Below are 72,089 nucleotides of genomic sequence, written 5' to 3'. Positions count from 1 at the left end.
AGGTCCATCCCTGTCATTTTTTTGAGCTCTTCATTGAGATAAAAGAAGACGAATTTATGTAGAAGCCAAAAAAAAAAAAAAAAAAAACCTCAAGCAGGGAGGGGGAAAAAAAAAGCCCAGAATCAGATTCTTTCTTATTTCAGATTCACTGTCTTAGAACTTCTCTGATGGTTCAGGATGATTCTACCGAGGTTTGTTGGTAAGGAATAAACATGAAGTGTACAAAAAAGAAGTCTGAAGTCTGAGCTGGTAATTTGGGCCTCACATAAGGATTTAAACATTCATAGGAGGAAATACATCCTAACGCATCATGTGTTTGAACTTTGAACAGTTGAACTCCTTCTGGTATTAGCCACAGAGGCAAGATGCACATGTTGAGTGAGAAAAACAAAATAAAACAAAAACAAAACAAAGGCTGAGCATGTGAGTAGTAATTTTAAAAAGTTAAACCTAGAGCTGCCATTGTGACTTACAGAAAGACCTGAACCAGAAAGAACATAAATGTAGAGTGAAAAACATCTGTTAATACATACATCATCTTATTTAATCCTCATGAAATATCAAAGAAAATATTATTGTCCCTATTTAATTTTATTATTCTTTTTTGAGACAGTCTCACTCAGTCACCCAGGCTGGAGTGCAGTGACATGACCTCAGCTCATAGCAGCCTCAACCTCCCAGGCTCAGGCAGTTCTCCGACTCAGCCTCCTGAGTAGCTGGGAACACAGGTGCATGCCACCACACCTGGATAATTTTTTAAAAAATTTTTGTTGAGATGGGGACTCCTCATGTTGCCAACGCTGGTCTGAGGCCTCAAGGGTCCTCCTGCCTTGGCCTCCCAAAGTGCAGGGATTACAAGTGGTAAGCCACAGTGCTTGGCCATGTCCCTATTTTATTTATTTATTTATTTGGAGACAGAGTCTTGCTCTATACCCCAGGCTGGAGTGCAGTGGTGCAATCTCAGCTCACTGCAACCTCCACCTCCCGGGTTCGAGCAATTCTCATGCCTCAGCTTACTGAGTAGCTGGGATTACAGGTGCCTGCCACCATATCCAGCTACTGTTTGTATTTTTAGTAGAGATGGGGTTTTGCCATGTTGGCCAGGCTGGTTTTGAACTCCTGACCTCAAGTGATCCACCTGCCTGGGCCTCTCAAAGTACTGAGATTACAGGCGTGAGCCACTGCACCTGGCCCGTGTCCTTATTTTAGATATAAGAAATGTGAGGTTGAAAGAGGAGTGACATGTAATTTTTCAGTGCTCATTATTATTGTCACGATTCTAACCCAAACCTGATGGCAAAGCCTATCCTCTTAAAAATTATACAGCTTCTATTAAGTTAAATCATTAATAATTATAACAATTTTTAAACAGCTATTCTATACCAAGCATTGTGCTATGTGTTTTTAATGGAAGATGATACAAAACCAAAACATGTATGACCACGGGACACATTCTGGAAATAGGTGTTACACCACACAATAATAATTGCTGTTAAGTCCACCACATTGACTCTTCTTGTTCCTTCAAAGATTTTTTTTCCTCTAGATTTTGTGCCCCTGCTGAAAGTTGCATGAAGGAGGACAAAAGTTAATTGAGTATTCTAGTATGTTGGCTTAGGTTCATAGAGGTTGTCCTTTCTTTGATTAAGCGTTTGCTATAAACTCCAAATTCATGAATACTCTATTCTCTATTTTGGAACAGGTTCTGTAACGTTGTAATTCTTTTGAGTTTCAGGCTTTTCCATGCATTCTAATGGTTATGTGTTTGAAGTTATCATAAGGTTGAAGCAATTAAACTCTAGACTTCATCAATAGTTAATAGTCATTAATTATTTAAAATAAAATATACAATAGTAAGGGAATGTTTGCAAAAGTACCATAAAATTATTTTAAAGCTGTCTATATAAATGAATAGAAATAATTAACTCTTTTAAAAATGCCAATACATAAATAATGAAATCATTATTGTATTTGGAATAAGAATAATTAATTACACTATTCTACCCATGGCTTAAAGGGTCTCCTGAGATCTAGACGATGCAGATATTATTGGTAGACAATTCCTCATGGGTCTCTTATGCTTCTGCACAGGTTATGAGCAGGGCCATTAACTGCCCCTTTGTTCCAGGCTATCCTTTCAAGGATATCTAAATAGTAGAGCTATGAAAGACAGATAGTAACTCCCTCTACAACAGAAGGCAAGTTATTATCCTGTAGAATAAAGATAATGTCTCCTTCTAAAGAAAAGGTCAGACAAGTTTATTTGCAGCCCATCATAAAAGATTTTAGTTCCATAAGTTTAGGCCTCTTTAGCAGTAATACAAGCCTGCTTCATGTGTACATCTATCTACCTGGGCACCTTTCTGTTGGTCCCTTTCTCAGGGCACATGGGGAGCAAGAAGAACCAATGCAAATATGTTGCTCACAACATTTGCTATACCATTAGTAATAAAGTCATCTGTCTGTGACACAGGAATCTCACCTCTTGTGTCAGCATCCATGAAACAGTGGCAGGCTAACTTGTTTCCTTATCAGTCAGGTAAAATTTTAGATCCTTCACAATACTTGACGCTATATTAAATATCTATGTATACTACCACTTTGCAGTGAGCCAAGATCATGCCACTGCACTACAGCCTGGGCGACAGAGACTCTGTCTCAAAAAAATAAAAAAGGAAAGCTTAGACTCTAGTCTGGGAAATTCATAAGCAAGTAAGCAATCATGAGAGAGTAAAAACCACTATGTGCTCATTCATTCATTATTCATTCATTCGACAAAAACTTAGCAAATACATGCTATATGTCTGCACAAGTATAAAGTCTAAGAGCACAGCAGGGAAAAGAAAGAAAACCTCTGTCCTCATGGATTTTACATATGAAAGCCAGGGGGGTGTGGACATTAGTGGAGACAACAATAAAAACACAAGATAAATAAGTAACGGTAAAAGGGCTAATAAAAAATAAAATAAGAATATTGAAAATGTTTGAGCAAAGGGCTGTGATTTTATCAATGATCAAGGAAGACTTTATGGAAAAGTTGGCAACTAGGTAAATGGCTGAAGGAGGTAGGTGAGGAAGCAAGTTGTGCAGCTATGCCGGTAAAGGACACCCACCACTAAGGGAATCACAGGGACAAAGCCTTGAGGCCATAGCATGCTTCTCATGTTTCAGATGTATTCAGAGACCAGGGTGTCACAAGGACAATGAGTGAGGGTAGAATAAGAAGATATTATATTAGACAGTCACTTCAATTTTTTTGGCTATGATTTTGAATGAGATGGGAACCAATTGGGATGTTTCAAGCAGAGATGTGACAACATCTGACTTTACTGAAGAGAGTAGAGGACAAAAAAGGAAGGGGAAGAATACTGCAAAAATCCAGACAAGAAATGAGAATTCGAGGTCACGGTGTGATATAGTTTGGCTCTGTGTTCCCACCAAAATCTCATCTTGAATTGTAATTCTCATGTGTTGAGGGAGGGACCTGGGGGGACAAGATTGGATCATGGGGGTGATTTCCCCCCATGCTGTTCTCGTTATAGTGAGTGAATTCTCATGAGATCTGATGGTTTAAAAGTTGTGCTTCTCCTTTCATTCTCTCTCTCTCCTGCCACCATATAAGACGTGCCTTGCTTCCCCTTCACCTTCTGCCATGATTGTGAGTTTCCTGAGGCCTCCCAAGCCATGCAGAACTGTGAGTCAATTAAACTTCTTTCCTTTATAAATTACCCAGCCTCAGGCCGTTCTTTAGAGCAGTGTGAAAACAGACTAATTCAGGGTGGTAGCAATGAAGAAAAAAATAAACCATTTTGGAGATACTTTGAAAGCAGACATGACAGGATTAATTGATATCAAAGTTGTAGTATGAGAAAAACAGAAGTTAAGGATTTCAAAGTCTTTAACCTAAGCATTTGGAACAATGGAGGTACCATTTATGAAGTGGGGAAGACTGTGGGGAGGCAGGTTTGGAGGTGGTTGAGGGAAACAGAATCTCAATTTTGGACATATTGCACTTGCTGTTCCTATTAGGTATTCAAGTGATCATGTCAGGTCAAGAGCTGTATGTATGAATCCAGAGTTCACATGAGGAGGTTAGGCTGGAGATATAAATTAGAAAATTACCAAAGTGACAAAAAGAAGGCATAAAAATAGGAGAAAAAAAACAAAGAGTTGTGCCCCATGCCATGGGAGCCAAGTCAAGTTTAAGTATTTGAAGGAGGAGGGTGATACCATCTGTGTCAAATGAAGATTGAGAATAGGTCACCGGATCTAGGTCACTGGTAGCTTGGATAAGAAGAGTTTCTGTTGAATGGTGACAGCCAGAGCCTCACTGGACTGAGTTAAAAAGAGATTCAGAAGAGAAAGTTTAAAGAAAGTGAATACAGTGTATTCTTTTGAGTAATATAAAAGAAAGGAGGAAAATGTAAAGGAAATGAGAGAAAAATGGTATGTTAGCAGGAAGGAAAAATTAGATCAAGAGAAGATATTTTTAAGATGTGAGAGGGAAAAACATTTTTTTTCTTTCTTATAGAAAAGACTGGTAGAAGAACTTTCAGGAGTAATGCTGTTGAACAGGCAAATAGAGAGGGGTTCTACACAAAAGAAACACGGACAGTTTACTTCGGGTACAGGAGAAAAGACTGACTTTACAAGTGGGTAGAAATGGTGCTGGAACTTCTAAAAGTTCTTTTCTGGTTGTTTCTATTTTTCAGTGAAATAGTATGTCAAATCATCAGTTGAGCCTAGGAATAGGGAAGTGGAAGACAGATGTCAAAGAAGACGGAAGAAAAATGTGTTATTCATTGAGGAGGGTAGGGGAAGGAACGGACTGGGGAAATTGCATGTGCTTGCTGGGTAGCACCAAGAACACACTTTAGGGCAGCAATCCCCAATGTAAAGTGAGAACAGGTGTCACTGGGTTTTTGTTTGTTTGTTTGTTTGTTTTTGTTTTTCCATCTCTAGCCACATTTAGCTATGCTTTGTGGAATGGATGTGGAGTATAAGGAAAAGGGTGGACTTAAAGATGAGTACAAAGTTTTTACCTGTAGCAACTGAAGAATGGTGTTGTCACTTCTAACCCCGGGCATACTCTAAGACTGTGTTTGGAGGAAAGTCTCAGAAGCCTGCAGGTAGGTATGAAAAATTTGAGACCCCAATTAAACATCCAGGGGAAGATGTCTAATAGAGAGTTAGATCTGAGTCTGGAGTTCAATGAAGAGGTTTAAACTAGAGATATAAATTTGGGAGACACGATCATATCAATGGCATTTAAAGCTGGAGACTAGATGAGTTTTCTACCGTAGTGAAGATAAAAGATCTAAGGTCTAGACGTCAGAGCCAGAAAGAAAGAAGCAAAGATGAGAAGGAACAATCAAGGAAGTTGAGGAAAACCTAGGGAATTTGCCATCTTGAAAGCCAAGTGAATAAAATGTTTTCAGGAAATGGAAAATGTGGTTACCTGCAAATATTGCTTTTAGTAATCCCCATTTATTTACAAGAGATATTTTCCAAGACCCCCTAGTAGATGGCTGAAGCTCTGGATTATCCTGAACACTATGTACGCTGCTTTTCTATCTGATAATCAAGTTGGCTAATAGGCAGGGGGGTCATAGACCGCCTGAATACACTGGACAAAAGGATGATTCACATCCTGGGCAGGACAGATAAGGACAGCGTGGGATCTCACCACACTACTCAGAATGGAATGCAATTTAAAACTTGTGAATTTATTTCTGGAATTCTTCATTTTATATTTTCAGACTGAGATTGACTGTGGAAGGCAAAACTGCAGCTAAGGGTGGACTACTGTACAAATCAGGATGAGGGCTAAGAATTGACTTTTAGATGTAACAATATAAGGCCCTTTTGGGTCCTGATTACAGGGGAAAAAGCCTGAATGGAGAGAATTTAAGTAAATATTGGAGGAGAGAATAACTTTTGACAACATCTTTCTAAGACTTTATCAAGGAAAACTGAGAAATGAGGTGGAAAGCTGTCATATAAAATGGGGTCAAGAGAATTGAACAGCATGTTTATTTAGGCTCATGGGGAAGACACAGTAGACAAGGAAAAAGTGGTGGGCTTTGCTGGAGAGACACCACTGAATAGTAAAGAAAGGATGGGATCTAGTTCACAAGCAGAAAGTATAGAAGTGTCCAGACAGCTCGTGTATGGTAATAGACTGACAGTGTCATTATGGAAATTGTATTTTATAAACTGGGAATAATGAAGAAATCAAGGCTGCTTGAGTAGCACTAAAGACTGACAGTGAAAAAGAAGAGAACGTTTTGTTGTTACTGGATAAATGAGTCCCACCAGGAACTCTTGTAACTCGAGAGTCCTTAAAGAGGACTCAATAGGCTATGAAAAATATTACAAAAATACAATCAATAACTGCGTATTAATTCATACTAAATTTTTACAGTCTTACAAATAACCTATGTTTATTTTCTTTATGTTTATGTTTAAAAGTAAATATAACTTAGGCACATCAGGGTGTCTAAGGAGCACCCACAATTGCATTTGAAATGTGAAATTGTATTAGTCAGCTCATGTTAATAACAGTACCCACTACTATGCTTACATTTATGAGAAGATTGTTAGTGCTATGGTGATATGAGGTGGGTTGTTATTAGACAAATAGTATAATTTTTTTTAGATAATCACATTAACAGTATACTATAGTAATATAGATGAACAAAATGTATGATTCGTAAAAGACCCTACTATTTTTTCTCTGGGGTTAGGCAGAAATCAGTGACGTATTTTTAAAATAACGTGATTTTTTTCTGTCATGTTAAATGTTTATTTATATTGTTTTTGCATTATATATATGTGTGTGTATATATATATATTTTTTCCCCAGACTAGGCTAATGATCTCAAATGTTTCATACTTCTTGACAAAAGCTCAATTGCCTAAAGAGCCAAAATATGAATATTTTAAGCTAAAACTCAAGTTGCTTGCTTAAAATTCACAGGGATCTCTTATTACCCAAGATAACCTGCTCTCCAGGATATAAGGAATTATTTATATTAACGCTACCCATTTTTACAACCCAAATCAAGTGCAATTGCATTAATATTCCCGTGTCTTGTAGCACAATTTAATAATTCCATTTTTCTTTTCTTCGTTTTTTTGAGACGGGGTCTCGCTGTGTTGCCCAGGCTGGATGCAGTGGCATGATCACGGCTCACTGCAGCCTCAACCTCCCGGGCTCAAGAGATCCTTCCATCTCAGCCTCTGAGTAGCTGGGACTACAGGCATGTGCCACCATGCCCAGCTAATTTTTGTATTTTTTGTAGAGATGAGGTTTTGCCATGTTGCCCAGACTGGTCTGGAACTCCTGGGCTTAAGCGATCCTCCTGCCTCAGCCTCTCAGAGTGCTGAGATTACAGGTGTGAGCCACTGAGCCTGGCTTGATAGTTCCATCTTATTTCACGACTATGTATGCCTGATGTTGTAAGTTATTTTATCACTACTTCCCATTCCCTCTTAACAATTATATTGTTGATCGTTTGTTGAAATAATGTTGGCCTCCTTTCAGAACTCATTGTGGGGCATACAGTATTTCCAGGAACTGAAGAAATATTTGAAAAATCTGTCTAATAAATTTCAAAACTGAAAAGAATATAAAGCCATATTTCAAGGATCCCTGTGAGCACAAAAGAACAAATACAAAGAAAACTCACATAGGCACACCCTAGCCAAACTGCCAAAAATCTGTGCCAGAGAGAAAAATGTTAAAAGCAGCTGGAAAAAAAAGCATAAATCACCTTCAAAGAATAATTATTAGACCTCTTTAATAGATGCAATGTAAACCAGAAGGAAAAGGAATGTTATCTTTAGAGTGTTGAAAGAAAGTAACTGCCAGTGCATTTGTTTTCTATTGATACCCAGGGCATTTGTTTTATTTTAGTTTCTATTAGTTTTCTATTGCTATGTAACAAACAACCACAAACCTAGAGACTTGCAACACTCATTTATTATCTCTTAGTTTCTGTAGGTCAGAGGTCTAGGATGGCATGGCATGGCTGTCTGCTTAGGGTCTCAAAAGGTAGTAATAAAAGTACAAGGTACAATGGCTCTATCTGGAGGCTGGGGGGGAAATCTACTTCCTGGCTTATTCTCATTTAGATGGTTGGCAGAATTCAGTTTCTTGTGCCTACAAGACTGAGATCCTTGTTTTATTGCTGCCTGTCTGCTGAGGATTTCTTTCATCTCCTTAAGCCCACCTGTCATATCTTTTCATGTGGCTCCTTACATCTTTAAACCAGCAGTGGTATATCAAGCCCTCTTCTTATTTGCTTTTCCCCCTACTTTTTCTTTATTGTGATAAAATACACATAACATAAAATGTATTATTATCTAAACCATTTTAAGTGCACAACTTAGGAGTATTAAGTGCTTTCATATTGTTGCACAACCATCACCAACATCCATGTCCAAAACTCTTTTCATCTCACAAAACTGACATCTGTACCTATTACACAAGAATTATTCACTCCTTTCTTCCCTCAGGCCCAGGAATCTACCATTCTGCTTTCTGTCTCTAAGATTTAGGCTATTCACTATACCTCAGATAAGTCTAATCATATCATTACTTCTTTCTGTGACTGGCTTATTTCACTGAGCAGTATGTCCTCAAGTTTTTTTTTTATTTTATTTATTTTCATTTATTTACTTATCTCTTTGGACAGAGTTTTGCTCTATTGCCCAGGCTGGAGTGCAGTGGCACGAGCGATTTCAGGTCACTACAACCTCCTCTTCCCAGGTTCAAGCAATTCTCCTGCCTCAGCCTCCTGAGTAGCTGGGATTACAGATGCACACCACCACTCCCAGCTAATTTTTGTATTTTTAGTAGAGATGGGATTTCACCATGTTGGCCATGTTGGTCTCAAACTCCTGACCTCAGGTGATCCACCTACCTCAGCCTCCCAAAGTGCTAGGATTACAGGTGTGAGTAACCGCACCTGGCCATGTCCTCAAGTTTTATTCACTTTGTAGTGTATGTCAGAATTTCTTTCCTTGTTATGACTAAATAACGTTCCATTGTATGCATTCACCACATTTTTCTGATCCACTCATCAGTCAATGAATAATTGGGTTAGTTTCAGGTTTTAGCTATTGTGAATAATGTTTCTATGAACACGAGTGTGCAAATATCTCTTTGAGATCTTGCTTTTAATTATTTTGAGTATATACCCAAAACTGGAATTGCCGAATCATATGGTAATTATATTTTTAATTTTTTTGAAGAATTGCTTTCCTCTTCCACAGTAGCTATGCCATTTTACATTCCTTAACAGTGCACAAGAGTTCTGATTTCCACATCCTCACCAACACTTGTTCACTTCTGGATTGGTTTTTTGTTTGGTTTTGTTTTGGGTTTTTATTATTTTTGGGTAGTAATCTAATGGATGCAAGGTGGTATCTCATTGTTTTGATTTGCATTTCCCTAATGTTGGTGATGTTGGACATCTTTTCACATGCTTATTGGAGAAATGTCCATTAAAATATTTTGTCTTCTTTGGAGAAATGTCCATTAAAATATTTTGTCTATTTTTGAATTGAGCTGTTGGTCTATTATTGAGTTTTAGAAGTTCTCTCCTATATTGTGGATATCAATCCCTTATCAGATATATAGTTTGCAAGAAGTTTCTCCCCTCCTTGGGGTTGCCTTTTTACTCTGTTGATAGTGTTTAAGGATGCAAAAAATTGTAAAGCTCTCATAAAGTCCGATTTGTCTATTTTTTATTTTGTTGCCTGTGTCTTTGGTGTCATCCATTAAATCATTGACAGACACAGCATCATAATGTTTCTGTCCTATATTTTCTTCTAAGAGTTTTATAGTTTTAGGTCTTATATTTAGTTTATGGATTGATTTTGAGTTACTTTTTGAATATGAAGTTAGGTAAGGGTCCAACTTCATACTTTTGCAAGTTGATATCTAGTTTTCCCAGCAGCATGTATTGAAAATACTGGATTTTACCAATTGAATGGTGTTGGTACCTTTGCCAAAAAAAAAAATCACTTTTTCATATATGTGAGGATTTATTTCTGGACTCTGTAATCTATTCCACTGATCTATACATTGGTCTTTTTGGCAGTACCATACTGTTTTGTTTACTGTAGATTTGTAATAAGTTTTGAAATCAGGGTGTGTGTGTCCTCCAACTTTGTTCCTCTTTTTCAGAATTAATTTGTCTATTTGGGGTTCTTTGAGATTCAATATGAACTTACTTTCTATTTCAGCTAAAAAATGTGACTGGTATTTTAACAGGGATTATATTGAATCTGTAGATCACTTTGAGTGATACTGACATCTTAAGAATATTACGTCTTCTGATCTATGAACATGGAATATCTTTTCATTACCTATATTTTTAAAAATTTATTTCAGAAATGTTTTTTATTTTTTATTGTACAAGTCTTTCACCATCTTAATTCCTAAAGACTTTTATTCTTTTTTATGTTATTGCAAGAGAATTGGTTTTTTAATTTCCTTTTTGGATGGTTCATAACTAATGTAAAGAAATGCAACCAATTTTTGTATTTTAACTTTACATTTTGTTGAATTCATTTTTTAGTTCTAACAGGGTTTTTTGTAGAACTTACAGGGATATTTACATATAAAAATTATTTGTTTCCAATTTGTATGACTTTTATTTCATTTTCTTTATTCCTATTATTTTCTTTTTTGTTATGTTTTAAACTAATTGCTTTTGCTAGTACTACGAAAAGAAGTGGCAAACATGGATATGGATGGACATCCTTTCCTTATTCCTGATCTTAGAAGAAAAGCTTTTAGTCTTTCACCAATGAGTATAATGTAGCTGTGAGTTTTTCATACATGGCTTTTATTATGTTGAGGTGGTTTCCTTTTATTCCTGGTTTGTTGAGTATTTTTATCCTGAATTAAATATTGAATTGTATCAAATGTTTTTTTCTGCATCAATTGAGGTGACCACGTGTTTTTTTCTTTCCTTTGTTCTGTTAATGTGGTGCATTACATAGACAGATATTCCTAGGTTGAACCATTCCTGCATTCCAGGAAAAAAATCCCACTTGGTCATGTTGTATAATCTTTTTAATATGCTTCTGAAATAAGTTTGCTAATATTTTGTTGAGGATTTTGCATAAATGATCATAAAGGATATACGTTCATAGTTTTTTTTGCAGTCTCTTTGTCTGGCTTGAGTCTCAGGGTAATGCTGGCCTCATTGAATAAGTTAGAAAATATTCCTTGTCTTCAATTTTTTGGAAAAATTTGAGAGGATTGTTGTTAGTTCTTTTTTACATACTTGGCAAACTTCACCACTGACCCTAATGGGACAGTTCCAGGGCTTTACTTTGTTGGCAGATCTTTTATTACTCATCAAATCTCTTTGCTAGTTGTAGGTCCATTCAGATTTTCTATTTCTTTGTGCTTTAATCTTGGTAGGTTTTACATTTCTAGGAATCTGTTTATTATACTTAAGTTATCCAATTTTGTGGCATGTACTTGTATATGGTACTCTAATCTTATAATATTTTTTATTTATGTAGAAATGAAAGTAATGTCCCCACTTTTATTTCTGATTATAGTAATTTGAATCTTCTCTCTCTCTTTGTCTATCCCTCTCTCTGTCTCTCTCCCTTTCTCTCTCTCCCTAGGTCCATTTCGTTAAAGGTCTGTCAATTTTACCAATCTTTTTGAAGAATCAATGTTTGATTTCTTTGATTTGCTTTATTATCTTTATATTATTTATTCATTTCTATCAAAGCTTTTCACTTCTACCTGCCTTCAGAATAGATCCAGAATCTGCCCACTTCTGACCATCTCTACTGCTCTCTCCATACCTAGCTCAAGTCACCATCATTTCCTTATTCAGTCCTTGGAATACTCCCCAACTGCTCTTTCTGCTTCCATTTCTGACACTGGCCAACAGTTGGCAGTTTGCTGGTGATGTCGTCTAGACTTTGGTGCTGCTAGTACCTGAACTTACAATAACAGCTGAGCTGTAGTGATCTTCCGTTGAACATAAATATTTGCACATATCAACAACATTAAACAAGGTCACTCCGTAGACTGAGAAATAAAACCACACAAAAAGAAGGCCACTCTATTCATTTCTGAACACAGACAAAAAAAGATCACAGTGTAAACTCGAAACTCCTCAAATATTCATTCCCCTTTCCTGACTGACATGAGTATTGTATTTTAACCAATTATAACTTTAGTTCAATTTCTCTCACCTCCTAAATAAAATTTGTTCAGATATACAATTACAGAATTATCCTATTTCTTGAAAACATGCAATCAAAAGAAAATTCTTGCTTCCTTGAGCCCTTCTCTAAATGACCCAACACAAGTCCAAATCCTAGAACAAGTTCCTCTTGTTAAGCCACGTCCCAGTTTCTCCTAGTAGGCTATTTTCCTTGCTTAGCAACTATCAATAAACCCAATCTTGTTACAGGTGGTCATTGACGATGGGCATCAATAACCCCCTTCTATCTCTTCTCAATGTAGCAAACACATTGATTGTGGCAAGTCAGATCTTGCAAGTCTTCTGTTCAAAATGCTCCCAGTCTCATTTAAAAGCTAGTGTCCTTACAATCACCCATAAGGCCTCGGCTGAAATGGTCCTCAACCTTGGCTGCACATAATTTAAAAACTGTGAATGCCAGGATTCTACCCTAGAGATTGTGATTTAATTAGCCCTGCCTCAAGACTTTTTATTTCGACTTTTATTTTAGATATAGTGAATACATGTGCAAATTTGTTACATGGCAATGTTGCACGATGCTGAGGTTTGGAGTACAGATCCCATAACCCAGGTAGCGAGCACGGTACCCAATAGGTAGTTTTGAAATCCACCCACCTCTCCACCCTCCAGTAGTCCATTGTCTATTGTGTCCATATTTATGTCCATGTGAACTCAATGTTTTAGTTCCCACTTACGAGTGAGAACATGTGGTATTTGGTTTCCGTTTCTGTTAATTTGCTTAGGATTCCGGCCTCCAACTCAATCCATGTTGCTGCAAAGAACTCTGAGTGTCTCTCACACACAGCCAATGTTGGGAACCATTGCTCTAGGTGGGCTGCTCTTCCTCGGCCTTATTATCCTATAATTGTTCTCTATAATCAACCTCGTCCAGCCACATTGGTCCCCTTGCTATTGTTCAAATTCACCAGATGTATTCCTGTCCCAATCCCTTAGTTCCTTCTTTCTGCTTAGAACACTCTTTCTTTTCTTTTGAGATATCTCAAAGCTTGTTTCCTCACCTTCTCAAGTGTTTGTTACAATGCCACCTTGTAACTGAGATGTACTATGACCACTCTCTTGGAAATTGCAAAGTTCCCCTGCCTTCCCCCATTGCCCTTTCCTTGCCTCATTATTTTTTCTACAGCATACATCCCTTCTAAAAATAGTACATAATTTATTCACTCATTATAAGGGTCAGTCTCTCCCAAGCTAGGAAGCAGGGCCCTAATATTAATCCTCTTTATGCCTTATTTTACAGAGCTATAAATTAGTTTGTGCATGCAAATTTACTTCAAACACTGTCAGCTATAAAGTAACTACTTAAAAGTAAGCATGTGAGTATTTATACTACATAAATTAACTAAATTATTATGTGGTGTTTTAGGGGTCTTTAAACGTATAACCCAAAGAGATAATTATATCACATCAGAAGCAGTGTACATTTCACTCCCTACAGTGGTGTGTTTCTGCAAGGCAGGGAGACGTCGATTGCTTGGATGCTTGGAACACTTAGTGTTAGGTGGGGAAGGCTCTTTATACCCCCTTTTTACCTATCACACACATTGCTAACCTGAAAATGGAAACAAAATGAACAAGAGTAGTGGCATGTGAGAAAAGAGAATAACTGAATAGTTTCAGCAGATAAGCAACAAAAAGAAAAGGAAAGGCAGTAATACTTCTAACACAATTTTAAGAGTGAAGAAGAACAATGATCTTGTCAAAAAAAATAATATCCCAGCCGAGCTCAAAGTATGACATGGAAAAAAAAATCCACTCTCTCCACAGTCACCATTAATAATCTAATGTATTGAAACTTAATCTTAAATAATTACAGAAAAAGGCTTTCTTGTTAAATGCCTGACTTTTATTCTCAATAGAATTTTCAATGGCGGAAGAAGAATCACTTATTTTCACTACTATCCTGAATTCTCCTAATTTAACAACATGATTATCTGCAGCAAAGATTGATCAAAATAGCATGGGTCATTTATCAGATTTTACCTGACTATAGAAATAGTTTTCACTTTTCTTTATCGGAGATCAGTGACTTCCATAAATGAGGGTGAATGGACGTTTTCTCCACTTCTTGATTTCATGCCACAGAAATGATGAGCCTTCACCAGAAACAACCTCCCATTAGGGTCTTTCACAATGACATTTGTCTAGAGGGGTTTGTCTGAATAGAAAACAGTTGTCTAGATTTTAAACTTGAGGACAATGAGAAGAGAATGGAAATCCAGTTTACTAAGGAAAAATAACTAGATAGCCTTTTTTTCCCTACAGAGACTTATTTGCCAATATGCATTTAATAAAAGGGGAAGATACTCAATAATTAGCAAGTGTAGGTATATTTTCAGACTTTTTTTCCTTGTATTCAGGGCTATGGAAAAAGAATATAAGATAGAACATAGAAAGCAGCAGCTCATTTTTCTAGACCTTACAAAATTAAAAGTAATTTGTAATTATACAGAGAGACACATCATAGAAATCCTTTAATATTATAATTAAGATGAAGTATCTCCAATCCAGCCAAAAAGGCCTACTCAGAAACATTTTTCAGAAAATACACTGAAAAAAGTAGTCCTAATTCAAAGACTGACACGCGCGCACACACACACACATCTCAAAACATATAGAGCAGAGAGTTGCTATAGGAAATTCAAGCCTTCTCTTAATGCATTTATGTAATAAAAGAAAACATAAGTCTCAGTGCAGAGTAATGCAATTATTCTTGGTCAATACTGAGTACATAAGATACATGGCTTGCAAAGTATCAACACACATAAAATGACTTTGTCTCTATTATGCATCTCTGCTGTGGAAATGCCAGTGTCTAATGCACATATTTCTGTATTTAGCAGATATACTAGTTTGAGGAAAATATATAATCAGCATCTAAGATTGAATAAATAAATAAATAATAAATCACTCCTTTTCCTTGTACTGTTCAACCTTGGCTAAGGTTTCATTGAATTCAACTACTCAGTAGAGACTTACATGTTTTTTTTTTCTCATGAGTAGACAGAAAAGTAGAATATAGGAAATTGTTTAGAATTTTTTCATAAAATTAGCACATGCACTTTGGACTAAATAGGTTTTAGACAGAAATAAATTATAGTGCTCACTAAATGTTGTTTGGAAATATTAAAATGTCTTTACAACTTACAGAGCTGCTTAAGTAAATTTTGGCTTTCTTGCCTGCATTACATAGCACAGCCAGAACAAAATAGTTTATATATATCCTGTTAATACAATGTAGGTGTGAGAAAATGTACCATTTATACTATTTGACACATAATATCTTCATTTTCCAGTATACACATTATCTCTTGGAATGAAAGAAAGCACTACATAAAGTAGCATTATTTATTTTAGTCTTGAGGAAACAAAGTATTTGTTCACAAAAATAGGAACTTATAAATAGTATTTGCATAATCATGAAAAGTGAAATTAAATTTCAAAATGGACTTCAAACACAGGGACACTGCCACAGTTTTACTTTGTTGATATGATTGTTTATTAGCATAATGTTTTGGGGAAACATTTGGCAAAATGTGTTGAATGTCATTAAATGACAATTTAGGCCAGGCATGGCAGCTCATGCCTGTAATCTCAGCACTTCGGGAGGCCAAGGCGAGTGGATCACCTGAGGTCAGGAGTTCGAGACCAGCCTGGCCAACATGGCAAAACCCCATCTCCACTAAAAATACAAAAATTAGCTGGGCACGGTGGTGCTCACCTGTAGTCTAGCCACTAGGGAGGCTGAGGCAGGAGAATCACCTGAATCCGGGAAGCAGAGGTTGCAGTGAGCCAAGATCGCACCACTGCACCCCAGCCTGGGCAACAGAGCAAGACCCTGTTTCAAAAACAAAACAAAACAACAACTACAAAAAACTCAAACCCCAAATTTCCCTTTTTGTGATCTATCCTAAAGAAACAATTCAGAGTAACAATTTTGATCTAAAAAAAAATAAAGATAAGCTTTCAAAAATGATGAGGTAGCATTTTGATTGGCCTCAACATCAAATAACCCGTCCAGGAGAAATGGACTTTTCAGAACACTGGAACTATGGGAAGACACCTAGGTACTGGCTCTGCTCTCTGGAGCTCACTCCTCATCTGCCTTCTTTTAGGGTTTGTCCTGATGCCAAGTTTGACTTGAGAGCTAAGATGTGCAGATCATGTTAAACATTCCCTTAAATGAAAACATACAGAGTATTTGTCTAGTTCCTCATAAATGGCAACATTTATGAGGCAACATTTATCCCAGGTCTAAAATCCACTCTGGCATTCAACTTTTCTGATACACTGTAATTTCGCTACGTCCAGGCAAAAATTACATCCAACAGTGATTCACCCTGCAGCCTGTCCCTTAGAGTTTCTGAAGGTCCAGAGAAGTTTTGTTGAGATATGTTGTATTTGTCATGCTATGTAGGTTTTTCAGCCCTTCAGTTATCATAAATAAAAATCAGAGATAATTTAACATCATAGTCAGTGTGTGGTGTTTTAACTGGCAGAGAGAGAGAGACTCCTTGAAAACCTGTACACCTGGGTTACATTTTAAGTAACTGCACTTTTATATCATAATATAAATAAGTATGGAAACATTCGATTAAATTATCCAAGGCTATCAAAATTCTGCAAAACTTCCTAACCTCTATGTATCCCAAACAGTTCTTGAACAAATCCAATAACTTGTTCTCTCATTTACCAAAATTGGTTGCCATTTATGTTTGCTATTTTTTTCTACAAAATCTGAAAATATTTCAAGGCACTGAAGACCTAAATTTTTAGCAAACTTAATAACCCGTTTGAAGTAGGTCATAGTCAGTCTCATGTAAAAAAGAAAGTTAATTGTGTTAAAGATGGTTGTGAAAGAGAAAAATTAAAATAAATAGCATTAAAATATTAAATGTTTGAAATTCAAGAATAGCAATGGTCCTTTTTAGGAGGATTTAAGTTCATAAATAGAAATCCTGAGGGTGGCATTGCCTTTTCCTCCTTATAAGAAACCCCTGTTTTTTCAAGCAGTTAAGGTCTCTGTAAGAGAAGTGATATGCTCATTTGTTCAACATTAGAATCGCAGCCTAAATTTTGCATGCTTCCTTCAAACCTTTTTGCTGCAAAGAAGACAAGAAAAAAAAAGACTCCTACTTCTCTGTATTCTTCACTGTGTCTTTACCTCACCTCCACTCATTGCCAGAATCTTTAATGAAAGGATTCACAAAAATGGGATGAAGAATTAGCATTTCTATGAATAAACAGATTCACAGTATAAAAATTAGTTTTTTCAAAAAAGCAGGCAAAAAAAAAAACCCTCAAAATAAGACTTTAGAGAACTGGAGGTCGTTTGCTAATTTTCTAATTCAATTCCCTATGAGGGTGGATCCCTTATCCAAATAGTGATCTTTTATTTTCCTTTTATGTCTAAAAAATTATCTTTTAGGTCCCCGAAAAGCACTATAAGAATTAAAAGCAATTTAATACATTTCAGATTATAAAAGGTACTGTGATTAAAGAAATAATTACTAAGGAGAAAGTATTAAGTATTATTTTTTAAAGACATTCATTCCTTAAACTTCTCGACAGCATTTACTAAGTGACCATTTGACATATTAGAGACTAAGGGCATCGTTTCTCCTCCAAAAGTGAAGTTTTGATCATTGGCTTCAAACTTCCCATTGCTTAAACTGCTCATGTAGGGAACTTTTCACATTTTCTAAAAACATCATTCTCAATGTAATGATGACCTTAAAAGGATAGAAAGGCTATACGATTTGCAGTTAAGAACGTAGGTTTTGGGCCAGGTGCGGTGGCTCACACCTGTAATCCCAGCACTTTGGGAGGCTGAGGTGGACGGATTACGAGGTCAGGAGATAGAGACCATCCTGGCTAACATGGTGAAACCCCGTCTCTACTAAAAAAATACAAAAAAATAATTAGCCAGGCGTGATGGCAGGCACCTGCTGTCCCAGCTACTCGGGAGGCTGAGGCAGGAGAATGGCGTGAACCCGGGAGGCAGAGCTGGCAGTGAGCCCAGATCGCACCACTGCACTCCAGCCTGGGCAACAGACTCCGTCTCAAAAAAAAAAAAAAAAAATGTAGGTTTTGGAGGCAGACTGTGCTTAAAATGGAATTCTAACTGATAAGAAACTAAATGACAAGAAAGTTCGTAAAATGAGGAAAATAGTACCTCTTATATTTATTTTGCTGATTAAAAGACTATATAGGTAAGGTTCTTAAACCATGTACATTTGGTAACAGTCTTAATGTATATCAGAGACAGGCCTAGAACTGTTAATCCCTGGCAGAACTTGCAATAGACACTCTTCTTACACAGCAAGAAAACTAGAAAACAACTTAAGAAATTCCTAAAGTATAATAATAATAAAATAAAATAAAATTGCTGCTGAGGACTTACCTACTTTCTATTGAATATATTCTCCAACTTCCTAGAGTTAAAATAGCTACTTGTTTACATCTCTATTCCAGTTATCATTACAACACCATTAAATTGATACATTTCTTACCTAATAGACTAAGCTTCTTTTCTTAATTTTTAAAACAGATTTTATTATGTATATTAAAGATATACAACATAAGGTTATGTGATACATACAGATAGTAAAATGGTTATTACAGTGAGGCAAATTATCCATTATCTCACATAACTGCCCTTGTTTTTTCTTTTTTTGTGGCAGGAGTAGCTAAAACTTACTCATTTATCAAATCTCAAATCTCAAATCTGTTATTAACTGTAGTCCTCAAGTGTTATTAACTGTAGTCCTCACGTTGTACATTACATCTCTAGACACATTTCTCCTCCATATCTGTTACAGCATATCCTCCGAGCTACATATCTCCATTTCCTTCCCTTGGCCCCTGCCTCTGGTAACCACTGTTTCATTCTCTATATCTGTATATAATTTTTAGATGCCACACATAATTGAGATCATGCAATATTTTCCTTCTTGTGTTTGGCTTATTTCACATAGCAAAATTTCCTCCAGATTCACCTAGGATGTGAAAAATGGCAGAATCTCTTTTTTTAAGGCTGAATAATATTCCACTGTTTTTTAGATACCACAGTTTATCTATCTGTACATCAACAGACACTTAGGTTGTTTTCATATCTTGGCTATCAAGAATAATCCTGCAGCGAACATGGGAGTGCAGACAGCTTTATGAAGTGGTAATTTCATTTTTTCTGGGTATATACCCAAAAGAGAGATTGCTAAATCATAGGGTACTTTTATTGCTAATTTTTTTAGAAACCTCCATACCATATTCCATAATGGCTGCACAATTCACATTTGCACCAACAGTATGAGTACTCTTTTCTCCACACTCTTACTAAAATGTGTTACGCTTTTCTTTATTATAGCTATCCTAATTGATATGAGGAGGTATCTAAAAGAGTTTTGGATTTGTATTTCCCTGATGATTAATGCCAATGAAATGTGGAATATCTGTTCATATACCAGTTGATTATTTTTATGTCTTCTGTGGAGAAATGTCTATTCAGGGCCTTTGCCCATTTTTTATCTATTTATCTATTTCTGAGTTGTATAAAATCTTCATAAATTTTGAATATTAACCCCTTATCAGATATATGGTTTGCAAATATTTTTCCCGATATGCAGGTTGCTATTTTATTTTGCTGAGTGTTTCCTTTACTGTGCAGAAGCTTTTTAGTTTGAGGTAATCCCATTATTTATTTCTGCTTTTGTAGCCAGAGCATTTGGTGTGATATTAAAAAACCATTGCCAACTCTAATGTCAAGGAGTTTTTCCCCTAAGTTCTCTTCTAGGAGTTTAATGATTTCAGGTCTTCAATTTAGGACTTTCTTACATTTTGAATTTATTTAAGTGTACGGTGTAAGACAAAGGTCCAATTTCATTCTTTCGCATGAGAACGACCAGATTTTCTGGCACCATTTATTGACGAGACTATTTTTTCCCTACTGTGTCCTCTTGGTGCCTTTGTCAAAACTTATTTGGTCTTTTATGTTTAGATTTATTTCTGAGCTCTCTGTAATAGATTATGTTTCTCGAGGGAAATGATCACACTTTCTTCTTACCAAATCTCTTGGTATAGAAAAGATGCTCATAAGGTTTTTTGTGGGTCGCAGCATGGCTGCTTGCCAATGTATTAGCAATCAGCAATGGCCCTGATTTTTCTCGTCATTCTCATGTATGTTTTGAATGCAGAGGAAAGAGTCTCTCCAACTCTTTGCGCCACCACACTTCTGGAAAATGTCTGTGTTCCTCCACTGTCTTGACTCAAAACCACCCTGGTTTTCACCTCGGGTATGGGTAATCAATAAAATGGGATGCTTCTCTTGCCTTTCCTCTTGCCTTTTTTTATTGTGTTCAATAGCACAGTTATTAAAATACTTTTGGAAAAGCTTATCCACCAACAGACAACCTTCTTTTTTTTTCTTCTTCTGTATTACTTTTTCAGGGATGCTAGGATAGTTTTAGAATCATTTAAGTAGAACGCAGAAAGAATGGAGGCATTGCCCTGGAAAAGGACAAGCTGAAAGGAGACTCTTAAAGGTGGAAAAATATATAGAACTAGGCAGGATCTATAGTTTTATGACCATAGAACTATTTATTGATACACTATCATTTGAAATAACATTTGTAAGCAGTATAAAGTCTTCTACTGCTAGTTGTACTGAAATAGCAACTGCTTATGATAATAAGAATACTATGATGTTAAAAATAATTTAATAAATGAATGTTTATAATACATATATTTTGATAAGAAAATATAAGATCTACCCTCTTTTTTATGGGGGGGTGGCAGACAGGGTCTCTCTCTGTCACCCAGGCTGTAATGCAGTGGTGTGATCTCAGCTCACTGCAACCTGCACCTCCTGAGTAGCTGGGATTACAGGTGTGTGCCACCATGCCCTGATAATTTTTATATTTTTAGTAGAGATGGGGTTTTGTGATGTTGGCCAGGCTGGTCTTGAACTCCTGGCCTCAAGTGATCCACCTGCCTCAGCCTCCCAAAGTGCTGGGATTACAGGCTTGAGCCACTACATCCAGCCAGATCTACCCCCACAACATATTTTTAAGTGTACAATACATTGCCATTGACTTTAGATACCATGTTATACCGCAGATGTCTAGAGCTTATTCATCTTGTTTGACTGAAAATGTATGCCTGTTGATTAGTAATTTTCCACTTCCTCTCCTCCCAGAACCTGGTTACCACAATTTTACTCTGATTCTACAAATATGACTACATGGATACCTCATATAAGTGGTGTCATGTGTTACTTATTTTTCTACGACTGGCTAGATACATCCTTGCTCTTGTGTTTTGAGCGCTATCCTGCATATATTTCAAATGTTATTCTCCAACAGGGCAAAACTGAAAGTTAGCAGGACGTTTTCATTCATCGCCTCTAGTTTAAAGAGAATCTGGTTTGTTCTCACCGGCAAGTCATTTCCATCATGCAGAGGTCTCTGTTCTGACTGTCTTCATCATACAATGCTCACTTGAGTAGTGTGCACTTTACGTTCAGAGAGTAAATATGTACATATAAATATCTGCTGAAGGAGTCAGTAATGCACTCACAGCAATTAGTTTCATGTGCTCCCTTTGGGCACTCAGTTGGAAAATCGCGTATCTTCCTGGATGAAATACAACCTGCATCCTCACCAGGCACAAATCTGGCTTCAAAATTAAGATTAAGAGCGTAAAACAGGCTCTCTCCCTTTAACAAATAAACAGAATGTAAAATTATTTCATCAACAGTAGCTTTTAAATATTCTGAAGGAGAAGAAGCTTGATTAAAGGCCAAATCAAAGTAGCACTTGCGATTTTCATCACGCGGACTGTGAGCAGAAAACTACAGCTCTAAGATTGCTTTGAAGTGGTGCAGCCATTTATATGCCTATTAAAGATTTCAAAACTTCAAGTCCTGTACAGGGTCTGGGTAGTCTGGGTAAGCCTTTGGCCATTCTGCTCCATACATATAACAATTTACTGTCAATGGAGCATGGCACGTTTTTAAATATTCCTTTCAGTTTCTCTCCATAAACTTCTGCCCATTACTAATACTGAACTCCACAAATGAGATCCTATAATTGTCTACTGGACATATTTGCAAAAACAATAAGAAACGCCTTTTTTTCCTTTGTGTACATCCATTGATCTTTCAGGAATCATTCATGTAATTTGTCCTAATTAGATATATTATCTATCCAACTGATCTGGTGTTCAGATGGATGCACATATCCATGAATCCTGAGTGAATTTAAGAAAAGAATTCGCCGTAAGCAAGATCAAGTGTCTCAAAAACTTTTGCTAAGGTTAACTTTAGTAATGATTTAAAACCTTTAACCACACTTTTGCCTCGGTAAGAGCTCAGGAAAGGCTGCCCCAAAGTACTTTGAACTGAAGGAGATTGGGAGGTACCCCAGGAGCAAGGTCACTCTGATCTTCCCTGACCTTTCTTTGTGAGCGCTGGTCATAAATAAATTATCTGGCTTATATTGCCTGAAATTAGGTCACAAGATCCTCATTCTAGAGGGGTCCTTTCCTGTTCCCAGGGGTGAAGAAATTCTACACAAAGGAGTCAAGGAGACTCTGAACACAGAGGCTTTGCTAAGTTTCCCTGCTCAGTCTGTTACCATTGGATCATACCCTTTTGTCCGATCACATTTCAAAATGGCTGTTTGTTCTTCACCAAAACTAAGCAGAAAAATACACAGTTTTCTAAATAGGAAAAGGGGCTGAAAAACAAATAAAAACGAAAAAATAAAATAAAGCACATGCTTTTCTCCGGGTCTTTGCATCTTCATTTCTGAAGGCTCCTGTGTCAAGTAAAACTTTGATAAACAAATTTGTTATGCTTTTCTCTCATTAAACTGTCTTTCATTCTCGGAGTGTCAGCTGTGACCCTTATCATGGGTGAGGAAAGGTTTTTGTCACACCTTTCTGCCCCTATACCTCCAAATACTACATTACAAGAGAATGCTCTTCAATGTCAACTTTAATGCTTTTCAGCTATTATGATTCTGGTGATGTGGTATTTAATTAGGAGAAAGAAAATCTTTAATTAAACAACAAAAATAAGGTAATCCTGTTTAACCCTTAAAAACTCGTGAATCTTTTTTTTTTTTTTTTTGAGAGGAATCTTGCTCTGTCACCCAGGCTTGAGTGCAGTGGCGCGATCTCGGCTCACTGCAAGCTCCGCCTCCTGGGTTCACGCCATTCTTCTGCCTCAGCCTCCCGAGTAGCTGGGACTACAGGTGCCCGCCACCATGCCCTGGCTAATTTTTTTGTATTTTTAGTAGAGACAGGGTTTCACCATGTTGGCCAGGCAGGTCTTGAACTCCTGACCTCAAGTGATCCGCCCGGCTCAGCCTCCCAAAGTGCTAGGATTGCAGGTGTGAGCCACCGCGCCTGGTCAAACTCATGAATCTTTAAATGAATCATTAAATCTGCTGCTCTACACTCCTCGGTGTCTATCAGAATCATACACACATGTGCACAGACAAGCATGCACACACGCATGCACACGCACACACACATGCACACATGCACGCACACACACGGACACACAGGCATGCACACACACAGGCAGACACGCGCACACATGCACACACACACACACTTGCATGAACACATGTGCAGAGCTTAGAATGGTCTATTATGCATGCAGGATACACATTCTGAACAAAGTAAATACACGTTAACCCAATATAATTTAGCACCCAGAAATATACACTCTCTCGAATGAAAAATATCTTTAATAAAGGACCTTTAATTAAAAGTTCTTTAATCGTCTCAATCCAGAATCATGTGACCCAAATTTTTCTTGATTAGTCCATTCAGCTCCTGTAAGAATACAACTGTTGCACTCACTAAATATGTTGTTTAAGTAAATATAACTTAGGAATATACAGTATGTCTGATTTTCATATGCAAATCTTTTCCATAGATACAGATTAAGAAAAATAAAGTGTGACACTTTTCAGAAAACATTTTTAATATTGTCAGATTCATTGAGATCTGAGGGTAGGAGTGGTCAGAGAGAAAAATCAATTAGTACTAGAAAGAGAAAGTAACTGAAGGTATAGCGTAAATTCTTTCAATGTGTACATGATCCCAGAATCTAAATAATGATTAGGTTTTAAAATACATAGTTGACTATATGAGATCCATTTTTATGGCAACATTTCTGGCCTGTAATTGATATTCTCTCCAAAAAATTTAGTCAAAGAATTAGACAAACTCCATCTGTGATTTGAAAATATTAAATTTTGAATAGAAACACAGAATTTTAAGGTCCAGTTTTAAATTTTGGTTGGCCTTACATCATTTTCCCAAACACAACCTTTTTGCTTTTTTTGAACTCCTGGGTGATCCTGAAATATGAATATTATTACATGCTCATTTGAAGTTCTGAATAAAATTAATGGAGAAGTGAATATTTATAAAAGTGTATTTAAAATATGCAAAATAATTATAATTTTTTCATAATATTTATAATTAAAATATTTGGATGCAATAATTTCAGCTGCAAGCATAGAATATTTTCCATATTACTGGAAGAGAGGCCTAAGGACTAGACCAGTTGTTTACCTTTTAAAATATATATATATTTTTTATATATATTTTATATATATATATTTTATATATATATTATATATATATATTTTTTAGGTTTCAAGAACAGGTGATATAATCCACACCCTGTATTAGGCATTCGTGACTCTAATACATTTTATATTTTGATACTGAGAAGAGCTTAATTCAATGTTTAAAACAGCAACAACGACAAGGAAAAACTTACACTTGCTTTGTGTACTGGTCCTTGGTAGTGATTTATAGGAAATTTCACATTCCTGGGACACACTGATGTCATCTAGAGCAACGGTAGCATTTGATGACAAAACAGTAGCTTCCAAAATTAACTATAATTACAGAAAGATAAAACTGTTAAAAACACATCACAAAAGTAATGTCTTACAATCATATTTCTTTGTGTAGAGGAACCCTATTTACATCTGTCCCATTCTCCAATCTAATTTTAGAAAACTGTTCTGACCAGAACATCCTAATTTAAATTTATAAAACCATAACTGCTTTGACAGCGTCTTATGTACCTTAATGCCAAAGGTAACCTTGTTTCAATTAAAGTGGTAACATTCATCACGAGTGAAGGGCTCTCTTCTCATTGGAGCCATTAAGAGTCATATGCATTTATAATGAGCTCTTTGGGGTAATCAACTGTGTGACTTACAAATCAATTTAATTGAGATATGAATTGATTTGTAATCAGTGTGCTGAAGGCAATGATTTATTTCCATATTAAAATATTTAAATATTATATACATTCATACAAACATAATATATATTATATACATACACAGAAACATACTCACTGTAGTAAAGCACACATCAATAACCACATACAGTGGTTGATAATATTCATATGCTGAAGCACTCAGAGACATCTATTTAATTTTAGTTTATTCTAACGCTGAATAATGACTGATATAATTTGTTTTCTTTCTTGTTAATTACTCATATTATGTTGTTATTCCAAGAAGAAAAAAAGAGAGAGAGAGAAAGGAGGGAAAGGAAGAAGTAATTTATGCCAGGAATCTTATGAACCTGCATAGTGGACCACCAGTCCAGGCCACAGACAGAAGGTACATTTCTATCCTATCAAAGAGGGTCTCCAATCTCAAGGATCATTAAATTTACTTGTGCCAGGGCTCAGAACATGCTATCTCAAAATACAGCACCTTGGAGTCAGAACATGCTGTCCCAAAATATAGCGCCTTGGAGTCCCTCTCTGTCTTCCCCTCTCTTTCCTTTGTGAGAGCCAGCCATAAAGGAATTATCCGGCTTACTTCTCCTCAAAATAGGTCATAAGAACCTCATTTAACTGGTGTCCTACCCTATCTATACCTGGATGAAAGAAACACTACACAGAGAGGCCCATAAAGATCTTTGCTGAGTTCTCTCCAAGTTTTTACAATGAGATCATATTCTTTCTGTCCATTTGTATTTCTTCATGATTGTCCATTCATTGTTGAACTTAAGCATAAACATAGAGAGTTTTCCCTGGTCTTCAGGCCTTTGTTTTTGAAGGCCCCTATGTCACATAAAATGTTAATAAATTTGTTATTTTTTTTCTTTTTAACCTCTCTTTTGTTATAGGGGTTCCAGCTATGTCCCTTGTGATGAGTGAGGAAACGGTATTACTTTTCCTCTCCTACACTTCGTATGATACATTCACTACCCTACATCATAAATGCTGTATAAGAAATAAGTATAAGATACTAGGAGACTCAAAGAAGACAATTCATTATTTCTGCCAATAATGAGAGTTTGGGAAAAGATTTGGTGGAGAAGTAATAGTAAGCCTCCATGATACCAAATTTTGTTAGGCAAAACATTTTACCTCGAGAAACTGAGGCAGCAATCGCAGCAAAAACACAGAGATGAGAAAGTGTATGGTGTCTTTAGAAAATGTTGATGGGTGTTAACGGAGTATAAGATTTTAAGAGAACAACAAATTAATCAGATAATAGATGGAGAGGAAAATTCCATGAGTTGGTACAGCTCAATTGGAGAGAAACTAGATAGCATTTGTTAAAAAGAAAAATTGCATAGACTATAAAAATTGAGTGAATTTCTTGGCATTTATCCTAGTGAGACACTCAAAGGTACACACATGAAGGCTAGTGCAGCAATGTTTATTTCAGTGCTGGTTTTGATGACAAATGACAGGAAAGAACTTACATGTGAATGAATCAATCAATAGTGAGAAATACTATACCAGTTAAAAATAATATCTATCGCCATGTGTCATTATGGAAAGAAATTCAACATGTGTTTTGGAGTAAAAAATTAAGTTACAGAAAAATATTATAGTATAATATTACTTAGGCTGAAAACATAAAATGGTTTAGATTTCCAAGTATATGTGGTACATTTATACATATTAAGTAAATAGAAAATGGACTGGAAGTAAAACTAAACTGGTATCTAAAGATACTCAAGATAAAATCTATGGTGGGTGATGAGGGTGGTCAGCAGGGACTGTTGCTTTATTTGCAATTTTTGATATTTTAATGTGATGTACATAATATTTTTTTAAGATTCTGATTAGAGATGATTTCTGTAGAATCTTAAACTAAGAAATTTAGCCTTCATTTCAGAGGCAGAAAATAACATAGGTTTTGAAGAAGGATCTTGGTAAAATATACACAAGTATTGTACTTTAGAAATATATTGTGTTTAATACCATTCAGTGACTGTGATTTTTTTGGACAGCTTAACTTTTGAAAGAGTTTTTCTATATTCATTATTATAATACATCTTGCATTGATGTCAAATAAAATAGATGTTTAATTCTTCAGACTCATTAGACAAGCATTTGTTGACCATCATATTTGAAGGTCTGTGCTACTCAGAGAAAACTGGAGAAAAAAACCCGACAGTTTCAGGCACTTCTCTATGCTCCTAAAGAGGTACACACTCACATTATTTGAATGGAATGGGTGGGCCCTGGGATGAGGTGAAGTAAAATCCTGAGGTAGTCTTTAAAATGTGGTTACATTATTTTACCTGAAGGGACCCACCAGGTTCCTTTAGATATTCATATTAAAATGGAAGGATAAATCCAACTTCAAAAGCCAAATAAAAATAATATTAGGTCATCTATATTTTGCTTGCTTACTTCTACATAGTTAAATTCATAATTATACAATTAGAAATTGTAATTCTACCATTAATTAAAATCATACGAATTTTAAAATACAAGCAATTACTTCCTTCAAAAAATGTCTGTTACACCTGTAAATAATGACCATCTAATGGTTTCAAAATCACCTTGGCTGTTCCTATTTTTTATTGCTGGTTTTAACCAAACTGATATATACATATACATATACATATATATATGTATATATATGTATATATGTGTATATATGTATATATATGTATGTGTATATATGTGTATATATGTATATACATAACCAAACATATATATACACATATGTGTATATATGATATATATATCACATATATATGTAAATATACATATATTATATGATATATATATCACATATATGTATATATCATATATTATGATATATATCATATATACGTATATATGTGTATATATGTATATGTGTGTATATATGTGTATATATGTATATATATAACCAAACTGATATATATACATATATGTATATATGATATATATATCACATATATGTGTATATATATCATATATTATATGATATATACGTATATACACGTATATATACATATATATACATATATATGTATATATACGTATATATGTATATATACGTGTATATACGTATATATACACACACATACACACATATATATTTGTGTATATATATACACACATAGACATATATATGTGTGTGTATTTATATACACACATAGACACATATATATGTGTGTGTATTTATATACACACATAGACACATATGTATGTGTGTGTGTATATATATGTGTGTGTATATATATACATATATATATAAATATAAAATGTTGTGACCAATTCCCTTTCAGAACTACAGTCAGCATCAATTGGTAATCAGTAAGTGAGAAAGAGGTCACTCAGAAGAGCTGTTTCAACCACAGATGGAGGAAGAGTGAAAACCTCATTTGATAAGATTCTCAAGGTAATTGAATAATTTACATTTTAAATTGAATTAGATGACTCACTCTTCTAAAACTATTTTTTGGGATCTTGTTGATTTTTGTTTTATTCAATTATATTATTCCTTCTATGAACAAAATAATTTCTTGCTTTTAGGAACCACAAAAATTCATAAATGTTCATCATCAAGTGATTACTTTTTACAAGTGCAAAACTCAGGTGCTTTTCCAGACAAATACGCAATTAACATAGAAATCTTGTTTTCAAAAAAAATAACAGGAGCAAAAAATGAATATGAATCCAAGAGAAAATAGAGATATAGTAAGAAGGAGTAGAGAGTAGTAGGAATATATTAATTTTTGAAGAATGATGATGGTATCAATAATAAGAGCAGCAGCCACCTTTTATTTAGCACTTACTATATGCCAGTCACATTCACTTGTTTTAATCCTGTGAAGATGATGCTATTTTCACCTTATTTTAAGGTGAAAGAAACAGAAGATTAGAGAATAGAAGTAATTGGTTGAATGTCACATGTCAAGTAAGAAAAATATGTAAGCTGAGCCATTAATGATTATACTATCCTGCATCTCTCTAATGAAATAAAGAGATAACTGGGCTTTAGTGGATGCTGCAGAATAGGGCTGTCTGGAGAAACAAGATTTCATGCAGCTCTAGATTAAGCAGGCCAAGGACACAGCAACTTTATGGAGACTCGATCACCTTTTACTTTTGTGTTATGAATCCTACCCTTCACTGAATCGTCAAATAATGTCAGGAAATTGTTATTGATTTATATCATTGACTCCGATAAAGAGAGAACATCGTATCCATCATTGTGTGAAATTTCACAAAAGGTTCATTTCAAAATGAAATCTAAAATATGATACAATTACATTTTAATGGGAAGCTCGAAGAAAGTAGAGCAACTTGAAATCAATGGACTACTCAGAAAAAGTGCCACCTTGAGATACTAAAACAGCACAACAGTTGGGGGGAAAAGAAATATTAAAAGAATCTATTTGTGTGAAAAGCTGAACATAGCAAGTGAGCAGGCCAAGTTAAAACAGATTTGAAAAATACTATTAACTCTTTCACCTAAATTTTTCCAATAAACTCTCACAAGAAATAGAGGGAATATTGAAATGTCATTAATTTGCTGTTCTTACAGAGAAAACAGTAAACCTAATTATTTGCCAGCAGGAAGAGCAAATGCCCTACCTAACTAGGGGTGCTTATTAGCTATGAAACCCAAAGCAATCTGTATTGTGTTATACTGTCTACAATTGACATCAAAAGAACCACACTGAATCAGAATTTCATGGCTAAAAGGGAACACAGAGGTCACGTGATTTGATGTCTTTCTTCTTTCCAATATTTGGACTGGATTACACTGTACTGTATAAATATGTTCAGAGCTTAGTCACGTGGAACTGAAAGCTAGACAATGACTAAGGTCACCCTTAAATGATTCAGGCTACTAATCTTAAATCCTAGCCTATATCCAAGAAGACAAACTTTAAATATTTGAATATTTAAAAAGCTAGATTAACTATTTGTAGGTAGAATATCTTTTTCATTTGTTGTCGATAAAAGAACAAAGTAGAACTGTACCTAGCTAGAATCCTCATGTATATTTTCATATCTTTAAAAATACACTCAGAGAAATCAGGTTAAAGCCAGCATAATATTAGCATCTTTTTTTTTCTGCAGAGGATAAGAAATGGGATGGAGAGAGATACAAGGAAGACAAAAGTTGCATCTTCATAAGCAAACAAACTTTAACATTATAAGCAAACAAAATGTTAACATTAGTTAATCCTGAGCTGTATTTAGGTATTTGTTTCTCTCTGTTTTAACTACTAGTTAGAAATATTTAATAGTAAATATATGCAATACTCATGGATTAAATATTACCATGTATGTATCTGTGCAAGTGTATCTATTTTTATATATTGTGTATGTATAAAATCCAGACTGATTCACAGCAGAACATCAATGCAAGTCCACAGTTCCTTATCTAAAGTCTCTGGGGCCAGATGAGTTTTGAAATGCGAATAGCTCAGAGCTGAGAATGGTAACATAACACCGAGAGTGTTTATTACATGACACCCTCTGGGAGATTGGGGGCAGCACTGTTTAATCAAACCTATCATGAAATCAGCTGTCTAAAGACCTCACAGTGGTTCAGGGCAGCTTGGGTTTTGCCTCTAAACTCATTTTTAAAAAGCTTATTGCTTTCCAAACTTAATTTTCTAAATTGCTGATTGGATATTATAGGGCTGTCATGGGCTTCTTGAGAGTGAAATGTGAGGGGATGTTTTTTTCTTATTTTTCTTTTACTCATCTGTAGTTTCCAAAATAAATGTGTGCTGTAGCCAACTCATAGGCAGATTAAGTGGGGAGGCACAGAGGAAAAGTCTTAGCTTCTCTGGGGTGAATTCAATGTGACTGAGGCCTCGAAAGAACTCAGCATTGAGGCTGATTGGAGAGAAAAAGCAACACAAGGTGCTGAGCCACCAGCAGGGGGATGAAGGGAGAGGGAGGAGCAGGGCTGGGTTAGAAACCCTCACACATCCATTGCAGCCAAATCACAGAATCTAACCAAACCACTGCCCATCTACAAACTAGTTAATATGCCCCCAGATAATAAGGGATAGTCTCCATTTGCACTGCAAAGCAAAACCATTACTATATCCAAAAAGGAGAATATTAAAGAGAAAACAAAAATTGCATTCACTGAAACTCTTCAGTAATGCTGATGGGTCCATGAGAGCTTCCAGCTGTAGACAGAAATGGCATGTGTTTGAACTCATATTTCTAAATTACTTACTGCTAGAAAGGACATTCTATTTTCTTCTCAATATGTCAATTAATGACAAACTCTGAACGATCTTCTTGGTGAGTTTCATTCTAACTAAAAGCAAACCGAATGAAAACAATTTTCTATAGAATATAAATGCAGGAGGCAAAAGATCAAATTGTTCTGATTTCATTGCCCTGCTCCTTGCAATGGAGATTGACACCAAAATGATTCCATGACCAGCCTTTGTGTCAAATGCTTCCCAATTAAGAGCTGCTAGTATTCATGATGTCTTTGTCCATTAAATATGAGAATAGAATAAATTGATCTTTGAGAAGGGACGTTGGGGACCTTCACTGAGTAAAAAAGCCTTTAATGATCAAGCCTAGAGTTCTGATCAAGCGGGAATTCCCTTTATAAAACAGAGAACACTAAGATTTATTGAGTGTCTACTATTTCCAGACAATATTCAAGGAATAACTACAGCAATAAAAACAGCTGAATTATGTGTTTGTGCCAGATTTGCTTCCATGTGCTTTACAAGTATACACCATATAATCCTCACAATAACTGTATAAAGTAGAGAACAGTAATTGATTACAGCTGATGCTTATGCCCTAGTCTTCCTGCTTTCATGGGGAGGTGGTTCACTGTAGTAACATTGCTGTTACTTACCCCTCACTCCGTGGGAGGAGGAAGATTTACCTGACTGTGAAGTTAGAAGAGTAACCTGGGGGAGCTCGATTCATCCTCTTCTCCCATTCAACACCCACTATTGGGAGCCAGCCTGTCCTCAGGAGGCATGCACACTGATATTATCTCTGGCTAAAGGTAAGAGACTTTGCCTAGAGTATGAGCTCTATATTTCTCCAGCACAGTAAATGTCCTCTGGGTAATTCTATTTATTCTAAGATAAAGCATTATTTTAAATAAGTGACTCTACATTCTAAAGCCATCTGCTCCAAAATATGTATTCTCTACCTGTTTAACCTCTATATTTATCTCAATTTGTTCAGAAATGAGGATGAGATGACCTTAAATCCCCAACTATTATCCTCACACCCCACTAATGAAAGAGGCATAGAGGGCTTCGGTAACTTCCCTATAATCATATACTTTTTTGTTTTTGTTTTTTTAAGATGGAGTCTCACTCTGTTGCCCAGGCTGCAGTGCAGTGGCGCCATGTCGGCTCACTGCAACTTCCACCTCCCAGGTTCAAGTGCTTCTCCTGCCTCAGCCTCCAGAGTAGCTGGGACTACAAGCACGTGCCACCATACCCGGCTAATTTTTTGTATTTTTTGTAGAGGTGGGGTTTCACCGTGTTACTCAGGATGGTCTCGATCTCCTGATCTCTTGATCCACCCGCCTCAGCCTCCCAAAGCGCTGGGATTACAGGCATGAGCCACCACCCCCAACCCTTTAACTTGAACCCAAGTTTCCAGAGCCCATGTTCATGGCTGCCATTTTAGCTATATTATCTTTAATATTCAGACTCCCCTGGAGTATTGCTTTTATCATCACTGGTTTTCACACATTAGGAAATTTGATGCACAAAGACAATATTTACACAGTCACTTAGCAACCAATGAGCAGAGCAGAGACTAAAACTCAGACCACTGACTCCAAAACAGTGTGCTTTCCACCATATTCCACTCCATCCAATCTAGTTTCCAAAATAGCTCTTTTCAAATGTCATCCAGAAGACTTATATACAGGAAGGTAGAAATTAGAACACCCATTTGACAAGATACAATTGCCTTCTTTTATTATTATATTTTATTAATACATAGTAGTTGTACATATTTACGGGGTAAATGTGATATTTTGATACATGCATATAATGTGTCACTATCAAATAAAGGTAATTGGGATACCATCTCCTCACACACTTCTCATTTCTTTGTGTTGGGAACGCTCCAAATCTTATCCCCTAAATATTTTGAAATACACAATAACTTGTTATAATTGCCCTACTGTGCTATCAAACACTACAGCTTATTTCTTCTATCTAACTAACTACATTTTTTAACCATTAACAAACCTCCCTTCCTAACCTCCTCCTCCCCACATTTCTCAGCCTCTAGTAACCACCATTCTCCTCTCTACCTCCATGAGATCAACTTTTTAGTTCCCACACATGAGTGAGAACCTGCCATATTTGTCCTTCTGTGCCTGGCTTATTTCACTTTCTATAATGTCCTCCAGTTCCCAAAGTGGATAACATTCTCAATGTTACCAGGCAGCAGAAAGTGAGGCAATAGGATTAAAATATTACAGCCCACGTCAGACTTTTTTTCACTACATCATATAATCCAATGTCTTCACTTAGAAATGATTTTAAGTTACTCTTCTCTCTGCCATCTTATTCATTTCTTATCTCCATTTTTGCTACTATTCTACACATGTCTTAAGTGCATAGTCAAAACAACCTCTCTACTCATCACAGATCATGTGTTTGATCTCTGAATGTGTTTGCTTCATTAATGTTGAATAAATTCATGAGCTGCGTGTGTTATTTTGTTATCTGAAAGGATTAGCATTAAATAAGTGTCTTCTGTTGCATTGTATTAATTTCATATGTGCTCACCTGAAAAGGTATGAGCTATGTGTGTTATATTGTTATCTGAAAGGATTAGCATTAAATAAGTGTCTTCTGTTGAGTTGTATTAATTTCGTATGTGCTTACCTGAAAAGGTAGAGTAGATTCTCCCGCTTCTGCAATGAGATCAATTTTTGCGTGGCTCCACTGAGATTCGGAGAATATGATTATTTTGCCTTGCTTTTGCAAGTTTCCATCTAGAGACGTTCTTGTAAAAACTGAGAGATTTGAATGTTGAGACAAATGATACCAAAACTGCACCTGTTGAAAACATGTTTTCAATGATATAAATATTCCATTGACCTGTCTCTGGTAGTTTTTCCTATAATTTGAAATATTCCTGACCTCAGGTGATCTGCCTGCCTCGGCCTCCCAAAGTGCTGGGATTACAGGCATGAAACACCATCTCTACTAATAATACAAAATAATTAGCCGGGTGTGGTAGTGCATGCGTGTAATCCCAGCTATTGGGAAGGCTGAGGTAGAAGAATCGCTTGAACCCAGAAGGCGGGGAGGTTGCAGTGAGCTGAGATCACGCCATTGCACTCCAGCCTGGGCAACAAGAGCGAGACTCCATCTCAAAAAACGAAACAAAACAAAACAACAACAACAAACAACAACAACAACAACAACAACAAATATATATATATGTATATATATTCCAAACAACTTCTGTGTTAAATATAATCTTCTCAATTCTCCTTTCCCCCAGATGTGTAACCCAGTCATGGGCAGTACCACTGTTTCCATGGAAGTTTCCAGAATCCTTCTCTCTGGCTTCTTACAAATATGAGAGGTACACGTTGAGACTCAACGTTACAAAATCAAGTATTACTATACAAACTTGATGTTTCAAACAAGAAAAACTTTCCTTAAAAATTATTTTCTTAGGTTAATTTTAAAAACTGTAATTAATACTTTATATCAATTTAGTCTCTGTGGTAGCATTAACAAATAACGGGGAAGCTCACAGGATACTGTTCATCAATAATTGAGCCAAGTAAGACAACATTCTTTGAGGGTAGGGAGGCTTAATCGTTTCACTTCCTATTCACCATCAATAATGACACAATCTAAAGGTTTGATGGCTTAACTACATAGTGAAGAGAATAGAGAGGATTATGCCAGGTGCTGATAGCAGTAGCCCTAACATGAAATTGCGTACTGTTATTGATTCAACCAATATTTACTGACCACTTTCTAAGTACCTGGAGCTGTGTGAGGCAAAAATTAATTCCCTCAATGTTGTCTGGATGATTCATTCTGTAAAATATGCCCACAAAACCTCCATTAAAACAAGTTCAGGTACGCTGCAGTCAAATTTTTTTGCTTCTTCTCATTATCATATAACAGGTCCTAAGGCTGTATGTTTTAAAGAAAAACCCAACATTTAAAGATGAGGTCTCACAAAAGTGGAATACTTCTCTTTAGATTCAGTGACATTTTTTCAGGTTCGTTATATTTTAAATTCTTTTTTAAAGATGTTTTCCCATTCATCATTGTGCTTTTATACTGATACATGGACAGATACTAGTGTATATATAGGCAAGCCATGTATTTCACTGTTGGGACCCAATTCCAGTGATGAATGTTGACCAAAAAAAAAGTTTTAAATGCTTTTTAAAAAAAATGTTCATTTTAAAACACCAAGCATCTATTTGGTACACATTTTTATCAATGTCTACTTAATTGTGACCACCTGATTTAAAAATTCTGATTGTTTATTTCATTTCAGATTTTATTACTGTGCTTACCTTAATTCACACCTTGACAGGTGAGTTAGAAACAAAAATAATGGAAATGTTTAATTAAATTCCATGGAAAGAGAGGATTCATGTTTCTCAACTGCGATTACATTTTAGATCCCTGCTGTAAATTTCACTATGTCCCAAGCTTGTAAATATGCAAAACAGAGCTTTAAACCTAGTTGTACAAGAGATGTGCATGTCCCATCAGAATTTTGAGCTGTCAAACTGTCACTCAGTACATCACCAGTGTGAAGTTATTTTAATAGTGTATTAAGTATAAATGCCAACGGGATCCGTAGTCAATGGGATAAGAGCTCAGAACTTATATTTAATTTACTTTTTTTATAGAATTTGCATTATGCAGAATTAAATTCTTAAGTTATTAAATACCAAGGAATGTCCCATTATCTTTTGAATTTTTGAGGGTGAAATCACTGAACAAAAGTTATTGATACAGCCCACAAATTTTTTTAATTCATTGTTTTTCCTTTTTACTTTTATTTTAGGTTCGGGGTACATGTGAAGATTTGTTACATAGGCAAACACGTGTCACGGAGACTTGTACAGATTATTTCATCACCCAGGTACTAAGCATTGTACCCAATAGTTATCTTTTCTGCTCCTCTCCCTCCTCCACCCTCCCCCCTAAAGTAGACCCCCGTGTCTGTTGTTTCCTTCTTTGTGTTCATTGTTTTTATTATTTAGCTCCCAACTTGTAAGTGAGAACATGCGGTATTTGGTTTCCTTTTCCTGTGTTAGTTTGCTAAGGATAACGGCCTCCAGCTCCATCCATGTTCCCACAAAAGACATGATCTTGTTCTTTTTTTATGGCTGCATATTCCGCAGTACATATGTACCACCCTTTCTTTAACTAATCTGTCATTGATGGGCATCTAGGTTGATTCCATATCCTTGCTATTGTAAATAGCGCTGCAATGACCATTCACATACATGTGAATGTATCTTTATGATAGAATGATGTCTTTTTTTTTTTTTTGTTAGACAGGGTTTCACTCCAGTTGTTCAGGCTGGAGTGCAGTGACATGATCACGGCTCACTGCAGCCTCAAACTCCTGAGCTCAGGTAATTCTCCCACCTCAGCCTTCTCAGTAATTGGGACTACAGGCTTGCACCACCACACCCAGCTAATTTTTTTAAAAATTTTTAGTAGAGATGAGGGTTTCACCATGTTACCCAGACTGGTCTTAAACTCCTGGACTCAAGCACTCCACCCACCTCAGCTGCCCAAAGTACTGGGATTACAGGCGTGAGCCACTGCACCTGACCTACAGTAGAAAAATTTCTAGTACTGTAGGCATATGTACCCAGTAATGGGATTGCTGGGTGGAATAGTAGCTCTGCTTTTAGCTCTTTGCGGAGTTGCCATACTGCTTTCTGCAATGGTTGAACTAATCTACACTCCTATCAACAGTGTATAAGCATACTTTTTTCTCCACAACCTTGCCGGCATGTTATTTTTTGACATTTCAATAATGGCCATTGTGACTGGTGTGAGATGATATCTCATTGTGGTTTTGATTTGAATTTCTCTAATGATCAATTTTAAGTTATTGATACAAGCTGTGACTTCACATTAGTAGTACTCAAGTATGGAAACTCTGTGCCTCTCAACCTGGTACATGCCAGTAGCAGAACACTAAACCTTAAACTCCAAATCATGAAACGTGTCATAAATTCCTCACAGAACTTATTATAGTAATTTGTATTTTCTAAGTATTCAGTTAATTGCATTAAAAAAAGAAGAAAGAAATGAGAAGACTGTCAGTAAATGCTTATAAACATTCAGAAATATATATAGAGAAAGTAACAGAGAGAGAGAGAGAGGAAAGAGAGGAAGAAAGATAATCTATTCTATGTCAAAAAAATGTATAAGGCATTACAGGTCCTTAGGGACCTTTGAGTCTTTTGGAGGAAGAGTGGCAAAAGAAAATGAACATTTAATTATAATGAGCATAACTAAAAAATTGTGAAAATAGTGTGGCTGTTAAATTTAAATTAATTAAAATTAAACAAAGTGAAAAATTTATTTTCTCAGTTATGGTTTTGTTTTTGTTGTTGTTGTTGTTGTTCTTGAGACAGAGTTTCACTCTGTTGCCCAGGTTGGAGTGCAGTGGCGTGATCACGGCTCACTGCAGCCTCCACTTCCTGGGTTCAAGTGATTCTCCTGCCTCAGCCTCCAGAGTAGCTGGGACTACAGGCACGTGCCACCACACCCAGCTAATTTTTGTATTTTTAGTAGCGATGGGGTTTTACCATGTTGGCCAGGATGATCTCGATCTCCTGACCTTGTGATCCGCCTGCCTCAGCCTCCCAAAGTGCTGGGATTACAGGCCAGAGCCACTGTGCCCGGCCTCTCAGTTGTTTTAAATGCTCAATAGCTCTATGTAGCTAGTAGCTACTATACTTAACATAGGGAACATTGTCCATCATCCCAGAATGTTGCATGAAACAGGTCTGCAAAGCATGTAAGTGAAAATTACACCAAACATTCAAATTTTATTTACTACTTGATCATTTTTAAAGGAAATTTTCTTGATGCATGCCTGCTTCATTCAAAACAAGTTAAGTAAAATGTTAATAAAAAGGGCTTGCTTTTATTTTTATTGGGTCTCCACTAAGGCAGATTTTATATATAGTATGACTATTCAAGACTTTGAATCACTGCATTCAAGAGAATTTCATGTGGTTAAAAAAGTTTCCAACAAACAGTTCTTTCTGAATATTGAAGATAAAAATGGAAGCTCCAATTATTTCATTTTTAATTGTATCCTTATGATTTTAAATTATTTCTATTTTTAAAAAATATATATGTATACATTAAATCATATATTTTACTACCAAAGGAAAGAACATCTGGTGATTTACACCAGTTACTGCATATGGATGAGTACCTAAGCTGGAGAGGGGGTGATAGTCTTAGTTCCATTGGCTCTCGTGTCTGTACAGTGCCTCTGGGACCTTGGGCTCTCTGATACTTCAGTCTGGGACACCCAAGATCATGATTCAGAGGTTCAAAATGAATTCTTCCTTATTTTTCTGTTTTCTTTCTTTCTTTTTTTTTTTTAATTTTGATCATCTCCTGTTGAAACCCTCCTCTTCAAATTTTCTGCCAATTTTCTCAACTTCCCTATGGACTTTGTTCTAATTCCTTCTCAATCTCAGAGCTCCTTGGTCAGATCTTCATGGCCATTCTCGATTTTACTCCAAACCCTCAGCCACCTCTGCCTTCTCTGCTTCACATCAGACCCTTTATGCCTTCCTCAGTCTGCTTATTGCCACACTTGCTGCACCTTTATAAGATCTAGAATACGAAGATACAGAAGGACAAGAATAGCCAAAAAAGCAAAATAAATAAACGGGAGAAAAGAAAAAAAAAACAAGCTAAGATATCTATAGCTCCTCAAAATTCAGCTGGCAATAAGTATATATTGAAAGAGGGGATCATTCATCACATACATAAACACACAGACACACACACACATCCCTCACCATTACCATAGTGATTTTTATGGCTCCTAGTCAGTTTTGCTTTTTCCTGGGCATTCTTTTCCTGAACAAGCTTATGTTGAGGTTTAGAATCTTCAATAAAACAGAATCTGTTTTTCCCGTTTAAATGATTAATCTTTATGTGCTTTGATATACAGATTGGAGAGAGCACCTGCTCGCCCTTTCCTCTGTAGACTGTTGCTTCCTCTAGAATTCATCAGCTATTCTAACATTGATCTTTGGATTAAACACAATGACCAGGGAATAGAGCACAACTGCACCATTGCAGGACATGATCCAAAATTACTTTTTTTCTAAATTGTTCTTTGACTACAGTTCATTGTCCTACTTTGGGGACATTGTAAGACATGGCCTTTTAAAACTCTTTGAGAGAGATTTGTAGAGTGTTATTATTATACTGGACTCACCCTCTTGTAGTTTGCAGCATTTTACACTGAATTGCTGTCAGTATCCCCCACTAAACAACATTTTGTTAGAGCAAGCATGTGTTTAGGTTGTTGTCATTATATTCCCTGCATCGAGGACTGTGATCAACACACAATAGATAAGCAATATATATGTGTTGAATCGTAGGTATAATGTTTACTTTGGTAATATAGCAAACACTCGGGAGAAGTCTCAGAAGAACTATTTTCAGTTTTATTTATTTATCTTTACTTCCTTGAATCTGAACCACATGTGGCCCTCTCTGCATTGGCAGACTCAAATGTGTAGGCTGGCCCTCATAAACTTTACTTTGGGATCCAACCTATCTCTGGTTTCAACTACCTTTGTCCTGACTTTCTCATTCATATTTGTAAAACAATCTATGAATTATCTTTTACTGAAAGAATATTAATGTACTTGCAAAACAAGTTGGAGAATTAAAAACAAAAGAAAGATCAATAGATGAACATACAAACTAACTTTGAAAGCAAAAGCTTCATATTATCCATCTTCCTGTATTTAATTGTGAAGTCCTAAAAGTAAGAGATTATGTTACTTACACAGTAACTCAAATATGAAAACTCAGAAAATATTAGTACCCACATTAATCCCCTTCATACTTTACATTTCCTAGTTAATTGTAAACAGTAACAGCATTTCAACAGCAGTAAGATAGAATAGCTTTGGGCTTCCTCGTGTTCTGTTTGTCCTATCTTGTATTTCAAAGAAAAATGCCAATTTTCCACTAGTGGCTGAAAGGACTTTTGAAGCATAAATTAAAGTCCGCATCTTGAACAATGATTAGCTGCAAGAACAATTGTCCATGCTGATGGCATGTGTTGGCCACATATAAAGTACAAGGTAATCCATGCAAAATGGCCCTAAAATCGTGCTGTTAGAAATGGCAACTCATGAGAAAGCTCAACTTGCTTTAAATTCCTTTCAAAAAAAGAAAAAATTCTTAACTGTATTAGTCTGCTAGGATTATGTAGGAAAAAAAAACATATAATTTCAGAAAATGAAGGCTTTAATCATATCAAAGTACCCCACACTGGTTATCTCACTGCTTGACTCTACTACCTTATAATGAAGAACATTGGTTCCATGAAAGCACTATTATTAATACGTTCCAATTCAGAGGATTGGCTAGATTTTCCAGTTACCCAAGAAGGTAAGAATTTGTTTTGTTTGCTTATTCTGTAACTTTTATGTAAGAAAATATCGACCGGGTGCGGTGGCTCACACCTGTAATCCCAGCACTTTGGGAGGCCAAGGCGGGTGAATCACGAGGTCAGGAGATCGAGACCATCCTGGCTAACATGGTGAAACCCCGACTGTACTAAAAATACAAAAAATCAGCCAGGAGTGGTGGTGGGCACCTGTAGTCCCAGCTACTCAGGAGGCTGAGGCAGGAGCTTGCAGTGAGCCCAGATTGCGCCACTGCACTCCAGCCTGGGCGACAGAGTGAGACTCTGTCTCAGGAAAAAAAAAAAAAAAAAAGAAGAAGAAAGAAAGAAAAAGAAAATATCACATATTGCCACAAACTTATTAAAAAATTCATATTATAGTCTTAGAAAAATCCTGAGAACCTTAGCTATGTGTATCTCAGACTATCAATAACATTCTCCTACAGTCTACTCCTACTTCCTAAACTGGAAAGCATTACAAGGTAACTCAAATATCCTTCCTGCTAACTCAAAGACTCCTAAAATTCAAGCACATAGAGAAAAGCGTGAAAAACAAATATCTATTCTGGCAGTCTGCAGTGGCGCCTTGAAACAGTCTCAGTTTTTCAAAAACCAAGGCAAACCATTAAGTCAGTATCCATAGCCTTTAGAGATCGAAGCCTTGGTTTTGAGATAAACTACCAAGCACCCAAAATGTCCATGACAGCATTTTCACTGAGACCCCACCTAAATAACACCCCAACCCCAACTAAGTTACCAATTTAAGCAAAAATTAAGTGTCCTCAAGTGGAAACAATGATAAACTGAAACTCAATCCCAGTGACCACAAATCAATGGCTATCGGGAAGCATACAATGATGGGAAAGGTAGATTACATTTTAAAATCATATACATGCATATGATTTCTCAGTGACTCTAGGTGAGTCATAGGAATTTCTAATACACTCTTAAGATCTTCAAATTTCTGTAAAGCAGGCAGAATTAACACATCATATTCCTTTACATTCAATTTTTTCTATATATCTAACATTTGTGATCTCATCACTTTAATGTATGACCTTGAATTAAATCTAAGTTAGCTTGTACTTTCAAAGAAGAAGTGCTTCTGGAGTTTCTCCTCAAAAAAAAAAAAAAACACTCTATATCTATCTTTCTCTTTTTCTGTCTATATTACAGGATTTAATTAAAATAAAGAGGTGGGAATGGGTAAAAGGCATTTGGATAAAATGGAAATGGAGACCAGGCATTTGCTTTAATTCTTATTCTCACAAAGAAATGGGAAAAAAAAACAAAAGAAAGGAAAAGAAAGTATCTTTAGGACTTTAAAAGAAAGTATCTATGGACACCACTATTAAGAACTCAGGGCACTCCCACTTAGACTTATACAAAACTGAAAGTATAATTAGGTTTATACCTCGGAATAATATGTCATTTATCACCAGGAATGCCCAAGTAAACTGCTCTAACACTACACTTACAGGCAATGAATTTACTGTGTGGCACTATTGATCTCTTCATTATTTTCTGATAAGTAAAGACGAAAAAATTAGCTGAAATCCTAAGGGCCGAGAGGCATGTTGGAGCTCTCAAAAGGACTGAAAATAAGACAAGCTGAATACAGACCTCTGATTTAGGTGTTACTTTTATGGAAAGCAAAGGAATTATGTTTACTGAATTAACATTATATTTGGTACATATATACCAATGTTTGGTACAAACATTGTTTACCTACTATGTACCAAATATTTTGCCAGGTGCTTTATTTAATCACATTTTAATCCTTGACATTATTCCATATAATCGTGTATGTTTCCAGTGTAAACGCTGACATTTAATCCATACAATCATGTATGTTTCTGGTGTAGACACTGAGTCTCAAAAGGAATATACAATTTGTCTGAGCCACAGTTAGAAAGTGGCAAAAGAGACTTGAACCAAGTCTAACTAGTCCATCCTCTCTAATATGCTGCTGAAATAAAATGGGTATTTCACTCCTTAGTTTGTGTTTGCCTGGCACCAGAGGACTCATTTAAAAAACTCAAATTTCAGTAAATATAATCATTTCCATTTGCCTTTCTTTCAACAAACACTTATTTAACTGACTTTATTTTTCTCAATGTACATTGTTGGCCAAACATTTTGGCAACACGTATCCACAGCTTTAGATTATTGAAATGGCTGTGTGAAAAGAATATAAAATAACAGAAAGCTTTAATAGCCCTCAAAAGAATGGTGCCAGTTATGTGTTACAAATGGTCTTCTAGAAGGACATAGCATTTTGTGTTGAAATAGCGCATGTAAATCTCTTAATTCATTATTAAAGTGCTAGTAAAACATGGCGGGCATTTACTAGCAGAGTAACCCAAGCTCAGCGATTTACAACCACAGAATGGCCAGTGGAAATTCAGAACAGTTGATTACCTGACATGGGGTAGAGGCAGTGAGCAATTTTGTAAGAACAGGACTTCCAAGCTTGGCCACCCCGGGGGAGCGCTGTGCCTCCAAATAAATAAACGATCCTGCAAAAACAAAGGGAAAGTCATACGGATGCAAGTTCTCTTACACACTTAGTTGTTCTTTGCTCCACAATCTTATCCTTGCACATGCTAAACTATCAATTAGATAAAGAAAAGTACATTTTTTACATATTTACTATTATGGTTTGTAGATAACAAATAGCATTTATACCGGTATAACATTAAATACCTAAAATAACATTTAATCAGTTAAAACAAGCTCTTGATCCAAATCACCTAAACAAACATTTCTGTTGGCTTCATTTATGTCATAGAGTTTGACATCAAATTAAATGAAGCTTCTAAGCTGACAATTAGATATTCAACACACCCTTATGAAATACCCACAAGAGCTTTATTTTTTAGTTTCTTCACAAAGTACCGAAGGATATGAGCTTATGGAATGAATTTTAGTTTCTCCCGGGTCTTACGTGTTTGACATTGTTGTCTGTGCTAGAGGGGATTAAAGCTTAATTGAAGATCTAATCTGAACATTAACAAAATCACCACTTTTTGATTTTAACTACGACGGATGTGCTCATCGCAAATGTGCAGGGGATAACATCTCTCAGCAGCTTAAAAGATCACAGGTTCAGAGCTGCTGTCTGGGGTAGTTTCATTGAATATTGAAGACTTACAAGGAAGGCTATACCCAACAATGTCAAGGTCTGATACTGCCCTTTGATAATCACAGTGATAGGCAATTTGGAAAACCAACTATTTTCATTGGAAAATATTCAGAGAGTGATTTTCCTAGATACAAGTCAATGCCGACTGCACACAAAGGAAAGGATTTAGAATTAGAAAGTATTATTTTATAGACTCCATCACATGTTTAACCAAACAACCAAGGATGTGAGTCAGCAGTGTCATCTTTGAGTGGGAAAAATAGAACCCAGTTTATATTGTTTTTAAATCTCAAAACCTACTTGGAAAGATAAAGTTTACTGTCCCCAAATTCCAAATTACAGGTAATGGAAACAGTGCATGCGAGCAAGTTCATTAAATTCTCTATGCTTCACCTAAAAAGGAAAAGAATGGGAAAAGTTGATTTTGAAAAATTCTTCCACCTAAAAATGCTCAGGTTTAGGTAAAATTCAAATGAATATTTTTAAAAAGATGATCAAAATTCTAAAAACAAATGAACCGATATTCAAAGACCTTACTCCTCCAGTCATTCAAAAGAATATACACAATTTCAAACAAGCTGGTTAATGAAGGTGAGAACATGTACACATTAAGACGCCAAAATCTAAATGAAGCAAAAGGCCTGAATAAATCGTTTAGACAACAAAAGTAACTGAAAAAGTAATGAAAAGAAAATCTAGAGAGAAACGTATGGTCCCACATCTGAGTTAAATTTAATTTTCTTTTCTTTTTTTTTTTTTTTTCCTGAGACAGGGTCTGGCTCTGTCACCTAGGCTAGAGTGCAGTAGCATGATTGTGGCTCACTGCTGCCTGGAACTCCTGGGTTCAAACAATCCTCCAGCTTCAGCCTCCCACTGGGTGTACAGGAGCACACTACCACATACATTTTAAATTTTTTTGTAGGGGCAGAGTCTCAAACTCCTGGCCTCAAGCAATCCTCCTGCCTTGGGCCTTCAAAGTGCTGGGATTTCAGGCATGAGCCACTGCATCTGGCTCCCTATTTAATTTTTAAAAAACAAATATTTGCAACATTATTAGAGAAACCTCAGATCTTAGAAAAATATGGAGAGCTCCCTGATTTATATTAGGTTGCCAGAATATCTTTAATTTTTAGTAAAATGGATGAAAATAGGACAAAATTTAAAACTCTAGAGAGCAATCTCACTTGTGAGCATAGGAACAAATATTCTAATTAAAATGATGTCGAATAAATTTGAAATTGTTATCCAAAAATAGTGTGTCTTGATTAATCTGAGCCTTCCAAGAATGTAGGTTTGGTTTAATTTAGGAGCTCGGTCTCCATATTCAGTTACAAAAACAAATGAAAGTGTCAAGTCATAGAATCCTATCTAAATGTTGAAAAGACTATGAAAAACCAGTGAACAATTTCAAGTCACAAATCTTAATAAAATAAAAGGAAATAATTAAATAAAGACTAGTGAACAACCTCAAAATAAATAGCATTCTAAATGGCAAATGATAAAACAATATTAATTAAAATGGGAAATGACATATTTCTGTCACAACTATCAATTAGAGATAATATTAGGCAATGTTTATAATCTTAGACTAATATTATCTTAAAGGTCTGGTGAGTGTAGAAGTCAAGGAAATAAAATATCTAGTAGACATTATAGAAAAAGAGAAGTAAATTTCCCATGTTTTACCAATAATATAATTGTAAAAATAGAAAGCCAAAGTATTCCATTTTTTATAATTATAGTATCATTTAGAAAATTTGGTAAGCTAAATGGAAACAGATATATTACACAATTACTTATCTTATCTTAGCAGTAAGTTTCCAGATACATAAACAGCAAGAAATGTCCAACTCCTGATAGCAAAATTAATTTTTTTAATGTAGGAATAATATTTAACAGAAAAGGGACACGATTTATATGAAGAACATTATAAACTTTCTGAAAGACTGCAAACTCTCTGGTTAGATGAAAAGAGATAACATGTTTCTAGATGGAAAGATAATCGAATTAAAATATGAAGTTACTGACCATTGATTTGGAAGCTAAATGCTATCCTATGATAATTTTAACCAAATATTTATAAAGTTGACAATATTGCGTTAAAATTAATATGTGCAGGTAAGGGGTATAGAGAGTCTAGACTCTGACCACAGGCCCAGGGACTTCTAGGAACACGTCCCTTGATTTATCTTCCTATCAGCCTGCTCTAAACAATGAGCCAAGTTAGAGAAATGTGGAATTTACCAGTTTTATTCCTGGTCATGGCAAGGAGTTTACTTCTGGTAATCAGAATTGTTTATTGTAAAACTCTTACACACCCACATACCCCAGAGTGGCTATGTGACCAGCACAATATAAAAATTAAAGGACAGAGTGAATAGTCTCCCTGGGTTAAAGTGTTCACATCTGACTCGACCTCACCTTCTGCAAAACAGGTACCTTGTTAATGCACTGGCCTAGAAGTAACACCTTACATGTCTTAAGAACGTTAGAGGCCAGTCTCTATAACTTTCACAAATGCAAAAGTTATAAACAAGCATTACCATATAGAATAAAGAAATGAATAATAAATAAAATTACTCCAGTTAGGTTTGGTTCAGGAGTGCAAGAGGGGTTTAATATTTAAAAAATCAATTTACCTTATAGACAAAAAAGATAATCTGACAATCATATCATAATAGATGCTGAAAAATACTGAAAACTTTTAACATACACTCAATTTCTTAATTTTTTTAAAAAGCACACTCTTGAATAGAAGGGAACATTTTTATCTGATAAAGAATACAATTTTTCAGTAAGCATGGCACTTAAGGTTCAACTATTGACAGCTTTTCCTCTGAGAGAGAAATAAGACAAGTCTAGCAGCTACCACCAGTTCTATTCAACACATTCTAGAAATTCTGTCCAGTACATAAAACAACAAAAGGAAGATAGAACTGTTAATATTTAGAAAAAAGGAAATAAAATTGCCATTATTTGCAGACAAAATAATTGTGATCCTAGAAAATAAAATATATATGTATAAGTTCCTAGCTATGATAAATAAAATTAGCAAGGCCACTGGATACAAGGTCAATATTTTCTATAAAAATACATTTCTATATGTCAGCAATAATCAAAATCAGAAGTTCTTTAAAAGTAACACAAAAACCTAGGAAAATACTAGCAAAAGATTTTCAAAATCTCTACCCCGAAAGCTGTAAAATATTACTTAGTAAAATTAAAGAACCCAAATAAATTGAGACATTGGAAACATTTGAAAAAAATATTTTTCAGTGAAATGCAAATAAATATTACATATGAGAAATCATTGTACACCCATTAATTGGAAATTTTTATAGAGAATTATAATGCCTCTTGCTGGTAGGAAAATAGGAAAAAGTAGTCCCATTTTGTCACTAAAAATTGAAGTACTAAAGTTTTAGGGTAAATGAATCTATAAATGTTTATTGAAAATATAAATACATATCTTGCTTAAAAAATATAGAAGTCTCACTCCTAGTTATTATCTATTGCATAAAATCGAAAGTATCCTACAGGAGGAAATGTGTACAAGAATAAATTTGAAACATCGTCATGATATTGATGTCACTGGATAGGGGAATAGCTAGATACATTATGGTATATCCAAATCAAATAAATTTAGCTAAATAAACAAACATGAATGCAGTATCACAGACTGGATTTTATCTTCTGTCTTAAATGAGCAAAAGAAAAATATTAGAAAAAAAGCATATTTAGCATGGACTGTCAAATATAGGACAATGGGAATGTAAGATAGTGATAGATCACAGGATAGTGATCTCTGAGAGAGGGGAAACAAATGAGTTAAGTCCTGTAATTCCCACAGCTTATTGCCTAGACAGAGTTTCCAGGTGCCTGTGCAGAGGGGAAACACTGGAGTGTGGTAGTCTCCTCAAGTTGAAACAGATAGAGTCGGTGCTTTGGGGAGACCCACATGGGTAGAATTCATAAGACAGAGTGCCAGCTGCCCCTTTCAGGTACTGGAGCTTTGAAAAGACAGCAAGCTCCCGAGATCTGCAGACAGTCCTCCCTAAATTGCCATGTAAGGACCGATCGTGTGCATGGATTGGAGAAAACTACCTGAGTCTGGGGGTAAAAACACCTGAAATGAATAGCTGGAACATTTCCCGAAGGTCACAGAAAGTCAGGAATGGTAGAGTTCTCTCACCAACCAGAGTGCAAAAAAACAAAAACAAAAACAAAAACAAAAACAAAAACAGACATAGGCATTGGATAGAGAACTCAAACCAAATAAACACTTATGTCCAGACAAAAACACGTATGCAAATTTAATGGTGTTTTTACTCATATTTGACAATATTTGGAAACAATCTAAGTGTCCTTCAGCTGGTTAGTGGATAAATGAAGTGTGGCTCATCCACACAATGGACCCAACTATTCAGCAGTGAAAAAGGAAGGAATTGTGGCTGAAGCCAGCGACATGGATGAGTCTCAAGTCCTTTATGCTAATTGAAAGAAGGCAGAATCAAAATGCTACATATGATATGATTCCATTTTCAAGACATTCTGGAACAGGCATACACTAGGGCTAGAAATCAGATCATTGGTGTCAGTGGTGGGAGGTGGGAGAATTATTGAGTACATAATGGCACAGAACAATGTGTTGGGCAGGAATAGAATTGTTTTATATCTTCATTTTTGTGATGGTTACACAATTGTGTATGTATGTCAGAACTCAGTGAACTGTACACTAAAATGGTTGAATTTTACATTTAACCAATACTTTATCATAAAAAATGAAAAAAATAGATAGTATTTGATGACTTGGAGCAACTGCCATAAGCTATCTTTAGTAAGAAGATAGGGACAATAGTTACAAGATAATATATTTCTTAAAAAACAAACAATCACAGAAACACATATAATTTTGAATATGTATGTATCTACTATATATATATCTGTGTGTGACTATATGAGCATAGATAAAAGTGGAACATAATTAACATGAGTTGCCTATTTCGATGGAAATTTAACAGAGTAGGAATAGGAAGGTAGAAACGAAGCAAAAAAGGCAGGAAGGAAATTCGAGGCTTAATTACACACATACACACAAAAACTACATAATATCAACATATCCAGCCTGGTCAACACGGTGAAACCTCTGGCTCTACTAAAAATACAAAAACAAAAAACCAGCTGGGCGTGGTGGTGTGCACCTGTAGTCCCGGCTACTTGGGAGGAAAAGGCAGGAGAATTGCTTGAACCTGGGAGGTGGAGTTTGCAGTGAGCATGGATCACACCACTGCACTCCAGCCTGAGCAACTAAGTGAGACTCTGTCTCAGCTAGTTAGATAGATAGATAGATAGATAGATAGATAGATAGATAGATAGATAGACAGACAGACAGATAGACAGATGTAAAAGCTGCAATCTATATGTTTAAGGCTGTAAGAACAAAATGAACTAGAACTCCACTTTCTTAGATATCGGAACTATTAGGCTGCCTCTGACTCTACCAGAAATTTCCATTTCACTTTCCTTTCCCTTCCTGGTCCTTTTTCATTTTTTTTAATTCTCCTCCTCACTTGCAATTTAAAACCACTACTGATTCTCTTTAAGGTTTGATCATGGCAATCATGGGTAAAGAGATGTTGACTCCGTGATCCAGATATATATATATATATATATATATATATATTTTTTTTTTAATTGGCCCTTTCTAAAATGAGAAAGACTGCGTTTTTGTCCCTCACACTCTGGGTGAGACCAGCTGCCCCTAGTTTTATCAGTCATATTGTTATCTTTCACTATTCTTCAACTCACCGGAAAAGAATGGGTCTTTCAACATCTAACACAGGGGCTCTATTAGAATTTTTTAATGCAAATCATAGTTATATAGTAATTATAAGATGGCAAAAGACTAAAGGTGAATTACAAACATATTTTCTAATTGTCTTATCTGGTGTTTTTCCTAGTCTTATTAGAATGGACAACAAATATCTATTAATGTTTATGGAGCTCTTACTACATGGAAAAACCTTCACAGGTGTTATTTCATTTAATCCTCATGACAACTCCACAGGGAAGCTACTTTTCTTTTCTCTATTTTCTATCTAATAAAACTGAAGCACCCTAATATTTAGACATGGGTGCAGTGTCAACATCGTGTCGGAACCCAGGGCAGCCCGTGCTCTTCCCTAACTGCTTATGGTATGCTCACATCAGACCACCATGACACACTGCCCGCACAGCTTCCCTTTGAGAATCACTGCCTTGGCTTAGGCCTTCATCATCTCTCACTGATATTTCTTCAGCACATCCATGTTTTTTTGACTCCAGCCTTTCACCCTCTCCATTCTCTTCATCTCAGACAGAACAGCCCTTTAGAGCAAATTTGATTGGTCACATGCTTTAACATGACTACCTGGGTCACCATCATCCTGCAGACACATTTCCAATTCCTCAGCACTCTCTAGAGTCCCCTTCCTTCCTCTCCTGTTTCATCAGTTCTCTTCTCCCTGTCCAATCACACACGTCTTTCATCCCTAACTACTCCCATCTTTCTGCCCTCTTTGGGGATTCTTCCCTCCAATTAGGACACGATCCCTCCCACCTCTCTTTGGTTCCGTCTTCTCTCAGTAATTCCTTACTTCTGGCTTCCTGACTACTTTTCATTTCCCTTCAGTGCTCAGTTCAGGAGTCATCTCCTTCAACAAGGCATCTCGAATCCATCTGAATCACCTTCCATCCCTCTTAAAGCATCCTTCATAACCGATTGCAATTCCTTGCTTATCTACTTAAGCTACCAGACTGAGACCACCTCAAAGGCAGGGATCGTGGCATCCATCTTTGTGGATCCAGGTATCGTCTATGCTATGTATTTAATAATTGGCTTGAACAGAGGAAAAGAAGTAAAATATTAAATGAGTTTAGAGAAAATGTGTTGTTAATACATAGTTCCAATGATTTATAGTCCCCTTTCTATTTTAAACTTTAAACTTAACTTTGTCTGCTACAAAATGTTAAAGAAATGAGTCATGGCACAAAAGCAAAAATTAAGAACTTACCACACTGTTAAACAATTAACTAGGTTTATGGTTGTAGCCAACAGATGGATGGTTGAATTTTCCCACCCCATCCCTTATCACCCTCACCCACTACCACCAACCCCAATTTCCAATGGCTGTAATTAAAAATATGATCAATACTTATTTTTGGTATAATTCTTTGGAAGTCTGAAAGAAGAAACAAATAGGATAATGTTCAATGAGGTTGAAAGATGATCTATAGTACAAGTACAGTTGTGCTATTGTAAGGTTTGCCAGGTGTGGTGGCTCCCTCTTGTAATCCCAGCACTTTTGGGAGGCTGAGGTGAGAGGATTGCTTGAGGCCAGGAGTTTGAGATCAACCTGGGCAACATGGCGAGACACTCTTTACTTAAAACATATACATTTAAAAAGTAAAGTTAACACGATGCTAACGTATATGGGGAATGACATCCGATGATAAATGTGAACAAAACAAAAGAGAAAAGAGAACAAACCCTTTCTGTTTTATTGGAGTTTCACAGACACTTATTGGAATACCACAGGTAGTTATGGTTCCTCTATTTTAAGATGATATGTAAACACTGGAATGATGGTTAAAAATATATATGTGGAAGAATAAGACTGTTTATTATAAAGAAGCCCGAAGACTGATTAAATTGCGTTCAAGTATTTGTAAATTTATTTCACAGATAGTGCTAAATCTCTGTTCTCAGTTCCCAGAAACAAGATTAGACTATTTTTCTTCCTGTTTTGAAAAAATTGGATTGCTCTAAAAAGAAGGCAAGCCTACTGTACTTGATTCTGGGCAACTTGAGAAAATGATCAGAAAACTTTTCCACCTCTTTATGCCTTTAACCCAACTTATAAAAATTGCAACAACAAACATGTTGGTGATTAAAACAATGCTCCTTTCAGGGAACTCAATTACCCGCCAATTATTAACTTGGTCAGGAGGTTTTAAAGCAAGACAAAGCAGAGTTCCATGTATACAGTCTACAGAATAGAAATGAAAATACACAGTATCATCATTCCACAACATGCAAGAAAGAAAACTATTTTTTTTTTAAAGAGGAAAATGTCCTACCATGATTTGTTTGCTGTGTGATCAGCTGCAGGAAAGTGGTGCTCTCCATTATTCAATCGTTTCATCAGCTTCCAGTGTGAATCTTCTGTGAGAAACGGCTCCCAACCGCAGAAACCCGACTCAAAGTCACAGGCGAGATGCTTTGCTGTTACACGTAGAAGAGAAAATAGGTGAGGTTAAATGAAGAGCATGCAGGCAAACACTGCTCTACACTAGCTAATCATCTTAGGAGGCCTGCAAAATTATTCTGCTTGGTAGTGAATATTCTCTAATGATCGGAATATCTTTCCTTTATCTAGTCACACACAATATCTCAGGTGCTGTGTGAGGCATGACCCTTCCACATGCTTCCATCTGTAAGTCTGGTACATTTCATTCTGGTTGGCCATCTCCATTTTATTTAATGATGCAAGGTGGAACTCCAAAGCTTTTCAGGGAGTAACTAATTTGCTTGCCCAGTATAAACCTGCTGAGATGGTAGTTTAAATGAAAAAAATCCACTGGGAAGGGGGAAGTTTAAATTAATTCTGGACTCACAAATAACTTGAGGTCAGCATCTCAGTATGCATTTTATTATTCTATCCTAACACTTTCTCAAAAAAAAAAAATACCTAGCCATTTTGGAATTGCAGGTAAATTAGATATTCGGAATTGAGCTGGTGTTATCTTTTGCCTTTTTTTTTTTTTTTTTTTAAGGCAGAGTCTCGCTCTGAGGCCCAGGCTGGAGTGCAGTGGTGCAATCTTGGCTCACTGCAAGCTCCACCTCCCGGGTTCACGCCATTCTCCTGCCTCAGCCTCCCGAGTAGCTGGGACTACAGGCGCCCACCACAACGCCCGGCTAATTTTTTATATTTTTAGTAGAGATGGGGTTTCACTGTGTTAGCAAGGATGGTCTCGATCTCCTGACCTCGTGATCCACCCGCCTCAGCCTCCCAATATGCTGGGATTACAGGCGTGAGCCACTGCACCCGGCCCAACATTTTTTTTTTACATGAAAGACATCTGGAGACAATATCACTGTAAAAATTAATGCATCATACAAGATCCTTGGTTTAAATTTCTTTCATTTGACTATTATACCAACGTCCCCTGTGAAGGTACACAATTCATATTAGCATTTAAAATTGTTTTTAAAGTCCTATAATTTAAAAAACCCCTTTTTCATGGAATTTCCTGAACTATTTTGATTTGAAGATATATCTATCATGCCAACTTTTTTGGAACACAGTGAAGTAGATTCTATATATATATATATTTTTTTCCTATATGAGTTATTGAAATTTTATATATAAATACAAATGTGTATTTTATTGTGGTAAAATATACATGACATAAATGTAACATTTTAACAATTTTTAATGTAAGCTTCTATGGTATTAGGTACATTCCCATTGTTGTACAACCATTACCACCATCCATCTCCAGAACTTTTTCATTCCCAAACTGAATCTCCACCCCCATTAAGCAATAATTTCCATATCCCCTCCCCTCAAACCCTGGCAACCACCATTTTACTATCTGTCTCTATGAGTTTGCCTACTTTAGGTACTTCATATAACTGGGACCAAACAATACGTGTCCTTTTGTCTCTGGCTTATTTCAAGGTTCATCCATGTTGTAGCGTGTGTCTGAAAATTAGATCTATTTCATGTATAAACTGTTCAGGGATCCAATGTGTATCTTTGGACATGTTTGGCATGTTGTATTTTAATTATTTTGATAGAGATTTTTAAAACATATTGCATATATATGTATTAATTTTTTAAGCTTTATTGATGTATAAGTGACAAACAAAATTGTAACTAAGGTACGCAATGTAATGTTTTGATATACATACACATAGAGAAAGGATTACCACAGTAAAGCTAATTAGCATCATTTCATCATATAGTTACCTTTTGTGTGTGTGATCAGAACATTTCAGATCTACTCTCAGCAAATTTCAAGTATACAATACAGTGTTATTAACTATAGTCACCAGGCTGTACACTAGACTCCCAGAACTTATTTATCTTGTAAGTGAAAATTTGTATCTTTTGACCAACACCTCCCCATTTCGGCCAGGCCTCAGCCCTGGACAACTGCCATTCTACTCTCTGTTTCTACAAATTCAACTTTTTTAGGTTCCATGTATAAGTGAGATCGTGCTGTATTTGTCTTTCTCTGTCTGGGTTATTTCATTTTGCATAATCCCCTCCAGGCTCATCATTGTCACAAATAGCAAGTTTTTTCTTCATTATTGCTGAATAATATTTCATTGTGAACACATATACATTTTATACACACACACACACACACACACACACACACCCCACTTGTTTGATCCATTCTCAGAGACTTCAGTTGTTTTGGCTGGATATTTTGAATAATGCTGCAATGAACATGAGGGTGCGGATATATTTTAATCTTAACTGCCCTCATTTAATACAGGATTATGTTAATGAACATCAAAAATCTATTGTTTGGTTTTAGAGAAATTTTACTCAGAGTTCATCAGTTAAAGTAATATTTTAAGATCATGACAAAGCTTTCTCTTGCATATTTAACCACTACAGCATATGAGCAGACAAGAAAGAATTTCATTGTGCAGCTGGGAAAAATTCTAGATCATGAAAAGTAAAATATTTTATGAATCCTCCAGAAGTTAATCAGCTCTCTGTGAAATAAGAAAGAAAGCTATGTATGGGAAATGAATGGGGAATATTTCATTTAATGAGAATATATTAGATTCTAACAGGATTATATTATAAATATTGTGTTAATATACATTACAAATACACATTATAAATATTTTATTAATATTGATGCTCTTAAGGACTAGCAAAGTAAAGAGAGTTTTTGCTTCTACCCTGAGATAACTCTGACTTGTTTGCCTTTAGTTTTTATCAATTTTTTTAGATGCCATCTGTTTCTTCCCCTAGCTGTCTTCCTTCCTGAAGCCTCTTTGGTACAGTGGTTCTCAAAGTTTCATATGCAGACAAATCACCTGGGACCTTGTTCCATGTAGCTTTTGGTTCTGTAAGGCTGGGCCAGGGCCTGAGGTTCTGCATTTCCACTAAGTTCCCAGGTAATGCTGATGCTCTGGTCCATGGAGTCTGCTGTTGCAGCAAAACCCACAGGCCATTTTTATTAACTGATTTTGAAAAGCCACCGGTCTGGAGGCTATGTTATGCCATATATTAAAATAATACCTAAAAGTAAGAGCAACTTAATAATGAGAGAAGACCTGAGAGAGTCTGCCTTTGGGGAAAAGCACATCGGCTGTGGAATACCAACTGACAATCCTCACGAGTTCATATTTACTCATTCTCCAGAATTTGGTAAGTATTCCTGGTGCTATTCAAACTGCCTGCACAAGCTATACCCTCCTAGAGATTCATTCTAAAGTGCAATAAAAAAATATATTTTTTTTTCTTGTGCTTCATGAACATGGAAGAATCGTTTATGAAAAAAACTTGATATTACAAATTCAAATTTGTAAAACACAAATGTTTCCGTATGTGTAAAATGTTTCAATATGGTTTTAAATTTCAAAGGAAAGCCTCTTTTATTTTGTAAGAATATACATATGCACGTGTCTATATGCAAAAATATATTAAATACTTTAGTGCAGCAAATAGTGTAAATTTATATCAATTCTAATAATCCAAATCTATATAATTTCACAGCATAAATAATTGTATATATATTTACATGAAACACTCATTTTGGTATCAAAATACATGAATACACATATATACTGTATGCAATATGGCTACATTTTTATGACATATTCCCTATATCAAGTCAATCTCAATCATGCAAACATGACAGGTTTTCTTTGGACAAATGAGGTTACACTATTTAAAAACTTAAAAGACTAATAAGTAACACTGTTTTTGTTCAGAAACACAATTACCCTTTCCTGCATTCACCCAAAGAAAATAGCAGAATATGGCATCAAGAGCTACTGAACTGGAAAAATGTCATATACATAATCAATGAAACTTCAATAAATGAGAAAATATGTCGAAAATCAAATGCTAAACAATTTTTTAAAGGTGAACATAAAGTATGATTTACTACGGGGAAAATAATGGAGGGGAAAAAGCTAAGCTTCCAAATATACAAGTGCCCAGGTGCAGTGGCTCATGCCTGTAATCCCAGCACTTTGGAAGGCTGAGGCCGGTGGATCACCTGAGATCAGGAGTTCCAGACCAGCCTGGCCAACATGATGAAACCTGTCACTACGAAAAATACAAAAATTATCTGGGTGTGGTGGCACATGCTTGTAATCCCAGCTACTCTGGAGGCTGAGACAGGAGAATCACTTGAACCCGGGAAGTGGAGGTTGTAGTGAGCCGAGATCATGCCACTGCACTCCAGCCTGGGTGACAGAGCAAGACTCTGTCTCAAAAAAAAAATTATATACGTGGAAAGAAAGGAAATATATTTTCCTTCAGTTATTGACATTAAGAATTATAGAAACTGTTAGAAAGAAATATTTCCCCAACAGAAATGAAGCAAATTGTCTGTAAAAAATTTAAATAAAACATAGAAAGAAACTTCACATACATTGGAGTAAATAAATTGCTCTTACATCGCTTGTTTTGAACAAAAGAAGAGAGCAGCCCAAAAGCTCCGTTGAGCTCACACTGGTTAGCCGATTACTTGGTTTAAAGCTAGGAGTCTGAAGTATTAACTGGATTGCTGTTGATGAACATGGCAGAAGGGGATTTTAGCCTTACTTTCTCATCTCCTCTCTCCTGTGTCCCTCCGCATTGCTCTTAATAAAATCCAAGCTTCCCAAGAGAAACCAATTATACAGAGCTTTTCACTTAAAAGGTGGCATTTATCTTATTACAATATTTTCACCTCTGCTCAACAAAACATCTCACTAAAGTAAGACACTGTAGTAAAATAAACGTCAAATTTTTAATATCTTTTAAAAACCACCTGTTTGTGATACAGAAATTGGATTCATATCCTTGGAATTCATGTTTTCTAAAGAGACACAGGGATCTCAGTTGCTAAGTTGCCTCATATGAGAATCATCCTGTGGATTGTAAATTAAATTATATTTTTGTTGAACTATGACTATGCTTGAACAGCAATGGGATCTCTTGTCATCACTTCTATCAAAGACTCTTCAGAAAAGGCCTGAAAGAAAGGTGTTGGGGCACTTTGGCCCTCCCAAACGCCAGTCATGGCTGAAGTGATTTCTTTTTTTTTTTTTTTTTTTTTTTCCAGACGGAGTCTCACACTGTCGCCTGGGCTGGAGTGCAATGGCGTCATCTCAGCTCACGGCAACCTCCACCTCCCATGTTCAGGCAGTTCTCCTACCTCAGGCTCCCAAGTAGCTGTGATTACAGGTGCCCACCACCACGCCTGGCTAATTTTTTGTATTTTTAGTAGAGACGGGGGTTTCACTATGTTGGCCAGGCTGGTCTTGAACTCCTGACCTCGTGATCTGCCTGCCTCGGCCTCCCAGAGTGCTGCGATTACAGGTGTGAGCCATTGCACCCGGTTGGCTGAAGTGTTTTCTAGGCAAGTAAGAGGAGAGCGGCCCTTCCTCCAGGGCAGCCATGATGGCTGAAGTGATTTCTACAATCATGGTAGCTGCCCTGGAGGAAGGGCCACCCTCCTCCTACTCATCCCTCCCAGCTACAGCTTCCAAGATGATTGACTAGAGAGGAAAAAAGCATACACAATAAAAGTTAGCATCCCATACTATATGCCTCCAAGGCAAAGGTACAAAAAGTTTCCTTCTACCACCCATCTTCTCTTTAATCAAAGCACACACATTCGCACACCCAGCCAACAATAATCACAACTATTCATTTGTACAATAAATTGAGAGATGTTGCAGACTTTGCAACAAGCACCAAAACATTAAGTTAAAATAGAGATCCCTGAAGGCATAGTACTAATAGTTTCAGAGCAATAATGCATATTTATCACATTTCATACATATGACTTACCTTTGCCTTGATAGAAACAAAGACTGTTTTAAATCCAACTAACAGTCTTGAATTAGAGCATGTAAACTAGTAAGCCATTCACTCACTTACAGCAAGTTGCTGGGTCTTCATCACTCTCATCGGAGCAGTCCTGCCGAGAGTCACAGACAGATTCTTTGGCGATGCACTGGCCACTAGTGCAAGGGAATTCGTCTGCAGAGCAAAGGTTTCTGGATTGGGTCTGTCCACAGGCATAGACCCAGAGGTGATCAAGGGCAATAAAACTTCTCTGGCTCTAAAGAGTCCCTTCAAAAATAATCTTTAGGAAGAAAAAGATTAATTTATGAGTTTGCAATCTCCTTAATAAGACAAAAAACTAAAGAAGGTTGATAAAGACAAAGTAGTTATTGAGAAAAAGTGTTTAAAGCAACCAAGGCAATATATAACAAAGTTCCTGTTTGATAAGCTCAACCCATGCTCATACGACTGATGTAACAAACCCGCACGTTGTGCACATGTGCCCTAAAACTTAAAGTATTAAAAAAAAAAAACTGATGGAAACATTTGCTCCACTAAAGGCTCAGCGAAACCTCCCAGGATCAGGCAAAACACAAGCATCCCACTTAACTATCAAAAATGTCCCTGACTGCAAACTTGTTACTTGGTCATCATCTTTACAGCTCTCTTTCTTTCATTTTCAAGGAAAATAAGAAGTATTGTCATTACTTATAGAACAAGAGCTGTAACTGCATCTGACTTATTTTTTAACTAGTGAAATTAGTATTTGAATACATGAAGAAAAATATCAGGCAAACGGAAACAGACACAATATGGGAATAAAAAAATGTAAGGGAATAAACATAAAACTCTATTCAACTTACATAAAAGAGTAACTTCTTTAATGAGAAAAGAAGTGTCAATTAAAGTAAATAAATTTTGTTGTCACCAATTGAATTGCTAGCTTTTCTGGAGATAAGCAATATTAGCAAATGAAACAACCACACGTTGCTGGTCAAGTGTAAGATAATGTCAAAGTACTAGCATTCCTTGAGTTTCTACCAAGAGCAATTATTACTTAACACCAAAAGGGCAGAAGTATAAATAGCTGACTGTATCACAGATAACTAATTATTTGCTGTCCAGAACATTAGCCATGAGCTACAGAGGACTATTTCAATTCAAATTAATGAAAATAAAATAAAATTTAGTTCCCTCAGTCATGGTAGCCAAATTTCAATTGTTCAATAGCCTCATGTGATGAGTGGCTACCATACTGGACATCAGATATAAAGCATTTCCATTAGGCAGAAAGTTCTATTAAACAGCACTAAATGTGGTTAAAATTCCAGCCAGATACTAAGAATTAAAATTGACTTCTTTCAGTTTCATCCAGCTTAAAGTTTCTGAATAGATTTTCTTTTCAAAACACGAGGGATAGGTCAGGTGCAGTGACTCACACCTGTAATCCCAGCACTTTGTGAGGCCAAGGAGGTGGATCACTTGAGGTCAGGAATTCGAGACCAGCCTGGCCAATATGATAAAACCCATCTCTACTAAAAATACAAAAAATTAGCTGGGCATGGTGGCACACGCCTGTAGTCCCAGCTGCTTGGGAGGCTAACGCAAGAGAATTGCTTGAGACCAGGAGGTGGAAGCTGCAGTGAGACAAAATCCCATCACTGCACTCCAGCCTGGGTGACAGAGCAAGACTCCATTTCAAACAAACAAAATACGAGGGATATATATTTGTTTGTTCAATAATAATTACTTAAGGTCAGATTTTCAGTTTGCAAATATGTCTAATAATTTGGTTTAGAAAATAATATTAAATTTAAATCATATCCAACAATAAGAAAACTTTGTATGCTGCTACACACTTTTCCCATAATGAATATCATACATGTAAAAATTATTAATGTATAGCTGTATTTTTCATAGCAGCAAGAGATCAGAAATGCAGAAATGATATCAATTTGAGGTTCAAAAATTGATGGTTTTAAACTTAGATCTCAAAGGCCTATAATTATTGAACAGCTAATTACATTACATATCCACTTGAGAACCTGGAATAACTCTCAAATTCATTTTCTTTACATTTTGCTTTGTTTTATCTTTGAGTTAAAACAAAATTTAATCTTCAGTTTATAAAAAAAGAAACTTGTTTAGTACCTGAGAAGTTATAAAAACAGATATCAGCCTATGAAAATTAAATAGTGTCAAAATGTTAACTCAATAGGCTGTGATAGGAGGTATAAATGGAATATCACTATAAAGAAATGAAATTGGCTTCATAACCCACACATATAATCAGTATCATCATTTTATACTCACACTCCAGCATAAATAAACTTACGCATTCCGTATATCATGTTGGTGCAAAAATAATTGAGGTTTTGGCCATTAAAAGCAATGGCAAAAGCCACAATGGCAAAAGCTGCAATTACATTTGCACCAACCTAATACAATACAAAATATCAATTTAATTTTTTAAGAGACAGCATTCCTATTGAGCCTATGTATGTTTCATATGTTTCTTGGTGTACATAGAGCTTTCCATGTGTTATAAAGATATGAATTATTGCATTCAAAACATTTGCCTATACTCTACTAAGTTTCAATACCAGTTTACTATTTACCTACTTCATAATGCAATTTGTTTCCCTGGGGCAAAGCATGGTGCTGGGGAGCGAGAAAGGAAGGCTGTGGAGAATGAGGAAGCTGTGAACAAGAGTGGATACACTCTATTTCCCCCGCCATGGGAAATTTGGTCTCAGAAGGAAAAGGTACAATTTAAAAAGTAAGCAATCACTCTCCCCAAATATACAAGCACGCATCCCTAACTTAAATGCTAATTTAACTTTAGCACTGCATGATCAATTTATTGCTGCAAAGCTAAAACTTAAACCATGATAAAAAAATAATTTTTTTTTCTTTCATACCTTAAATGTCTTCAGATCTTGTGGTATTAACACATCTGCTTTCACCCATTGGCTGTGAGTTGATATGTTGTATGTCCAAAATATTTCTTCTTCCTTTGATTTGAAGAGAAAGACATCACTCATTACCCATATTCTAATCTTCACATTTACATACATGCTCTTTTAATTACATTGTAGTAGGTATTACCTTAGCTGTATGATATAAAGTACTAGGAAATCTAAAGTCTTGGTAGTCAAATTGAAAAAGCTGAATATCATTAAAAAATAAGAAAATGAAGCATGTTTATGTAGTAAAGCTGCTTTTTGTAGATAAACAGTATTAGGATGGAACAAAAATTTGGATGAAATCTTTTAAAAAAAAGTACTGCGTTTCAAAAATAAAATTCTAAATAACAGTTAATAAGATCAGCAATTTAAATGTTGATCTCAATAACATTATTACATTTTGTAATATTGTCATGATACTAGAAAAGAAAAAGATTACAGGCAAACAATATAAAGGTTAAAAATGTTGTCAGATGCATTTTCTGCACAATTTCAATTTATACTAAATATTTTTTCCTGTGGAAACATTTGGTCCAAGTTCCAAACAATACAGTTACATTCTGAAAATTATATTCTTAATTTGGTCATTCTATCAAAGGCCTATTTACATCTTTTAGAGAAATCTATGTTATGTACCTGTACAATGATCATTTTTCAGATTGCAAAATCTATGTAAAATTGTTACTACATGCTATGAGTGTAGTAACAAGCCTTTACTGCATTCAAAACATGTATTGAATGTAAGAAGCTCAATAAAAGTCTATGGTGAAACTCCATCTCTACTAAAAATACAAAAATTAGCCAGGCGTGGTGGTGGGTGCCTGTAATCCCAGCTACTCAGGAGGCTGAGGCAGGAGAATAACTTGAACCTGGGAGGCGCAGGTTGCAGTGAGCCAAGATGCCACCACTACATTCCAGCCTGGGCGACAGAGCATGAATCCGTCTCAAAAAAACTAAATAAAATCAAAAAGTCTATAAGGTACTCAAAATTTTGTCTACAGCATGTATGGCATTGGTCTTTATGATTTATGTTGATGCTTTTATGCTCTGAAATCTTATTTTTATTTACATTTTATTCGACATTCAAATTCACATTTCTTCCCAAAAAAAGACCAAATTGTTCATAATGTTTACATATAGAATGCATGAATTTTTAGGTAACAATATGGTAAAAATGTGAAGATTGACATAATTATGTCTCAGGTTGAGCTCTGAGCCTGGCTCTGTCCCACTTTCTAGCATGAGATGGAAAACGGCCCTGAAAGGCAACATCTTGTTTTAATCCAAATGATAAGTGATATCAATATTTGTGTCCTCACTCAGCCTCACATATTTTATGCATGCCCAAGATTTTGTAAAAATGAATCTACTTTCAACTTAGTCCTTCACCCTCAGATGCCTACTCCAAATTTCCAAGACCTAAATATTTCAGAAGATAGTCTAAATCCATTACAATTTACTTCATTACTTATTCATATCAACTGTGAAGATTTCCACAAGACAATGAAGCACATGGGGTGGACATATTTTCGGCTGATAACTTTCATGGCGGATCAGGATGAACTGGAGTTATAAAAAGTTGAGACAAGCAACTAATTTTTCTTCTGCTTATTTCTTACACAACTTCAGTTATTTAGGATCAAAACACTTACACCCAACACAGATGCTTTTAGTGACACCTCTTGGCAAATTGCATTCACCACTTTCCCCCGTTTTCATTTTATGAAAATAATTTAGAGCTATTGTGCTCTTTTTTCAAAGTGACTAATTGATTCCCCTCTGCTCCCCCTGAAGATGGGTGCACTTACATTTTTGAAAAGTGAGCAGTGTTCTTTCCAAACTTAAATAGTTTTTCATAAGCCAAGTTCATAGTACACAGTGAATGAGATCTATATTTTTCTATACATTTTCCAGTCTGATGGCACTAGCAATGTTTTGTAAAAAGAATTTATTCTTAGTGAAATCAGGTTTCATTTTATTTCTGTTCTTACTCTTCCACTTTCTAGTTACTTTTCACAGGTGTTAATGTAAAAAAGAAATCTCCAACTCAGCAAAGCTTTTCAAGTGATGTTCTACTTTTATCTTAAAATCAGTAAATAATTTTTTTAAAAATATATCTTTGCTCCGCCGGTCCAGGATCAATAATGCCGATTTACCTTTCAAGAAAAATATTTCACATATTTATTAACACTCTATCTCTTAGAGATGCCAGTCTATGCTTTTCTCTTCCAGTGAAGAAATCAAGGGTACCAAAGTCAATGTTGTTGAGTTTCACTACTTTTGATCGCATCTAGGAATAAGACCATGCAATTTGGTAAAGAATTACAAGTAAATTTGGTTGTAAAGAAAAATTACATGTAAATTTCTTGGTAAATAATTACATGGAAACCCTACACAGAACAAAAGTAGTCTGTTGCTATGAGTATTATTTTATAGATCATGGACGCAGATCTAACCCAAGAATGGTTAGATGGTACAAACTAGAATTGCTACACACTTGAACTGATTCTAAAGAGTGAACTCTTTATTTAACAACTTGCCTTCACCTGAGTTTTTCACTTCTCAAGTTCTAATGTCCTCTGGAAATAAAGAAAACAACCTTCAGCATTCTTGCTAGATATTTCTTGGCTTACCTCCTCACATTTATAGAGTAATAGATGTTCACAACATACAACAGCATTCTGTTCATGGAAAGATGTAAATCATCCTTTTCATCAAGAGCTACTTTTTTAAATGATAGGTTTGTTTGGAGTCATTTTAAGTGTGTGATAAAACATTGTCTTGGGACTTAAATGTACTTTGATGCAGATTTTGCATCAGTGAGTAACATATGTATAGAGGATAGCAAATAGTGTCAGAAAAGACAGGACACCTCACGGGATATTAACAAATCAAACATCAGTCAACAATCTCTAAGATGTACATTCATTTGGTTCTGGTTAATACACTAGATCATTTCCCTATGATTAACTTCTTTTCTTATAATATGAGAGACAGAATCTTGATAACTGTATTACTGATTAATAGAGTTAATGATGTGTGGTATCTAACGTCATTTTTATATGATGTAACACTTGAAGCCAATTTGTTTTCACTCTTTTCTTGTATGGTTCTAAAGCCACCAGAAGAATGGCATGGCTCATTTTCAGTAATTCCAATCTATATACATTCATAATTACATACATACTAAATACACACATTCATAATTATATAATACTTATACACATTCATAATTACATACACAGTACATACTCACATTCATAATTAAATACACAATTCCATTCTACATACATTGAAACTTTTAAAATACATCACTCATTTTCAGAGCAGATTAAAGTAATCCTCAGGATTAGACCATATTATAATACAAATTTCCACTTAAATTTAGGCTAAAAATTCATTCAATTTTAATGAAATAATTAATTATCTGTCATCTGAAAAGCATTACCATAGGCCCACATATACAATTTAACCATTTTAACTATAATTTAAACTCATCGAAATTATTCTAGAATTTCTCTACTATGCCTTTATTGAAGAAGGAGTAGGAAATTATAGAATGTTGTAGATTGCATGGAGGCTTGCTGGGATTGGTTCAAACAGCACAGGTGACAGCAACTGAAATACTGAGGCATGAATGGTGGAAGATACATGGATACAGTTAAATTTTTTCTCTCTTCCTTTTTGGTAAAATTGATCCCACGTATATGGACAGTTTGTAATGCTGCAGGAAGGATAGGGAGATGTTGTCCCCTTTTCTTCCTCCCCCCACACCTTATGAAATGGAGTGAAATATATTAAATAGATTGCAGGGCAGTGACTACAAAGTACTATTGCAAAAAACACAAAAACATAACAAGTTCCAGAATGCCAGGAAAATTATATCTCATTCAATTAAAAAAGAATTTATATACATATGTATATTACTTTATATATCTATATGTGTGTATATGGATGTGTGGGGAGATATATATATATAAAATCACATCCACATATCTATAGATATGTGATATATATATGACATCCATATTTATCTATCTATATATTTATATCTATATTGATGTGTAGAGATATATATCTATAGATATCTCACATACATATAGATGTAATTATGTGAATCATATAAATCTGGATACATAAAATAATAAATATATTATTTGTTACATATTATATTACATATAATTATACATTATATATTATTTATTATGAATATATTTATTCATCTCCAGTTTCTGGCAGATAGTTCCCAAAAACCTGTTAATTTCCTAATCAGTAGGGATGTTAATAGAATCTTATGGGACTCATCACCAGAAAGATCAAGCTATGATTAGAAGCTTGGAACTTTCAGCCCCACCTCTTTGGGGAAGAAGAGAGGGGCTTGAGATTGAGGTAATAAATGATCATACCTATGTGACAAATCCTCTATACAAATTCCTGAAGTACAGGTTTCAGAGAGCTTCTAGATTGCTGAACGCATTTTGGTTCCTAGAGTGTGCACACCCGGGAATGCATGGAAGAGAAGCACCACCCCTCTTCCCACATACTTTGCCCTATTCATCTCTTCCATACGGTTGTTCATCTACATTTTTAATAATAAATGGGTAACATGAGTAAAGTGCTTTCCTGAATTCTGTGAGCCATCCTAGCAAATTATCAAACCTAAGAAGGGGGTCATGGGAACTCCAATTTATAGCTGGTAGGTAAGAGGCACAATAGGAAGCTTGTGATTGACATCTGAAGTAGGGGTGGTCTTGTGGGCCTGAGACCTCAACCTGTGGAATCTGTACTATCTTCACGTAGCAGTGTCAGAATTGAGGCAAATCAAAGGACACTCAGTTGGTGTCCACTAGAGAACTGAATTGCTGTGTTGGAAAAAAAACATGCATCTGGTGTCAGAAGTGAGATATTGGGAGTGCTGAGTGCGTAAGAGTAGAAAAAGCAGGGTGTTTTCCTATACTGTGGAATCAGCTGTCAGTTTGTTTTTATCTGTTATACTAATTGGAGTACTCACCCAGCTTTACACTTTAGAACTCATTGAGCATATTGGACAAGGAGAGAGAAGAAGAATGGACTCACTCTACCCAGTGTGCCATTGTTCAATATTTAATCAATAATTACCAGTCTTAAAAATTATGTCTACTGCTACCCAAACAAGTAAGTTTTAACCATTATATTTATAGTTCTAATGATATATAGATGTAATGTCCAAAACAGATCACATCAGAGCTTCAATACAGAGCTCACAATACAGAATCTCAGCTATCCCATTTTTATTAGATCTATAGTTTCTTTAATATACTTCCATGAATTTTGAAAACTTTATGAAATAATATTGGGCAAGTTATCACATTAACTTTTGTACATGAGAGTGTCCCCTATCCTAGTTTCTTAATCATTCTTTTTAAAAGTATACCAAATAAAGTCAAGTTAAAGAATAAAAGCCTATGCGTAACTGAGAAATCGAAACACAAGTTGCCAAGAGTTAGAAACTTCATTGATTCAATGAATTTGAAATAAAGGCAACTTTCTTCTTACCTTATTATTATACAGTCTTACTCTCAGGACACTGCTTTCCATTGCATAATAGAATTGAAGATGACAGCTCTTGCCCAGGCAATGACACACAGACCTATTTAGGTAAGCCCTGCTGTCTAAATGGTTAAGAGTGAAAGCATGCTTAGCGCCTACCCATACATAATAACCTGAAAGATAAAAGAAAAAAGAAACAATTTAGGAAAACATTAGCTTCTTTCTGTCTGACTAAAACTATCACATTTCTGAAGTTTTCAAAACCAGACTTAAAACACAAATATTTTACTTAAAAGGATAGAGTGTTTTCAAATGATTACATCAACTACAAATAACAGGTTCTCATTTTTATATATCATTTCCAATATGTAGAGAAATCTCCTAATTTCTATAATCAAAATTTGATAACACCCTTTTGTAAAAATTCAAGATTCCTGTAAAAGAAACCTACATATACAAATTGCTATACCACCAAATTATTGTCATTTTCTTTTAAATATCACAATTCAATCCTTTTTTAATCAAGAATTTCTCTTCGTCCTTCCCAGAATTCTTGCCCCTCTGGATGATTTTTTGATTTACTTTTTGTAGAAAATCCTTTATAGTTTTAGGAAATACAACTTAAAATGTCTTCTTTCTTACCAAGCCACATAGAGGTATGAGATATCTACAGTCCTTTTAAACGTCACCTATGGATTTTGTTTTACATAAAGATATTGTATATAAATTTTTCCCCATCTGATATTTAAAACCAGTTGGAGCTGTTCTTGAACTTAATAACAATGACAACACAGATTTATAAAGAGATTTCTATAATTTTACAACTTCATTTTCAAAAATAAAGTCTGAAATGCTTCTTCATGCTACTGAAACTGCTGCACGTCTCTGACATTTATTTAAAAAGAAGTCTCTAAGGAAACCCAAATACAACAAGAAAGACAAAAACAAGAACATGAGACCAAATTTTAGCCTCACATATTTACAGCTACAGCAAATACTAAGCATAATATGATCCTTAACTGGATAAACGTAATGTAAAAGCTTACACTATTTACATTAATGTCTTTTGCACAGTAAATCATGTCTGACTTTCAACAAAAAATTACAAGGCACCTGCAAGGCAAAAAGCAGTTTGAAAAGAGTAATTCTAAAAAGTAAAGTCTATTAATCTTTTTAAAAATAGTCTGTACACTATTCACAATAGCAAAGACATGGAATCAACCCAAATGCCCATCAATGATAGACTGGATAAAGGAAATGTGGTACATATACACCATGGAATACTATGCATCTATAAAAAGGAATGAGATCATGTCCTTTGCAGGAGCATGGATGGGGCTGGAAGCCATTATCCTGAGCAAACTAATGCTGGAACAGAAAGCCAAGCACCACATGTTCTCACTTATATGTGGGAGCTGAACAACTTGAACACAGACACAGGGAAGGGGAACAACACACACTGGGGCCTGTTGAGGGGTGAGGGGAGGGAGATCATTGGGATAAATAGCTAATGCACGCTGGTCTTAATACCTAGGTAATGGGTTGACAGGTGCAGCCAACCACCACAGCACATGTTTACTTATGTAACAAACCTGCACATCCTGCACACGTAGCCTGGAACTTAAATAAAATAAATAACCATAATAATAATATTACTGCTACCCCCCAAAAATAAAAAAATAAAAAATAATAATCTGCACAGTAAAATATATAAATATAATGCTAAAGACAGCAAAAACGAATTACATTTATAAATTGTAAAAAAAAGAAATTACGTTTCATGCAATTCTAATACAGTCTATTAAAAACATATTAAGATACACTAGGAAATACATAAGAAAATATTAGCAAGTATACACTTAAAACAAAAATAAATTAAGACTTTAAATTAAATGCCCAATAGGCAGAATATAACCTAGACTGGCCATAGTGTCAAAGAGAAAATTCATGTACCAGAAGCCCTGAAATGTAACTCAAAATAGAGTAAATTATATAGAAAATAAAAAGGAGGAGTCAGGTTATGGAGTGTGAACATTAGTTGTGTTTAATAGAAACTCAAGATGAAAAGATTAGAGGGAGTAAGAGAGAATTACTTGGATAGAATAACATAATTTCTGCAAGTGATGATATATGTGCATTCTGAGCATTAAAAATTAAACATATACTCATTCCTGCACTCATCATACTGAAATTTTCAAATAACAAAGATAAAGAAACATTTTTAAAATCTGCATTAAACTAAAAACCATTACATGCACTCAGAATTCTCCATCACTACAGCACATATCAGGAGCTAAAGAGGGAAAATCACCCTGTACTTAGAAATTTAAAAAAAAATCTAAAATTGTATGACCAGATAAATTATTATTTCGAAGTGAGAACAATTTTAAAACATTTTAAGTTTACAGGTACTATGGGAGCTCATCACCACAGATCTTTTCTAAATAAGAGAAAAATTGATTAAAGAGTCAACCTTTGCAAGGGGACAAGGGAACCAAGAGGGAAAGCATAAAATCTAAAAAACAATGGTGAGTAAGAAAAATAATGAAATATATAAACTTACTAATTCCAAGTATCATAACAAGATATTGACTTTAAAACTCTTTAAAATGTTCAACTGTAACTCAGGACCAAAAAATAATTAAATGATAGTTTGGTCTTTCTCGTGTTCAAGAAGGCAGAAATACTAGAGCACTTTAGGTTTTGTTAAAGAAATTTCATATAAAGAATATACCCTAAAAATTAAGAATAGTCATAACAATAAGATATACAAATTAAAGCTTCCAGATCAGTGAAAAAAATAAAAATAAAAATGTAACAATACTCACCCCTCCAAGAAAAGGAAGAAAGAAAAAAAGCAAAAAGAATAAAAGTAAACAGAAAATACAAATTAATATGTTAGCAAGAGGAAGAAACTCATTGACAACAGAGCAGTGTTGAAAGAAAGAGAGAAAGAAAGAAGGAAGGAAGCATGGATGGAAGGAAGGAAGGAAGGAAAGAAAGAAAGAAAGAAAGAAAGAAAGAAAGAAAGAAAGAAAGAAAGAAAGAAAGAAAGAGAGAAAGAAAGAGCTGGCTGACTTGGCTGGGCATGATGGCTCACACCTGTAATCTCAGCACTTCAGGAGGCTAAGGTGGGTGGATCACTTGAGGTCAGGAGTTTGATACCAGACTGGCCAACATGGTGAATTCCTGTCTCTACTAAAAATTCAAAAATTAGCCAGGCATGGTAGCACGTGCCTGTAGTCCCAGCTACTTGGGAGGCTGAGACAGGAGAATCACTTGAACCCAGGAGGCGGGGGTTGCAGTGAGCCGAGATCTCACCACTGCATTCCAGCCTGGGTGACAGAGTGAGACTCTGTCTCAAAAAAAAAAAAAAAGCCTTTTAATACTTTTTGTTCACACGATAATAAATCCTGAAGGAAATAATAAAACTTAAAAAATATTGTTAACCTAGTATAATTCTTGTTTTACACTGTTGGAAACATAATTGTTATTTTCACCTTCAGCTCCTATGGCAGAATGTATTTTCAATAAAATATACTCAGTATATTCACCAAGGCCTCCTATGTAATGTCTTATAACTAGTCACCATAAAGCAGAATTCTGAAAGTAATACATAAAATATATTATTTTTTTTCTACCTTCATCATCACCTCCTTGATCCTGCTGAGGTGTGGATTCGAATGCAGGGATCTCTCTCGCTTTTGTGTGCATCCAGGAAATTTGGCCAGCAGATGCTTCTGACGTCCACTCACACATGTCAAATTCAAACCCACAGGCCTGACACACTAAACGGGAGAAAAAGATCTTGGTGGACTATTAGTCTGCTAGAGTGGCTGCTTAACCAAGTTATGTGTTGTAATCAACCAAAAGGCTTATATACACACACACACATCAGCACACACTAATTTATATCTGGAAGTTGGGATTCAATAAGACTTAGAGTGTACCAGCAACTCCATTTTGCAAAAATTTCTCAGTTGATCCACATGTACAATATCCTCTCAAATGTGACCCATTGTCATAAAAAAAGGAGATTCCTAGTTTTTGTTGTATGTGTCACCACTTCAGTCACAATATGTTTTAATTTTTTTAAGAGACAGGCTCTTGTTCTGCCACCCAGGCCAAATGCAGTGTTGCAATCATAGCCCACTGTAGCCTCAAACTCCTGGGCTCAAGCAATCTTCCAGCCTCAGCCTCCCAAGTAGCTAGGACCACAGGTGCATGCCACCATGCTCAGGTAATTCTTTTTTTTTTTTTTTTTTTTTGGTAGAGATGACATCTTGCTATATTGCCCAGGCTAATTTTGAGCTCTTGGCCTCAAGCAATCCTCTCATCCCGGCCTCCCAAAGTGCTGGGATTACAGGCATGAGCCACCATACCCAGTCAACAATTTTTAAAATGGCTTTATATTTTACCTTACCTACTTTATGGGATTAGATTAGTTAGTTTAAATTATTTACTATTCATAATCACACTGAAATTTTATAGAAGAAACATTGCATATCATTCCACAACGGCTTTAGTTTGTTTCACAAAATGTCATCGCCTTAAATTGATGTATTTAGTATAAACCACCACAGCCTCCCAATAACACTCCAGCTAAAACTAGGACATTAATGTCAACAAAGGTTGGCGTGTGCACTTTCCTGTGAGTGGTATCTGAGTCTCACATATTGCATATATACCAGAAAAGTGAATATCTCAATTTAACACTTACATCTCAACTCTTCATCTGTAGCATCAAATCTGCAGAGATCTGTATCTGGATGACATAGCTCCCGCTCAGCATTCAATGCTTCTTGACACAGTAAAATTCCATCTGTTAAATTTAAAGATTGGCAAGAAGTGAAATGCAGGTGCAACTGGAAAGACACAAGTATTTTGCTTTAATGTTAATATTCATTCTACAAAGCACTCTGTAACCAATTTCTCTTTATGGTATCATCACCCTTTAGGTAACCCTATCTCTCTCTCTCTATCTCTCACACACACACACACCACTCAAATAGAGACAGAGAAAAACAGAACAAAACAACTATGCCAATGTTTCAGAATTTTAATCATATCTCCATAATGACAGGCAAGCCCCAAAGCCAATCCTTCATAGGAGTAAAAAAATTACCCTAATGTTGGAACTCAGAGTCTACTATTTGA

At 35.6% G+C, this 72,089-nt stretch overlaps 1 protein-coding gene and 1 long non-coding RNA gene across 2 annotated transcripts; one reads left to right on the top strand and one right to left on the bottom strand.

The window, feature by feature from the left end:
* Positions 1-32,422: 32,422 nt before the first annotated feature.
* On the top strand, positions 32,423-36,648 carry LOC129528261 (uncharacterized). Its single transcript, XR_008673494.2, has 3 exons — positions 32,423-32,560; positions 36,064-36,102; positions 36,583-36,648. It is a non-coding gene; the product is annotated as an uncharacterized lncRNA (long non-coding RNA).
* Positions 34,247-52,625, bottom strand: LOC129528260 (MAM and LDL-receptor class A domain-containing protein 1-like). The gene is made up of 3 exons (XM_055368087.1): positions 52,481-52,625; positions 43,639-43,736; positions 34,247-34,589 (listed from the first exon to the last, which is right to left on the bottom strand). The coding sequence occupies exons 1-3, from the start codon at positions 52,527-52,529 to the stop codon at positions 34,368-34,370; spliced, it is 369 nt and encodes a 122-aa protein (XP_055224062.1). The 5' UTR covers positions 52,530-52,625; the 3' UTR covers positions 34,247-34,367.
* Positions 52,626-72,089: the final 19,464 nt, after the last annotated feature.

The sequence above is a fragment of the Gorilla gorilla genome, chromosome 17 (assembly GCF_029281585.2).
Source record: "Gorilla gorilla gorilla isolate KB3781 chromosome 17, NHGRI_mGorGor1-v2.1_pri, whole genome shotgun sequence".
NCBI classification, from domain to species: Eukaryota; Metazoa; Chordata; class Mammalia; order Primates; family Hominidae; genus Gorilla; species Gorilla gorilla.
This window is presented reverse-complemented; position numbering and strand designations above follow the sequence as displayed.

Bases quoted from the DNA above. Each gene is read 5' to 3' on its own strand.
- LOC129528260 (XM_055368087.1), bottom strand. From the start codon at position 52,529: ATGGAGAGCACCACTTTCCTGCAGCTGATCACACAGCAAACAAATCAT. The intron at 43,737-52,480 runs GTAGGACATTTT...TTGTTTTTGCAG, and splicing joins CACACAGCAAACAAATCATG to GATCGTTTATTTATTTGGAG. The intron at 34,590-43,638 runs GTAATCAACTGT...TGTTTTCAACAG, and splicing joins CTGCCTCTACCCCATGTCAG to GTGCAGTTTTGGTATCATTT.